We start from the raw sequence: 72,089 nt of genomic DNA on the forward strand, positions 1-72,089 counted from the left end.
CAGAACAAATAACTGAGGTAGTTCAAATTTCTTTTCATAACCAAATATGTATATTTTTCAAAAAGTCAACCTCAACTCATTTTATTTTAATGCAAAGTCTAGCATAGGAACCCCGCTTATCTGGAATTCTTAGCTTTTTCAAAATTTTCCTAAACAATGTCGAACAACAATTAATCGTCACTTATAAAAAATCGCCTAATTCTTGTAAATTTTCAATTAATCACGTATTTCGATATTTAATCCTAAACTTCTAAAATAACCTATTTACTTTCTCAAAACCTAAAATTTACAAATCATCACTTTCTAAAATTATCAACCTTGATTTAATAACTTTGACCAAAACATTTGAAAGTCAGACCTATTTATTATTAAAAACCAACTATAAAGTTTAATATTGGGTAATATAATTATTCCAAAATATTTTAAAATAAACCATAACTATTTTTCAAATAGACTAAACCCATATCTAAAGTGTAAAAATAACATTACATTAGTATCGTTTATTCTAAAAATAAAACTTTACTTAATAACATGTTAAAATACTTAAGTGACTTTCTGTAATCATAATTAAAATATTCAAAATAAAATTTCACACTTATTGTAAAAAATAATATGCTACTATTAGTACAATTTGAAAATCCTATTTATTTTCTGTAAAATTTCTTATACTTCCTGCATAAACCATGTAAAAACAGATTTAATATAAACAAAATTTCAAATTGAAACCATCTAATAATAAGGGCAAAATTGTAATTCCAAATCTAAATAATACGTAGTAAAGGGTATTAATGTAATTTCCCCAATCTTTGAAAACCAACAAAACGACAAACCTGCGTAAAACACAAAACATGCATGGCTGGGCTTACCAAGGATAAAATTTAGTGAATTCACGTCCCAAAACAAAATATAAAGACATGCTCAGGAGTATAACTCAAGGGTAAAATTGTAATATCCACTGTTCGGAAACCATCCCTAACCTTACGTAAATGGCAATGCACCACTTTCTATTTCTTTGCTTCAGGGAAGACCTAGGTCGTGCGATGCAGGCTAACCGTGGGGGGCAACTGCGAGGTGGCTGAGACATGGGTGGGGCAGAGCGGCTGCGCATCGAGAGAGAGAGGGATGAGCGAGAGACAGAGAGACGGAGAGGGAGCTTACGCGCCATGTGGCGTGCATGGAGGCTTCGGACGGTGGTGCTGGACATCACTGGGATGTGGAGGCTTGATTTCTAGCGGGTGATAGCGGCCTGGGGCAGAGGTGGCAACGGCTGCAAGCAGCAACCCTCCTAGTGGTTGGGCAGCGCGTAGAGGGGCCTTACGCAGTGGAGATATTGGCTCTATTTCCTGAAACAAAAACAGGGGATGACTTCTCGTGGTTCCCAGTGGTTGGCATCGTGTGTAAGGTGCATGTACGGTGGTTTACGGTTTCACGATGGGCTAAGCAATGACTAGTGGCTTCCGCCGTGCAGGGGAAAGACTCGCACAGGGTGGTTTCTGTTAGGCTGCATGCACAACGCGTTGGTTTTTCTGATGCGGCAACACACGCAAAATGATGCCAAGTTGCGTCTCGGCAGTCTCGTTTGCTGTAGTGGAGTGGTGGTTGAAGAGGGTAGCAGGGGCTGGAACTTGGTGGAGGGTTTGATGGAGGCTGAGCTATAGTGTAAGCATGCTACAAACGTATGTGCGTGATGGAGGCGTTGGGCTGATTTTTGGGATGGTGGGAAGAAACTGAGTTATGGTGTTGCGGCTTGGTGTTGTGCAGAAAGTATGTATATATATATATATGAAGGTGATTGAATGTTAAAGGAAAACCCAAGAGCCGTAGGAGACGTGCAAGTGCAAGGGAGTGAAAAAAATACCTTAGATACGTGCATGGCAATTGGCATGGAGCCGTGCTTGACATGGGGCCTATTCTTGGTTATCAAGGGCTTGGGTCTGTTAAAAACACTTGGCTATTTCAAATATTTGGCCATGTTTTGTTGTGAAAAAATAAAATAAATTAATAAATAAACTATTAATAAATGGGTTGCTCTTGAAGTTTTGGGCTCCGACTCATCTTAAAAATATAAATATACCTGTTTCATAAATTCCTCGACCCTTAAAAAAAAAATTTCCATCCGATCCTAAAAATAATACTAAAAAATTATTGGGCTCTTTCTACGTATAAATCTAAAAACCAAAAATTTCAGAAAATGACTTGTTGCTGGACTCTGGTGTTACATTCTTCCCCCCTTAAAAAAAATTTCGTCTTTGAAATTTGCTAATACCACGGGTGAGGCCTAAATATTTTTCCGCCCTACCCATTTCCCTGCCTACAAGTAAAATACAAAATATGATAAAATTTCGTGAACAACACTTAGACGAATGTGCTATTCACGAAATTCATACTCCGTATCTCTTCTGTCAAGCTATCAACCTTCTCGTTGAGGATATTTACACGATGGTCTATCTCGGTGACACACTCCTCTATAGCCACGATTTGTCGACCGATATGTGTAGTGAGCTGTGACATCTCCTGCAGATCTACTCATCGGTTGCTGACTACTACTACCCACACTAGGCCTGGGCTGCATTAGAGGAACTAGATCTGCTACAGGGGTGCTGACGTCGGATACCCCCTCGCCTGTCCAATGCTACGTCGATGCGTGGTCATGTCAAGGGGGATTATCTTATTTGTGACCCACTCCTCCGGTTGGAGTGGCACTCTTCAAACAAGTAATAACCACCTGATGATGACACTATATGGGAGGTTGTCCGTGGAGACGATGCTCACCTCGTAATGGATTCTCTCAAAAATGCACAGTGGCAAATTGATTGGATCTCCACGTGCCACTCATATAAAAAACTATGCCACAGGATCTAAGTTTGTTGCAACAATAAGCTGTAACATGCAGAAGAAAGGAAGCAGATGCATTTGGTTGAAGGCATTCTTCCCCTCGATCTGTGTGCGGTCTCTTTCAGTGAGGATGTAGAAATCTTCATCTCGATCATCATCTCACGCTTCAAGGTTAGTACCCTCAGCCTATGACCGATCTGCATCTCTGGCATCATCTACTAGCGCAGTTGGGCCAGTAGATGATGCAGAAGTGCCTACATCTGCATCGAGTGTGCTGTGTGCAGATGTAGATGTGTGAACGACGTTTTGTTGCCAATATGAGAGTCAGCCGTAGTCGATGTCTCAACTACTCGATGAATCCCGAGGAGCTTGGCAATGACATCCGGTGAAATCTCAAACGAAACACTACGTATAGTCATAGTGTGAGAGGATGCGTCCTGAGACATGGTGCACATCCCCATATAGAACTTCTAAACCATTGAGGGGTATACCTTCCCCCTCATGGTACAGATATTTTCCTAGCATCTACTGATGAAGACATCTCTGAGGTTCGTCTGCTCCCATCTGAGCTTGTCAAACTCATTGATCAGGACTTCTCGCTCCACCATAACAGTACGAGCCCCTACTCAAGCAGTGTCCTCAATGGTTCCTTCCCTTCTCCGTTTCTTGGTATGAAAAGGATGAGCCCATATCCTGAAAATAGAAATAGAAAAAAAGAATTATTAGTACTATTGATGCATTTTTTGTATTAATTTTAAACTGCTTTGCATTAACGTTCGAAGATAATATAACATATGTTCGAACATTTTATCTAAACAAAGATGCACGTTCTTTAGATAAAAATTATATTAACGTTCGAACATAATATAATATACACGTTCGAATGTTAAGGGTATAACAGATAAGAATTTTGAAATGTGTTACTTTCGAACGTTATGCCTTCCATGTTCGAACGCAAAATATTGACTTCTGCAATGCGAATGGCAAAACGGCGGATAAATTCAAACGTAGTACGTTCGAACGTTAAAATTCAATGTTTGAACATAAATGCTACGAAAAGTAATGTTCGAATGTACAAAATATATGTTCGAATGTGGAAGGTATAACGGCTATACAATTGAAATGTCATACATTTGAACGTTTTGTTAAAATGTTCGAACGTTATGACACAGCATGGCTGACTCTGCCATTCTCGAAAATCATGTACCACGGTTCTAAGTGGACAAATGTCACCATAGAAATGAAGTATACACTTCAAGAAGCTTATCTAAGGTGACCATTTGACCAATGGCAACCTGTGGTGGCTGGAAATGGAGTGAAAAATTCGGCTACTACTAACGTTCGGTTTACACAAAATCCTACTAAATCTTTAAAAAAAAAAAATGTAAGAGGACAAAAGAGGGATGCTTACCTTTTTGCGACGGTTTAGTAGCAGCGTGCAACGGTGGAGAGATGACGGTATTCTTCATAAACAATTTGATTATGAAAAATAGCGCATAATATTAACAAATAATATCTTAAACAAGATTATATGAAAGAAGAAAATAGTCATAAAAGATTAATATTTTTCTCAACTTTTACAAAAATAGAAAAAGATCATATTCAGAAAAAATATTATGAGTATTTAGAGAAAATACAGATTATATTTTTATGAGTAATTTTTTTGTTAGATTATATTATCAATATTTTTATCAGTGTTTTTACCTTCTATTATATTATTGTGTTTTTTAATCGGTGAAGCGAATATTTGAGTATTTCTCTTATTGAACTTGATGCTTTCAAAATGGGGTATTCTTCATAAACAATTTGATTATTCTTTTCTTTAATTCATTGGTTAGTAGTCTTGCTTACGGTAGACAATTGATTTGATTTATATATCTCAAACCATGAAAAGAAAGGTATATTAATCTGTATTTTCTCTAAATACTCATAATATTTTTCTTGAATATAATCTCTTTCTATTTTTGTAAAATTTGAGAAAAATACTAATCTTTTGTGATTATTTTCTTCTTTCATATAATCTTATTTGAGATATTCTTTGTTAATGTTAAATTCTTCTTTATTCAAGGTATATATTTGGGCATCATCTCTAACTACTTGTGAATATATTGGAAAAGAATGTTCATTTTCAGGATTATGAGAGGTGGATGCCCTATTTGGATGGTTAACAATATATACTGGTGTATAAATAATATTTTCGGGACTAATTTTTCGAATTTGTGTGTTTAAACTCTGAGATTGGATGTCAAAATTTTGAGATCTATTCCAAGATATTGATGTAAGAACAAATCTAGGTGTTTGATAACTAGAAGGTATGACGCCCACAGATTCCGCTTGGGATAGGGCGGACATCCGATGCATCGGGACATGCAACACAAGGTTACCTACCCCCGTTTATGACATATAAGATGCAATGTTCCTAACATGCATCTAACATTATGCAAAATTCGTAGCGGATACTTTTTTTTTTTTTTTAGCAATACTATGCACCAAACTTATAATATCCCAAAGACTTAAAACATACTTCATACATAAAGGCATACTAAACAACTGAGATCACAACACTAGTTCAAAACGGTTGCGAACAAAAGAGTGCTGGAGATTGAACTCCACAAAATACAAGTAGTAATCTAGGGCAACTACATTTATGTCGCACCATCGCTTAGTCGACCGTTTCTAGTTGGTCGATTCCTGGTTCTCCTTCAAATCCTGTAACAAGATCTACCATTCGGGGAGAATGGTAGTTGGGATTACCAGAGTGAAATTTGATTACAAATCTCAACAAGTTAACAAAAAACCTTTACACAGGTTAATGATGCATGCATCACAATAAATGCATGAATGCACAATCAAAGTCAATAGTAAACATAACATAACTTGACATAACATGGCATGAAATAATAAGCATAACATGACTTGACATAACATGGCATGAAATAATGAGCATAACGTGACTTGACATAACATGGCATGAGTTGACATAACTTGAACTGTAACTGAAACTTAGCTAGACGTGACATAAACTTGAAACTTGACATGAACATCAGTTTGAACATAACATAACGTGAAACATGACTTGAACGTGAAAGATATGAACTTGAAATCTTGCTCAGTAGACTTAATTAATAAAGTGATCATACAGGTACTACACGGGTCCCCTTGGGCCGTGTGTCCCTGTCGATTACCTCATCACAACACAAGTGTCTATACCAGTTATGTGTGCGTTAATACATACTCCACAATTGTCGTGGTCCCACGTATTCTACCTGTCACAATTGCTGTGTCTCACGTAGTCTATGCTCCATAATTGTTGTGGCCTCATACTTTATGCTCCACAGTTGTTGTGGCTCCATGATTTGTTTGTGTCACACTTACTGTGGACAGACGTAAAATAAAGTGGCTCAATCGGCGTTAGTGCCTGAGGCGCTCTAGTGACCAGCTAGTTAGGCCCCATTCGTAATCTGTTGACAGTACTTCGTCAATCTAGGAAATTTTACACCTATTTAGACACTTTAACATGAACAAAGGAGTTCCACTAGGATATTACCCTAGCGCTTACGGTCGTGATTGATATGAATAACTTAACAAGACTGGTCTTGTTCTCGAGATATACAAACTGTATTCGAGAAAGGATGATATGAATACGAAAAGATAAAAGTCCTGACGAAACATGACGTGACATGAACGTAAGATGACAAGCATGACATATGTCGAGACATAAATAAAACAGACAATATTTCATAACATGACATGCATGTAACAGACAAAATTTTGTAACATAAAATAACATGTAACAGACAATATTTCATAACATGACATAACATGTGACAGTGAATATTACGGGACATGACATACATGTAACAGATGGCATACATAATGTGACATACTTGCAACAGATAGTAACATGAGACAGAATATATTATGTAACAGATACGTATTTTGTAACAATAATTCGGGTAAAAGATAAACATGAGATGACATAGCATCACATGGCATACAAAACAACATACGAACATAAAATGTAATTCCCTTACCCATCCCACATACACAGTAACCTGATAGTAAGTTAAGAACAAACTTACCTCGATAGTCGTGTTCTACGAGAAAAAGCGTGAAACTGAAAGAGGGTATTCTAAAAGTTAAAAATTAATTACTAACGATTAGAAATGTGAAAAGAGACAATTTAGAGTAAAATTACCATTTTACCCTCTACATGTGAAAAAATGACCATTTTACCCCTAACTTAAGGATTTCACATTCTAACTCCAAAAATTACCTAAATTTACATTCCTCATGTAAATTTTGTCCTAAACTCAAATATCAACTCAGAAAAATTTAAAACCATTCACAATTATGGAAAACTCACTATGGCCAAACCTACATAGGCCATTTCTCTTTATTTTAGTTGCAATTCTTTCGAAATTTCAAAACTCATGATTAGACCAAAATTTTGTAACAAAAATCTTCCTATCCTAAGTTTAAAAACACACTTAAAATATCCATTAAGAAAAACTAATCATCAACACCAAACTTTTTGTAAAAAGACCCAAACTTTTTAACAAAAAGTAAACCCTTAAAAACACAAGTTTTTACTTTAATAAAGACATCTCCAGGAATTCCAAAAAAAATCAAATTTTATTTCTAACATATTCATAACATCATCCTAAGATCAACCATGTTTATAAATCATCAATCAAAAGTCACAAAAAATCACAAAACAACACTTGGAGTTTTTGGTTTTTAAACTTAGTCCAAAACAGAAACTTTTCTTTCCACTAACTTTGATCAATCTCTTGATCCATCACTTAAAAACATGTGATCTTCAAACTGAAATATTTCATGGTTTAAAAATGTGTCCTAAAGAAGATCCAACCATCAAACTTAAAATTACATGGCTAAAATTCAATAAAACATGGATCCAACCCAAAAACATTAAGTCTTATGCCAAACCGAAATCATCTTGCATAGAAAATCATATCTTTAAAAATAATACTAAATATCTTAGAAATAAAATCCTAACATGTATATAAGAGGCTTAGGATCATTATATAAAAATATTAAAGCCTTTGGAATAAGATTAAACCAAGAAATATTCAAACTTTCACAAAACAAAAACTGTTTTTCCACTTCCAGTTTTCAAGTTTCTAAAGTTAAGAAAATCTATCATCAAAAAGTTTATTCATGCAATAAAACCTCAATGAAAATTCTTAAACACATTCTAGCAACACTCCATAAAATTTTCGGACCAAGATATGTCCATTAGCTTGGTCAAAAATTTCAAAACATATCATACTCTCCAGTTTCAAGCCCAGAATGACCTTTCCATGGTTAAAAATACTTTTGACCAATCAAATGAGCATAGAATGAGACTCATAAGATATCCACCAAGACTAGACTCAAAGACGAACAACTTTTATGAAGGAGTCATCGTGATAAAATACTTACAAAGGGTCGAAAATGGCCACGCCAAAATATCCAGAAATCTGCCCGAAAGAGCTCTTTTGGGTTTCTCTCTAAGAACGGGGGAAAGAAGTAATAAAATGGAGAGAAGTGTATCTTGCTCGACTTTAGACTCCTGGAGGGTGAAGTTATGGGCTTGAAAGACCCTTGATTGGAGTTGGCTATGTGACATAAAGTGGAGAGTAATGAGGGCAAAGGACTGCCTGCAGCAGCTGTGAGAGATGGAGGTTGATGGAGTGGATTTCTCCTTCACATCAAGGCACTAGTGAGTGCAGCCAATGTCAATGGATGGTCTACCATGTGGGGGAGGAAACTTCTTCAAGAAACTTTGCCAAGGTGGCCAATTTCGTGGGCCTTGGTGGGCCCCAACCAAGTGGGCTTCAATTTGGGGTGTAAAGGGGGTTTGTTTAAGATTTGAGATGCTATAAAGCCCAAAACCAATTTTTCTTGGCCCAATCAAATTTCCAAGGTTTAAAAGGTTGGATAATGATGTTATAACAAGGATTTTATTAACTAATAGCTTGTGGAAGTGATTTAATCAAGTGATTAAACACAATGCTAGAAATCGGGTTAGAAAGGGTTTGGAGGCCAACTTTAGGGTTTGGGAAACCGTTTAGGGTTTCAGTTTCAACCAAGATTTTGGGGTTTCAATTGGATTCCAACCATTTAGGGTTTTGCTAGGGTTGAAACCCTCTTTGGTCTAGCACAATTTGGTTGATCAGATGAAACAAAGTTTTGCTTAGGTGGCATGATCTCACACCTTGATTTCCTTCATAAATCTGTCTAGTGGTTTCTGTTTGTGCCAAGTGTCTAATACCATTCACTATGTGTGGGTAAGATCTTGCCAAGTGTCAAAATAAAACTTCTCTAACCTAATTTGGACATTCCACACTGTGATTTTGAAAACACTGCACTATGTGCGCTTATCGAGGTTACTATTCACTGTAAAAAAAATACATAACAAACTTAGTAGTGAAAAATTCTAAATATTCATATTAACCTATAGTAAAAGTCGTTTACCGAAATTCAACTCCGAAGTGCCCTTAAAAATAATTTCACAATTTCCAACAGACGTTTCGTCCAGAATTATGAAAATAAGCTATTGCGCTATAAAATCCTAAATAATCCACTGAGTCTAATGGCATAGACCATAACGCATTCTGACACTTCTAACTACCTCAAATAATTAAACTCATAACTCTAGCATCATATTGAGTGATTACACTAATTATGATGACAAACTAAAAGCTGAGCGATTGGTCGATTCGTAAAAATTTATGGAGTTTTCACGAGGTTTCTAAAGTCAATAGAAATTCCACTAGTGAATTTCTAGTGGGTTGTTACAGAAGGTACTAGAGAAGAATAGTGTGATAGAGATCTTCTAAAAGGTTGAAAAGCTATTTGGAAATTACAGAATAATTTCCCTCTCGTGGGTATTAGTTTTTTGCACCAAGATTATTATCTTTTTTCGGCAATCATTTTTCACCACAAATAGATCAACCTTTTTACATGTGGGTTATTTGCATTTGTGGCGGCATGATAAGTTATTTCGGCGATAAAAATTCGCCGGAAATACTAAATAAAATTAAATCCCCCACTCGTTTCTTCCCTCCCCGCACCCCCCCCCCCCCAAAAAAAACCCCCACGATACTCTCCTCTCTCTCTCTCTCTCTCCGCGGCTGTGAAGCCTCTCCTCCCTACTGCACCATCGCAGACGGCTCCCTTTGCCGTCGAGCCACTGTGGGTGTTCCCCCTCAGCCCTCCCTCTCACCGATTCTCTCTCTCTCTCTCTCTCTCTCTCTCTCTCCCTCTCCCTCTCGGATCCTAGCAGATCCGTGCGCCTCCGCCGTCTCGAGGCATGGCCATCACCACCCTCAACAGCCCTATGGTTCCCCCAGCTCCCGCATCTCTCTTCCTCGCACGGTCTCTCTCTCAGGTCTCCACCGCACACCCCCCACAGTTTTCTTATTACAGTGGCCTTCCCCACCGCTATGAGCCACCGTCTCCTCCTCCAGCCAAGACACAGGACCAACACGAGCAACCCATGGACACAAGAGCACCTCCCCCGCACGCCTCCTTAGCTGTCCAACCCTTAAACACGGTAAAAATCCTACCTTTGTGTCTCAAGTGCATTATTTTAGTGTATATAGACGTGTATGGTGTGGTGCTGAGAGCCTAGTCAGATTTGTATCTATGTAAATTTTTTATTTTGTTTCTTGCAGGAAAACTTTCTCATGCTCTGTCCTGCTCATACCTCAATCAAGTTTCTAAATGAGAAATCTCAATCTGGAAAACATGTTTTTAAGGATAATCTGGTGCCAAATCAGAGGTACGACTCCATTTTCTTAGGTTTTTTAATGCTTTAGTAACTAATTGAATCACTTTTCAATGTGGAAAAGGGATAAGTAATGTATAACTATGTTGAAAGTGATAAATAGACTGTTTCTGTTGCTCATATCTTAGAAACTTCCAATTCTAGTTTTGTTTCTCTTCGTGGTATTCATAGAATAATGTTCATGATCATGGCATTATGCTTTGCAATTGCTTGATAATAGTGCACATGATTTCCATGCGTACTCATAGGTGGTTGTTTTGATGCTCTAAGTTGTACCATGAGACATCTTTTGAAATTTGAGGCTTCTATAACTTGAAATCGATGCCCTCATTCTTGAGACTTGCAATTCTAGTTCTTGCTTTCTCCTCTGAAGATTTATGCTTTTTAGATTATTTAGTTTGGGAGTAATCAAGTGATTAGCTTTTTCACTTCTTCTTTCTTAATAATTTCGCTTCAGGTTCTTGTGCTCAAGTTTGCAAGCATGATAATAATTTTTATTTTTTAAATCTCTTAGCATTTGCTGCGAACGCAACTCATGGCAAATACTTTTCTTTTTTTTGCTAGAAGTAATTATTTTCCACGATAAGATGTATTCTGAATAAGTATTTTCAATGAAATATTTTGTGGAGAATATATATTTCTCAGGAAAGTATTTTATCGGAAATACCAAAGATAACTTTTTCTACGAAGATATGTCAGGGGTAAACACCTTTTACCACAACCTCTTCTCATGGAGAATGATGTTGTTTCCCACCACATCAAACCAGATGAAACCTTATTTGCCACAAAGAAAAAAAGTTTTAACCACCATGGTAGTTCATGGGAAAAAGAAAGCTTTTCCCATAAACTTGTGGTTTGGTGGAAAAATAATTTTTCCCGACCAGTTTTATGCCACGAGCCTCCCACGACACAAATTGGTGGGAAATAGATCGTTTCCCATGAAGTCTATACTTTTTCAGACCACAGTCCCTCCTGGGAAAAAATGAGATTTGTTGTAGTGACTTTTAAAATACGTAAATTATTATCACTATTAAGAAAATCCAACGACGACAATATACTCAGGAAGTGATATTGCAACAAAGAATTAAATCAATATAGATAAATAATTGATCCAAATATAATCAAAAAGCTAATCCATTCAATAGAAAAAGCATGACTGAATCCATAAACAGATAAATTCTATAATTATTTGGAGAAGAAAGCGTCAATAATGAATTGAGAATGATAAAACAAAAGAATTTTCGTAATTAAAAATCAAATACATAAATCAAAAATAAATTAAAAATACCAATTAATGTGCAAGTTCATCCCTAGCCATACTTTAAAATTTAGTTACCAATAAAATATAATGGACAACAAAAATCTCAAGAGAAAAATAAAGCAAACGATGGCCATAGAAATTAATTTTGTCTCCCCCTCTTCAGAACTGAGCCGTCACCCCCTTTTTGAACTCCCAATTTCGTGCTAATGAAATACTTATAAAGGGTAAGAAAAAAATCCTAATGTCTTCATATTTTCGTATACAAAATCGCCTAAACTTTATAACTCATCTTGGCAGCCACGTACGAGCTTCAGGAGTTCGAATTCGAAAATCTCTATTAGAGACAACTTTGTAGCCCTTTAAGATAACTTTCCAAAACATCAAAAATTGCATCAATCAGGAGTTATGATCAAAATACTAAAGTATGTACAGGCTGTCTTTTAGCGAATTTCGGACTGATATTTTTTCTTGATCTGAATTACTCTCAAACCCCATCATTATCCTTATTTGAAGAGTCATACACTCGTTGAAAGCTCTTAGGCTATTCCACCGTCTTGCTCACTTAAAATTCCTTTGAATTTGACTGGGTTTGGACCTGCTCTTTTATAGACTCTGAAATTAAACATAAAAATCTGCTTAGAAGTGTCCCAAAGTAAATAAAATTTCAATTAATGAATACACATTAATTCCTATAATTTCTATTCACATTTTAGCATTTTAGTCCAATAATAGAATATTTAGAGTGCACTTTCATACACGCATCACACCCCCTAACTTGCTTATTGCTTATCCCTAGCAATTTTCATGCCAAAATAAAGAATGAGACCAAAGAAAATCATACATAAAGGCCACCAAGTCACACTTTCCAGATTCATATATCAAAACAATCTTAGGAATTCAATAACCCTATTACAAGCAATCCACCTATAGCAATCCACATAGTGTGTGTGTGTGTTCCAAACTATATCCATCTAATCAGAAGCTCTGACACATGCAACATCAATAACATCGCAAGCGAAAGGCTCAACTCCATAACTCATGGATATAAAAGTGTTTCATGTGAGGATTTTCTCTATGGAGTTGACAATTGGTGTACACACACTCTCATGGAGAATTAGGCAATTATGTACAAGCAACAATCAAATATTGATTTTATGATAGAAACACTAACAAATGAGACTTCCACCACTCTTTCCAAAAGCTTACTTAGTATCTGAACAGTCATAACAAAAGGTTGTAACGTGGCTTAGGTTCGGGGCTATATGAAAAAAAAAAGATGTAAATAATTCAAAAACTTCCAAGTACATTCAAAGGGAATCTTATTAAACATCTCAATAAACCACATTTCTCACTTGATGTACTCTTCGACCTTTCAATCATAGAATAATGTATTTTTTTTTTAATAATTTGGTGAACAATTATGTCACCCTGATATTTTGTTATTTCTACCTAGCCTTGATTTTTTGCCTTTGAAGTCCACTCACTTGAACACCTTGTAACTCATGTTCTTCCCTTTCCTCTCTCTCCCTTTTTTTAAGTCCGTGCAAAAAAGAAAAATTTCACATCTAGTACACACTTAGAAGTAACAAGGGTAAGGAAAATTAGTGTATAGATTATATTCCAATGTGGAAAGATATGGATAATGTGGGCATATCAAAAGAAAAAGCTACATGTGTTTATTGGCTCAAAGTTGGCTACTAGGTCTATGATGAAAAGGGTTAGCTTGAAAGGCTCAAACATTGATCCTAAGTTGACCTTCGTCATATCCCAAGTATATCCACTATCTTACCACAAACTATATAATGATATTCTCAAAAGAAGTGCCCCATTCAACAGATCAATGAACACTTATCACAATATACTGCATTTATAGGCTCTTAATTCTCTCCAAAACTCACATGAATACTTAAGCAAAAGAGTTCTTTAGCTACATGTGTCAAACCACTATCTTACCACAAAATTTGGATGAGTGCATTAAAGGTTTCAGCTAAAAATGATTATAGTGGGTTTGGCAAATTCACGAAGACGACTATGCATGAGAATGAGTACACATGTAAAAAAGATGCAGATGTGATGCAAATTAAAAAAAAATTGACACATGAAAATATGCCACAGATTTCCAACAAGCATTTTAAATACTGAATTTGCACCACCACCCCTCAACTTAAATGAAACATTATCCTCAATGTTTAAAAATCAAATTTGAATGGGGAGTAACTAAAAAATGTAGAATACACCTGATAAGTGCAGGAACGAGTGCAGATTATGAGAATAGTGGAGATGAAGATGACACTTTGATTGTAGAGGCGTACCAGGAAGATGGAGAGGGTATTAACTTGTTTGTTGACCTCGATGCACTCGAGTTATTCTCCTTGTATAGAGATGATGTCCCACCCATTCATCTAGATCCGTCCATATTAAATGATCATTCAATTCAAGTAAGTGAGGAAGAAGAAGAAGACAAATTAGTATCCAGGGAGGAAGTGGATAAAGAGGACGAAGAAGAGGTTTATGATGACGACGAAGATGTTATTGAGAGAGATTCTAAAACAAATATGGAAAATACATCTGAAGATGAAGAATAAAAATACTAAATATTTTATTCATATAGGTGACTATAAAATATTATACTTTTCATAATTTCTTCTAATTAATTTTCTTTGATATAATTAATCATTGTTAAGGATGTTGGCAAAACGACAACGAAAAAATCTGCCTGCTCTGCCAATTCCAAGTCCCGAACCCATTGAGGACTCCCTACCTGAGGAATCCGCTCTTGAAGATTAAGTTAAGAAGTAAGAGAACAACAGCCAGTCGATACCTACTAGTAAGGAAATTTTGTTGATAATTAATTATATAATTAATATTTTTGTCTCAATAACTATATAACTATAATTATACTATTATTAGATAGTTGATGCATCTGCTCCTCATTGTCGTGGCTATACATGTGGCATCTCTTTTGAGAAAAAAAGGAAGGAAAGGAAAACTCAAGATCTCTATTCTTGATAATTCCTCTAGAGGAGTGGATAATAGTGTAGCAGCGCTTTCTTCCTATATTGGCACAGTAGTCCGAGCTTATGCTTCATTTATGTGCGCTCATAGCGAGATGTTCTGAATGAGATTAAGGAACACATTCAAAATCATGTGCTAATGAGTTTACTTTGAGAGTACATTTCTTTTACCTAGATTGATATATCATATTTTTAACCTAATTCACTTATTAGAATGAATTTGATCTCGACTTTGGCTATAGCGAGAATTTGAGAACTGTGAATGAGTTGATGGCTACACTATTTTGACGTTACAAGGGACGATGTTATGATCACTTCAAGAAGTTTGAGATGTTGGAAGAGGCTGCAGGCTCCCCTTTCCAACAGATGAAGTTAGACGATTGGAGAAAGTGTTGTGATCTTTTCTCATATCAAAATTATCAGGTATTCTATATTTATATCCTTTAATTATTTACATTTATATTCATTCTATATATTATATGTATATATATATATATATTACAATTAATATTCTTAATTAGTTTTGTAGTACTTAAGTTCTACAAATGTACAAAATAGATCCGCTCTGACTGTCCACCATTGTGCCGGTTCAAGGTCCTTCCACCCTCTTGCTGAAAAAATGTTAATTAAAAAAATTATAGAATTCATTTATTTTTTTGATATTTTTTTATATAAGTAATAATATTATCTTTTTAAATATGCTAATGTCGCTTTGCTAGGAACTTGATGATCCTGAAAACATTTTCTTCATTCATGTCTATGTTGCTGCTCACACTAATGAGCATAGTGAGTGGATGGATCCTGCCGCTACAGATAATTATGTAAGGGGTATTAATTGTTAAATGAATTATGCAACATGTGAATAATTTATTTTTTATTTTTATTTCTTTTAATATGTTACTTAATGTATGTTTTTTTTCAAATTGCAGGAAATAATGATGGAGGTGCAGTCAGTTTCTGGGGAATCCTCTCCTAGTGATATAGACATATTCTCGCAAGTGCTCGGGCTGTAGTTTAGTATGACAAGAGGTTTGAGATGATCTTTCAAGCATAGATGTTCATTCTCCTTAGTCTCATTGACTTCACAAATTAATAATATTACCAAAGATTTAGAAGCTGCATGACGCGAGAATGAGTATATGAAGTCGAGACAGCAAGAGTTAGAGTCTCTCTTAGAGCGACGGTCTCATTTACAGCCGCGTTTGCAGGACTAGCAGAGAGACCAGGAAGAAAGAATATGTAGTGAAGTCAAAGAGCAAGTGTAGTGGGAGATGATGGTGCAAATGGAGCGTGTTATGTCGTTGCAACAAAATCGCAGTGGGCGAGGAAAGAAGAAGAAATAAATTTTATAAATTTTATTAGTGTATATAACTAATTTTAATATCTAATATCAATCAACGTACAACTCAACGTTCAAACGTACTCACCCTCAATGAAGAAAACGTTCGAATGTTTAAACGTGTAACATTCGAACAAACCTCAGAACGTACCACTAACTAACATCTGAATTTATACCCGTTACGTTCAAACAATTGTCCGTTAACAGTTGAATGGAAACTCAAACGTTTATTGCAGTTAACATTCAGACGTATAAACGTTCGAACGTAAATATGATACGTTCGAACTATAATCAACGAGCGTCAACTTCTGACATTCGAACGCTAATCGGTCAAGTTGACATTCGAACGTTCGATTGGACGTCTGAACGTTACTTTCTGTGACAAATCTCAACCGTCACAAAAAAGAGAACGTTTGAACGTTACACCAAACGGATCACCTCCAACTGTCACTAAAAATATTTTTAGTGACGGTTCAACAATAAACCGTTACCAATTGTTTTCTGTGACGCACATTAGGTGATGATCGTGGTGACGGTTTCAAACCGTCACCAAATATCTTTAGTGATGTTTTGGTGACAGTTTCCTCTATCACAGAAGACAAATTATGTTGTAGTGCGGAGTTATCAAAGTCATTGAAAAACACTTCATCGATCATTAAATAAAAGTAAAAAAGAATTCGGTACAAAATGTGGGTAGAAATCATCGATGGATCTATTGTTTCTCTTAAAATAAAATTATAAAATCAAAAGAACTCTAATCAACAATCAATTGATCCAATCACAATATATTATACAATCAAAAGAGTTGGAACAATATCATGAGTGCATATAACTTGTAGTTAATAGAAACAGAGAAGTGATATAGCCACAAAGTGTAACTCCCTGTTCCTGAGGGTCCAGAGAGTTAACTCATGTTACCTGATTATCAACTCCAACACTGCTAATATACTTCCAAAAGCTCCAAATCAAATATAAACACTTCCAATTTAAACAATTACACAAACTTATTTATCAAATCCTCGATACAGTAACCCAAAAATATCAACTTCTTTACATGTCACCTAAACTCACATTTCAATAATATAATTATAGACTCTAAATTTCCAATATTATAATGAAATTTTAGTTCAAACTAATTTCCTCAATATAATCAATTCTTCAAAAATGTCACTTCATTAGAACACAATGAAATTTCTTAACAAAAATCGCCAATACTCATCGAAACTTTCTATTCTTAATCCATTATTCTTAAGTCATCTCACCCAATGCTTCATAGTCTTGCTCATTAGTTGAAACATCCAAAATCATCTGAAAATATTCGAGATGAGGGGGTCAGTTATCAACAACTCAATAAGCAGAAATATATACTAGTATGTAAATATGAGCATTTATCAAAATTCAGAATGCTGAATAAAATATTTTTTTCTAGGATGCAGAGTCAGAATATTTGTTTACAGAATGTAAAATCGAAACATGTTACCAAAAATATAAGAGCGAAACTTTCAGAAAATATTCTTATTCAAAATTTCCTTGGCATAGCAAACCTGAAACATCATATCAAAACAAAATTCTATGTTTAACTCATGTAGTAGGGTTGTGCATTCTACAGAAAGTCAAGTAGAACATAAATCACCATGAATATGAAGGTGATTGCACTCAGAACAGAAAATCACTATTATATTCCGTGTTGGGCCAAAGGTCACTATTGTATCCCGTGATAAGAATAGAGGTCACTATTATATCCCATGACAGGGCAACAAACAGAGCAAAACAGAATTAGAATCACATCAGAATAAGAGTCAGAGTCAGAACATAATTAGAACGTCATGCCAAAGGTTTTTCAAATGCCAAAACATTCCAAAACAGAGTTCTGAACAAATTCAGGTCATTTCACACTTTCCAAAACAGATTCAGAATATCTTCACGCCATATGCAAAAATTATCAATTTTCATATTCACTCTTATTTTTCTGAGTTCAATAATATAATGCCAAAAATAAGCTCATATCTACACCTGTCATGCTAGAAAATATTTTATTCTTATATAGAGTCTCATGAGCAATGCAGAACAAATAACTCAGATCGTTAACATTTCTTTTCATAACACAATATGCATTTTTTTCAAAATTGATCTTAGTCCATTTCACTTTTATGTAAAGTCTAGTATAGGAACCCCACTTACCTGTACTTCTTAGCTTCTATGAATTTCCTCACAATAGTGCCAAATGCATATCATTCATCACCTATAGAAAATTTATGTCATTTAAATAAATCTCCAATGAACAGATATCTTATATTTCACCTGAAGTACCTATTTTAATTCCTCAATACTTACAATTTCTCTTAATTCTAAAATATCATCACTTCCTAAATTCCTCAATATCCACATAACTATTAAACTCATAATATTTCTAAAATTGCATAATAATATTAGTAATAGATACAATTATCCCATAAATATATTTCTGGTTTAAAGGCTCATTAAAACAAAACTGATTAAAGTAGGAGAGCAAATGTTTCATTTAATAAAAATAAATTAATTAGTTTCTTTTTAAAGAGTTCAAAATAAAAATCTTGCACTATTGTGTACTTCTAAAAAAAATATTAATACTAATAGTATATTTCAAATATTTATTTAATCTGTATTTAAAACAAAACTCATACAAAGTGAATTTAACATATAAAAACTAAAACATGATCAACTTATAATTATTCTGTTAAAAGCATTGATATACTGACTTAGTGTATAAGCCCATACGTCTATGCCCAAAATAGACTGTAGCCCACATAATACAAAACTCATGCTTTTAGAGTCAATATACATAATATCAACTCATGCGATTCAAAGAAGGCAAAAGGTTAATAACACCTCATATGATTAGGGTAACAGAGATTCACAAATATATATATATATATATATATATATATATATTTCCTTCTTAAGAAAACTACCACAAAACGAAAACAAATCAAGACATAAGCGGCGGCAGAGACTTACCCAAGGGAAACCGAGAGGCAACATGCGATGGCTGGAAGATGCAACTCAAGGCAAGTACCAAAATCACCAAGAAACCGAGTGAAGCTCACAACTTTTATGGGCAAAACAGGGCACGACAAATAGGGCAAAATAGAGCAATGAAAGATAAAAGAAAAAAAAAAAAAAAGGGAATGCAATGGGAATAAATCACAACCATGAGCCACAAAATTATAAGGAAAATTTAAGAGACAGTACAAGAATGGAGGCTCATGGATAGACCTGCAAATGGAGAGAAAAATAGATGAAAAATAAATGCTAAAGAGGAAGAGATCTATACGGTTTTACAGCAAAAGAGAAACCAAAAATTAAAGAGATGGAATTGGAGCCATTACCAACCGAAGATGAAGGAATGAGTGGTGGCGTTCGCTGACTTGCAAAGGGGAAGAACCGAAAATAAGATAGAGAGGAAGAAGGAACACAACAGACAGCGTCCCAATGAAAAACAAAGGAAAGAAATGACATAAAATGAAAAAGGAGAAGAAGAGAAGCAGCAGTCGCACAGATTGAAGAAGGGAGATGAAAACTGAAATGGAAAGGAAGTGGAGAAGCAACGGGGCGCAGGAGAAGAAAAGAGAGATGAAGAAGCCGTAAGAGCTGGACCAAATGACGTTGTCTGGGTGGTTTAGTGGGCTGGGTTGAAGGCTCACGGGTTGGGTTGGGGACCATGGGCTGGGCCCAAAAGAAAATAAAACACACTCAAATAGGCCCAGTCTGAAAATAGAAGAGTCTAACAAAAGAAAAAGGCACAATAAAAATAAATAAGAGCCAAATAAAAACACTACAACTCAATATTAATAAAATAAAATAATGAAAGTCCAACAAAATTATTCATTAAAGCAAAGAGCAATTTAAATGCAAACAATAATTAATATCAAGAAAACACATCAAAATAAATTTCACAACTTAAAAATTATAAAATAAATCCAACGAGAAATCCGATAAATTTAAAACAAGAGAACCAATATCTAAACTAATTAAAATAATCATTCAATTAAAAAACACTAAAATATGAGATATCATACAAAGAAATTTTATAAAAGTAAAGACAATCTTACATATATACCATATTAAACAACGTCAGTCTGTGAGTTTACTTTTGTGAAATTCTTTTATAGTCAAAATATTTATCATTAAAATAATGACTCATTACAGCTAGCAATAAAACGTTTCATAATATCATTGATGGAGCACCATGTTAACATAATAATACATGAAAATATATAGATAATTTAAATTATGCTTTATACACCATTTTACTTTCTTTTTGTGAACATATATATAACAAAGACGAGAGAGATTTGTGTAGATTCAACTTACGCTCACGTACGGCCAAGACGAAGCATAATAAAGATAATTTACTGCACGCACACAATTAGCATAAAAACCTTCAAGAAGATGCTTATAAAGAAGTCCATAATGTAAAGACATGATATATATATATATATATATATATGTACGATCAAACTATGGACTATTTATTATCAACTTGAAATGCATACATCAGAGTACGTACCTATAAACTTGAATTTAATTACACTTGGATCCATATATTTGTTTCTTTGATTGAAAGCCTAGCTAGTGTGAGGTGAATCATGAGGGCCGCACCGATTGGGATAGCGGATGAAATTTACACGTATTAATTATTGGATGGGAGAGATTGTTGGAGGGGTTAATTACCTAAGCTCCAAGCTGGCAAGCTATATAAAATTTTGCAGCACACTAGCTAAAACCTAATACATGTACATGCATACCGGCCGGTCCTAACATATATATAGAGTGATCCATACAAGAAGAAAATCTGTGAAACTGAGGGAGATTTTCTTGAAATCTAACCAAAGATCATACTTCTAGTCTTGATCAGGTGTCTGCAATGGATTTTCAGCTCCAAAATCTAAATATAAATATAATCGTAGCTGGAATATTTTCCATACTTCTTGTTTCCTCCATAATCAAAAGGTTGTCTCGTGCTACTAAGACCAAAAGAGCACCCGAAGCTGCTGGTGCATGGCCTCTAATTGGTCACTTGCACCTGCTAGGTGGATCTCAGCCCCAGCTGCCACACATCACTTTGGGATCCTTAGCAGAAAAATATGGGCTAGCCTTCTCCATTCGCATTGGGTTACGTTCGGCTTTGGTAATCAGTAGTTGGGAGGTGGCGAAGGAATGTTTCACCACCAACGATGTGGCCTTATGTTCTCGCCCCATAATTGTTGCTGCAAAACACTTGAGCTATGACTATGCCCTTTTCGGACTCAGCCCCTATGGGTCTTACTGGCATGAAATCCGCAGGTTAACGTCCATGGAGATTCTCTCTAACCGCCGACCTGAGCTGCTTAAGGATGTTCGAGCCTCAGAGATGGAGACTTCCTTGAAAGAGTTGTACAAGCTCTGGACCAAGAGGAAAGATAGGTCCGATCATGTCCTAGTGGAGATGAAGCAATGGTTTGGTGACTTTTCTCTCAACATGATGATAGGCCACGACGTTCGGGGAGGGGCCTAAAACCAAATCCCAAGTATATGGGAGGAGGTTAAACGTGCAAAGGCATGGACGTAGTGCATGGAAAGGCATGGACGTAGTGAATGGACTGAGTCATAGCTGTTGAAGTCACATGCGTGCATGGACTGAGTCGTAGCTTGAAGTCAGTTTCTATTTTCTACTGCATTTATCTTTCTGTTGTTGCATTTTATCTCTCTGTTGTTGCATTTCTATTTCCGTTAGAACGTGGAGTGTGTAGGCGTCAGTCACTAGTAGTGGCTCTAGGTGTTTCCTCTGTTTTCGGCAGTTCTGTTTTCACTTTGTAATTTCAGTTTTGTGAACATGGACTGCTATTTAAGCAGCCGTGGGTCATCAATAAGAACACAGAAAAATTATTCCAGCAAATAATTGTGGTACATCCTCACCCGAAGAGGACATATACTTGAGTTTTATCATCTACAATTATAAGGGACTTATCACATGATTCTTAGAAAGGTAGTTGGAAAGCGCTACTCTAGTTCCACTATTGCACGTGACGAGCACGCACGACGGTGTCAAAAGGTGTCCAGGGAATTCTTTCACTTTCTGGGGCTTTTCGTTGTGGGGGATGCGATTCCTTATCTTGGGTGGTTGGATTTGGGTGGGCACAAGAAGGCCATGAAGAGAACAGCAAAAGATATGGACTTTATCGTAACCGAGTGGTTGGAGGAGCACCAGAAGAAGAGAGCTCAGGTGAGGCTAAAGATCAGCAGCAAGATTTCATGGATGTGATGCTTTCAGTCCTTGATAGTACTGCAGATCACCTTGTTAGCTTTCATGCCGACACAGTCAACAAAGCCACATGTTTGGTAAGTTTTCTCGAGTCATGAAAGATATTCCATGCACTGATGTTGAACCTCCCGAGAGCTACTGTGATCGTGGAGGCCTTTTCCCAGTCTTAGTACAGGTTTCAAACTGTAACGCCTCAAACCCGGGTGGCTTGGAGAATTTCTACTTGTCACTCATAAACATATCTCCTAACACATCCAAAGAATAAACTCCAAAAACTTCATAAATGAAATCAATCTCAAATCTTCTCAATAATCTCATTACAAACTCCACACAATCTTTAATGCAATAATAATAAATCAAAGGGGTCCATAACCTCCCGATAGTCATAACAAACCAACTAAATATTTCATAAATCTTACTAAACTCAAGACATAAATAAAACTCAAAGATATTAAAACTAAGAACACTAGAAGTCCTTCTTCTACCAACATCTCCTTAGCTTAGACACAAACAGCATTCTAATCCAGGTTCTCATTTGGACTCACCACATCATCTGAAAAATATTATAATGATAGGGGGTGAGTTATCAACAACTCAGTAAGCAGAAATCATATGCTAGCGTGCAAACATGAGCATTTATCAAGGAGAGTATGCAGAACAAAATATTTTTCCAGAGTTATCATGCAGAACAGAACATATTTTCAAAATAACAGAGCGATGGTTTTAAAACAAGTAAAACCCATGGTACTTTGGCATAACATAAACTGAGTATCATCATCAAATCAAAACAGAGCATCAAACAGAGCAGAGACCATGTTTCACCCCCGTGGTAGGGTTGTGCTAACCCCGGTGGCCAAACCAGGCAGAGACAGAGGTGAAATCTTTCCTTTATTCTTCTCGGAGCCCCGAGTGTGCACACAGGAAAGACCACAATAAAACCACTTTGTTTCCAAAGTGGGTGCACTCAGAGACAGAGAAGTTGGTACCAACCCAAACAGAGCAGAGCATAACAGAGCAGAGCAGAGCAAAGCAGAGACAGAGTCAGATACGAAAACCAGTACACCCTGCCAAAGGTTTTCAGATGTTATAACAAAATAATACAGAGTACCAAAATAGAATCAGACAGTTACACACGCTGAACACAAAAGCCATAACATCTTTCTAAATAAATGCACAACTTTTCATATCCTCAATATCACTCTTTTTCCATATTTCAGAAACCACATGACAGAATTTAGCTCATGTCTACACAATGCATGCCAAAACATATTTTTTCTTTTTTCACACAGATTTCATGAATAATGCAGATGAGTGACCGAGGTTGATCTTTATTTTCACAAGTTCCCAACATAACACAAAATATGCAAGTTTTTCATAAAATCAGCCTCAGTCTTATTAACTCGTATAAAACCTAGCATAGGAACCCCACTTACCAGACTCCTGCAGCGTATTATCTATGACTTGAATACGGTCTCTATCTGTCTCGCCACCTATTCATAAGATAATATAAACTAAATATTAAAGTCCAACAATACACAATTGGTCTTAAACAACTCAATACTCAAACTCTAGACCATAATTCAACGAGTTTAATCAAACTTAACTAGCCAAATAACAATCCGGACAGCCCACACTTCGACCCAAAATATTCTATACTAACTCAGTATGTTGGTTATAAGTGGAGACTGATTTGGAACTGAAAAAAGTGTTTGCTGAAAGTTGGCTCGACAGTTGGCTCGAGCCAAGTTCGCTCGACAGACTGCTCGAGCGAAGGCAAGTCAGAGAGGTTCGCTCGAGTCTCGCTCGACACTCCGCTCGAGCGAATGCAAGTCAGAGAGGTTCGCTCGAGTCTTGCTCGACACTCCGCTCAAGCCAATGTTCATTTGGCTGTTCGCTCGAGTCGCGCTCGACAGTCCGCTCGAGCGAAGTACGTAGATTTTGCCAACTTAACCAGTTTACACTACACAAAGCACTCTTCTTTCCATTCCCAACTCCATAACATAAAGTATAAACTAATACTTCCAAATATTTTCTCAACCACTAGTCCAACAATTCCACTACAATGAAACTTCAAATAATACAAACCTAGGACAAAACACCAACCCGAAATACTCACCACGCAACAACCAGAAAAACTCACAAAAAAGCTACTCAATCTCATAGCCAAAACAGATACTGCATCAAAATGAAGATAAACCAAACCCAAAACTAAGAAGCAGAAATCGCACGGTTACAGAAGGAGAAACCGAAACTTGGATGAGAAAGAAACCCTTACCAGTCGAAAATGGAGGGATGCGAATTGATGCCCGTGTGTTGCAGACGGAAACCGAAATGCAAAATGGAGAGAAAACAGAGTGTAGCAGACGACAACACTCGGGAAACCAGAAACAACGTAGCAACAGAAATCCACGTGAGGAGGTTTAGGGCATGGGATTCGGAAACTCAAACTAATGCCAACAACAAGAAATGAAGTTGAAACTGAAAGGAAAAGGAAAGAGATGTGGGACGGAGAGAGTTGCGGAGAAAGAAAAAAAAAAACTAAACAAAGTAACTGCAATGCCGAAAGAGAAGGAAAAGAAATCGGGGGAGGGAAAAAGAAAAGCTTACCCCTCCAAACGACGTCGTTCGCCCACTGAAAATGAAAGGGCTAGGCCCTCAAGCACAGACCGGCTTCACAACCCACTGGGCCTTACATCCTCCCTCCCTTACAAAAATTCCGTCCTCAGAATTTGCTACAAGCTATAATAATTTCCTTCGAACAAATGAGGGTACTTCACTCGCATCTCTTCCTCGAAATCCCAAGATGCTTCATTGATAGCATGATTATTCCACAATACTTTAACCAAAGAAATAGTTCGATTCCTCAACACTTGCTCTTTCCTGTCCAGAATCCGCAATGGTTCCTCGGTGTAGGTCATGTCCTCTAGAATCTGCAAGGGTTCATGATTTATGATGTGAGTGGGGTCATGGATATACTTTCTCAACATGGACACATGGAACACATTATGCACTCCCGAGAACGCCGGTGGTAGAGCCACCCTGTACGCCACCGGTCCAAACCGATCAAGAATCTCAAACGGCCCAATGTATCTAGGACTCAACTTACCTTTCTTTCCGAATCTCATAACTCCTTTCATTGGTGAAATTCTCAAGAATACCTTATCTCCCATCGCAAACTCTAATTGACGGCGGCGTTTATCTGCATACCTCTTCTGTCGGCTTTGAGCTGCTTTCATTCTAGCCCGAATGATATCTATCTTTTCGGTGGTCTGCTGAATAATCTCTGGCCCTAGAAGTTTCCTTTCACCTACTTCATCCCAATACAATGGAGACCTACATCTCCTGCCATATAAAACCTCGTAAGGTGCCATCCCAATGCTAGCCTGGAAGCTATTATTATATGCAAACTCAACCAATGGTAAATGTTGCATCCAAGATCCCTTGAAATCGATATACATTCTCATCGATCCATCCTTCTTCTTCACAAAAAGAATTGGAGCTCCCCAAGGTGAAACACTGGGCCTGATGAAACCCTTGTCTAACAAATCTTGCAACAGCTCTTTGAGTTCCGCTAATTCAGATGGCGCCATGCGATAAGGTGCTTTCGAAAGGGGTGCCGTGCCTGGAACTAACTCAATAGCAAACTCTACCTCCCGCTCGGGTGGAAGTCCCGATAAATCTTCAGGGAAGACCTCTGGATAATCTCTCACAACAGGTATCTGTTCCAACATCACTTCCCCCTTTGGTGCTTCTACCACACAGGCTAGGAATCTCTGACAACCATGATGCAACAGTTTTCCAACCTGAATGGCCGAAATGATGGGTGGCGTCAACCTCACTTTTGACCCTGTGAACCGAAATTCACCTTCATTAGGGGGTCTGGATACCACTTCCTTTTTAGCACAATCAATACTGGCGTGGTAGGAAGCCAGCCAATCCATACCCAAAATTACATCAAACCCAACCATGTGGAAAACTATTAAATCTGCTGGCATCAGTCTTCCCTCTATAGAAAGAGGGCATCCAGGTAAAATCTCACTACAAACTACAGAATTTCCTTTTGGGGTCGCAACCACTAACTTGTTCCTCAACATTTCAGTATCTAAAGTGCAAAATCTAGAGTACGCCGTGGAAACAAAAGAATGTGTCGCTCCCGAGTCAAATAACACAAAAGCATTATTAGAAAGCAGAGAAAGAGTACCTGTGATCACATTCAAACTCATCCATGAACCAAGAATATTCAAAGTCTTAACCAGAATCAATCAAAGAAAAGAAAATAATAGAAACTATAAATCCTTAAAGTAAAACCAAAGAGTCATACCAGTGATCACGTCATTCCTACCCTCAACCTTTCCAGGTGTTAGTGCAAAGACTCGAGCAGGCGCAGTAGGACGTTGATTGCTGCCCCGGGCCGATACTTCATTCCTCTGAGGTGGCGGTATGAATGCCTGGTTGCTCCTATTTTGCATTGGGCAATCCCTGATGTAGTGTCCTGTTTTGCCACAACGAAAACACAATCCCGCCCCTTTTCTGCACTCTCCGGAGTGCACTTGATTGCATGTCCTACACTGGTAGGGCTGTTGATTACTCTGAACCAGCCTTTTTCCCGAACTACTACCTTCATTCCTCTTTTTCCATGGTCCCTGATCCATGCCAGACTGGTACCTAGTAGGAGTAGTCCTTTTCCTCTGTTCATGCATTGCAGCGCTTCTTTGAAGGGTTCTTTCAAAAACTGTTGCTTTATCCACCAATTCTGAGAAGTTCCGAATCTGGAAACCCACCACACGCACATACAGTTTCTCATTCAGTCCTTGCTCAAATTTGCGTGCCTTCTTTTCCTCATCGGGAATCAAGTAAGTAGCAAAACGGGATAACTCAGTAAACCTAGCAGCATACTGATGTACCGTCATTGTTCCCTGAACCAAGGTGGCAAATTCCATAGCCTTGTCCTCACGGAAAGAGCTAGGGAAGAAGCGCTTAAGAAAGATCTGCTTGAAGTGCAGCCAACTGACTATCTCTATCCCCTCTGCTTCCCTGATAGATCTTTTAGAGATCCACCACCTCTTTGCTTCCCCAGTAAGCTTGAATGTGGCGTACGCCACTTTTTGCTCCTCAGTACAAGTTAGGACTCGCAAAATCTCCTCAATGTCCTGAATCAAATCCTCCGCCAAAGTTGGATCGCCTCTCCCATCAAATAAAGGAGGGTGCATACGATTGAATTGCTCAACAGTACAACCCCCTTCATTGAAATTACGCTGGCGACCCGTGGGATTCTGCACAAGGTCATCAATTAACTGATGTGCAGCTGCTCGTAATACGTCGGAAGCACTCGGGTTTGCTTCCCTTTCGTTCTCGATCGCATTCAGATCCGACATGCTTCGTTCTCTACGACGAGGTGGCATCCTGACAAAATAACTAGAATTTTTAAAAATCGCTTCGAAAATAGAATTTATAAGAACATAGAAAATTAGTGGTATTTGTAAAAACAAAACGTATATGTATTAGAATTCAAAAATATAAGAATATCTATAACAGAGACAAAAGAGGAACGCACAACGGTAGTAATAGTCAATCTCTCCAAAATTTAACATCTTACTCCATCTGAGTATTTAAGAAGGCTCTGCCACTAAACTAAACCTTAATCAACATGAATTTAGTTCATAGACCTATGAAATACCACACTTGATAGTTATTCGCAAAGCCAGCGAATTCTAAGACTTCCCACTTCAACAATATTCAATCCTATGCACCCACAGAAATCTAAACCTCCTAGGTTTATAGTATGTAGAATTCTAACCTGTCTCTAATACCAAATGTAACGCCCCAAACCCGGGTGGCTTGGAGAATTTCTTCTTGTCACTCATAAACATATCTCCCAACACATCCAAAGAATAAACTCCAAAAACTTCATAAATGAAATCAATCTCAAATCTTCTCAATAATCTCATTACAAACTCCACACAATCTTTAATGCAATAATAATAAATCAAAGGGGTCCATAACCTCCCGATAGTCATAATAAACCAACTAAATATTTCATAAATCTTACTAAACTCAAGACATAAATAAAACTCAAAGATATTAAAACTAAGAACACCAGAAGTCCTTCTTCTACCAACATCTCCTCAGCTTAGACACAAATAGCATTCTAATCTAAGTCCTCATTTGGACTCACCACATCATCTGAAAAATATTATAATGATAGGGGGTGAGTTATCAACAACTCAGTAAGCAGAAATCATATGCTAGCGTGCAAACATGAGCATTTATCAAGGAGAGTATGCAGAACAAAATATTTTTCCAGAGTTATCATGCAGAACAGAACATATTTTCAAAATAACAGAGCGATGGTTTTAAAACAAGTAAAACCCATGGTACTTTGGCATAACATAAACTGAGTATCATCATCAAATCAAAACAGAGCATCAAACAGAGCAGAGACCATGTTTCACCCCCGTGGTAGGGTTGTGCTAACCCCGGTGGCCAAACCAGGCAGAGACAGAGGTGAAATCTTTCCTTTATTCATCTCGGAGCCCCGATTGTGCACACAGCAAAGACCACAATAAAACCACTTTGTTTCCAAAGTGGGTGCACTCAGAGACAGAGAAGTTGGTACCAACCCAAACAGAGCAGAGCAGAGCAGAGCAAAGCAGAGACAGAGTCAGATACGAAAACCAGTACACCATGCCAAAGGTTTTCAGATGTTATAACAAAATAATACAGAGTACCAAAACAGAATTAAGCAGTTACACACGCTGAACACAAAAGTCAGAACATCTTTCTAAATAAATGCACAACTTTTCATATCCTCAATATCGCTCTTTTTTTCCAGATTTCAGAAACCACATGACAGAATTTAGCTCATGTCTATACAATGCATGCCAAAACATATTTTTTCCTTTTTCACACAGATTTCATGAATAATGCAGATGAGTGACCGAGGTTGATCTTTATTTTCACAAGTTCCCAACATAACACAAAATATGCAAGTTTTTCATAAAATCAGCCTCAGTCTTATTAACTTGTATAAAACCTAGCATAGGAACCCCACTTACCTGACTCCTGCAGCGTATTATCTATGACTTGAATATGGTCTCTATCCGTCTCGCCACCTATTCATAAGATAATATAAACTAAATATTAAAGTCCAACAATACACAATTGGTCTTAAACAACTCAAGACTCAAACTCTAGACCATAATTCAACGAGTTTAATCAAACTTAACTAGCCAAATAACAATCCGGACAGCCCACACTGCGACCAAAAATATTCTATACTAAACTCAGTATGTTGGTTATAAGTGGAGACTGATTTGGAACTGAAAAAGTATTTGCTGAAAGTTGGCTCGACAGTTGGCTCGAGCCAAGTTCGCTCGACAGACTGTTCGAGCGAAGGCAAGTCAGAGAGGTTCGCTCGAGTATCGCTCGACACTCCGCTCGAGCGAGTTCAAGTCAGAGAGGTTCGCTCGAGTCTCGCTCGACACTCCGCTCAAGCCAATGTTCATTTGGCTGTTCGCTCGAGTCGCGCTCGATAGTCCGCTCGAGCGAAGTACGCAAATTTTGCCAACTTAACCAGTTTACACTACACAAAGCACTCTTCTTTCCATTCCCAACTCCATAACATAAAGTATAAACTAATACTTCCAAATATTTTCTCAACCACCAGTCCAACAATTCCACTACGATGAAACTTCAAATAATCCAAACCTAGGACAAAACACCAACCCGAAATACTCACCACGCAACAACCAGAAAAACTCACAAAAAAGCTACTCAATCTCACAGCCAAAACAGATACTGCATCAGAATGAAGATCAACCAAACCCAAAACTAAGAAGCAGAAATCGCACAGTTACAGAAGGAGAAACCGAAACTTGGATGAGAAAGAAACCCTTACCAGTCGAAAATGGAGGGGATGCGAATTGATGCCCGTGTGCTGCAGACGGAAACTGAAATGCAAAATGGAGAGAAAACAGAGTGTAGCAGACGACAACACTCGGGAAACCAGAAACAACGCAGTAACAGAAATCCACATGAGGAGGTTTAGGGCATGGGATTCGGAAACTCAAACTAATGCCAACAACAAGAAATGAAGTTGAAACTGAAAGGAAAAGGAAAGAAACGTGCGACGGAAAGAGTTGCGGAGAAAAAAAAAAAACTAAACAGAGTAACTGCAATGCCGAAAGAGAAGGAAAAGAAATCGGGGGAGGGAAAAAGAAAAGCTTACCCTCCAAACGACGTCGTTCGCCCACCGAAAATGAAAGGGCTAGGCCCTCAAGCATGGACCGGCTTCACAACCCACTGGGCCTTACACAAACTTTCCATCATAGAAGTGTCTCTAGAAGATTTATGTAAACAGATGTCTGTGTCGGAACAAGAAAAGGAGGACATTATAATGGAAGAGGAACTACAAAGGGGAGAGCATTGTCTCCTGGTGTCTCCACTAACGGGGAAACACTACAATCGTGAGGCTTTTAAGCAAACCATGTGGAAGCTATGGAGACCAGTTAAGAGGATCTGGTTTAAGGAGCTGGGCTCTAAACTACTATTGGTGGAATTCGAAGACCAGAGAGAGAAGGCTAGGGTGCAATGCAAAGGGCCTTGGTCCTTCGATAGGCATCTTGCTTTGGTGAAACACTTCTTAGGAGGCATCCAAACAAACAAAGTTAATATAGACTTGGCTTCTTTTTGGGTAAGACTCTATCACCTTCCCCTAGGTGCCATGAATGAAAAGGTGGTAAGGAAAATTGGTAACAGTATTGGTTCGATAGAGGAGATCAACATAGAAAAGAATGAAGCTGCTTGGGGTGAATTCATCAGACTTAGCGTCAGTTTAGATGTCACAAAAATTTTGTTACGAGTCAAATGCGTTAATATTCCCTCCCATGGTGTTTGCTGGGTTCGTTTACGCATGAAAGACTACTAACCTTCTGTTATATTTGTGGTATATTGGGGCATAGTCATAAATATTGTGATGAGAGGAAGGAAACTGTGTAACACAGAAAGAAGAGGATTATCCGTTTGGTCCATGGCTGCGAGCCGGGGTTTCTTTTGTCAACCATTGCAACCACTAGACTAAGCAAGACCAAGAGTATCTTGTTCCGCCACCTTGCTCAAGTTCCAAAGGTAATGCTACAAATTCGGCAAAAACAAGAGTAATTTCAAACCTTACTATCTTGGGCAGTGCAAGTGGGAGCGTGTTTCAAGGTAGTGTGGCTCAGGAAGTCAACTCCAATAAGGCTACAAGTACAGACCGGTTTAATGGGAGGGGAAGGGGCCTTACCTCATACCATAGCTATACTCGATGAGGGCATGGGCACCCTGCAGAAGGAGAAGTCAAAACTAGAGGAGGCCTTCACGGGTAAACCAACAACCATTCTGACAGCAGTCGACTCTAACAGTAGTTTGGAAGATTTGGCCCCTCCAATAATAGCTTTGACCAAGAACGAGGTTTCCCTACCTATGTTTGGTTGTAATAAGGAACAGTCGACAAGGGGTAAGTGGCAAAGAATAAACAGAAGGGCGGGAAAGGAAAATAGCCCTGGGATTCCTAATTGTTCCCTGAAAAGGAAGGTAGTAAGGAAGAAGGAAACTGAGTCAGGGCCTTTACCTAAAGCCAAGCTGCGAAAGGTTATGGACTTGACCACAAACTCAAATACAAGATCGGTGGAGGCTGATGATCAGCCCCAACGAGCGACATGAAACTACTAAGTTGGAATTCATGTGGGTTTGGGAACCCATGTGGAATTCGTGCCCTTCGTGACTTGATCAAGATAGAAGCTCCCAATATTTTGTTTTTACAAGAAGCTAAATTAATTAGTAGGGCGATGGAAAAGATTAAGTATCAAGTTGGTTTTCCTCACTGTTTAACAGTCGATTGTGAGGGGAAAAGTGGTGGACTAAGCCTAATGTGGGGACATGAGGTTGACCTAACCATTCAAAGTTACTCAAAGAATCATATTGATGCTGAAGTTAAAGATAACAGAGGTCAGGACAATTGGCAACTAACTGGGTTCTATGAGTTGCCAGAAGTTAGTAGAAGGGGAGAATCTTGGGATCTTCTAAGATTTTTGAACTTGGGGGCTTGTGAGAAATGGTTGGTAATTGGGGACTTCAATGAGATTACCAATAGAATTGAAAAGAATGGAGGTAATGATAGATCAGAATCTCAAATGGAAAACTTTCGAAAAGTGATAGATGATTGTGCTTTGAAAGACCAGGGATTTGAATGTTCGCATTTCACTTGGTAGAACAATAGGGAAGGGGCCCATGCAATTTTAGAGAGGCAGGACCGAGCCTTAGCTAACCATGCATGGTCTCAAGCCTTCCCTTTTACCAAGGTGTTACACTCCATAGCAGGCCATTCAGACCATGCTTCAATTGTCCTTAATACAGAAGGCATCTCTCCAAGATATAAAGGCCCTAAACCCTTTAGGTTCTAAGCTACGTGGATTGAAAGTGAAGATTGTGGCAAGGAAATAAAGAAGGTCTAGCAGGCTCTTGGTAGGTATGGATCTCCTGATGACATCATGGGGAAGCTATCAGCCTGCAGCGAAAGTCTCTTAAAATGGAGCAAACAAAGCTTTGGAGAAGTGCACTAGGGGTTGCAACAGGCTAGAATCAACCTGGGAAAGATTCAAGTTGCTGCTGGAAAGGGAAGAAATACAATGGAGGCAAAGATCAAAAGCCCTTTAGCTCAAGGCAGTAGATCAAAACCAAAGTTTTTCCATAGCCAAGCAAACCAAAGGAGGAAAAAAAACGCCATTACAAGACTACAAGATGAGTCTGGAGAGTGGCAAGAAGTAGAAAGAGGGATGAACTAATCATGAGTTACTATGAAGAAATGTTCAAATCAGATGCACAACCTTGCAATTTGGACTTCCTAGCATCTCTGAGAGGCAGAGTTATAGCAAAGATGAATGAGGAGTTCACCAAAGTCTTTATTGATGCTAAAGTGAAGGTAGCCCTTCATCAAATGAACCCCACCATAGCCCCTGGTCTAGATGGTATGGCCCCCATTTTCTATAAAAAAATATTGGCATATAGTTGGTAAATCAGTGTCTAAGGCTATGCTTAATGCTCTTAACAATGGCCAATTCCCTTGTGCTATTAATCATACTTTTATAGCTCTCATTCCTAAAATAAAAAATCCTCTTAAAGTGTCAGAATACAGACCCATTAGCCTCTGTAATGTAATTTACAAATTGATCTCCAAGATCTTATCTAATAGGCTAAAGTTGATCCTCCCTAAGATTATCTCTATTTCCCAAAGTGCTTTTGTACCTAGAAGAGCCATATTTGATAATATCTTCATGGCTTATGAGATGATTGATTTTCTTAGAAGAAAAAGGAAAGGCAAAACAGGGTTCATGTCCCTCAAACTAGACATGAGTAAAGCCTATGACAAACTTGAATGGCACTACTTGGAGGATGTTATGCAACAGATGGGATTTGCTAGCAAATGGATCTGTTTGATTTTGAGGTGTGTAAAAACTATGTCCTTTTCCATTCTTACAAGGAGACCCTTTGTCTCCATACCTTTTCTTGCTGGGAACCAAAGGACTTATTTCCCTGCTGGCTCAAGCAGATTCAAGAAACTTGATAAGGGGAATCCAAGTCTGTAGAGGAGCTCTTGTGATGAATCATCTACTATTTGCAGATGACAACATATTATTTTGCAAGGTCTCAAGCCAAGAAAGTAGTGAAGTGCAAAGAATCCTTGAAATTTACGAGAGGGCCTCAGGACGAAAAATCAATAGGGACAAGGCATCAATGGTCTTTAGAAGGAATGTATCTTCAACAGCACAATGCCAATTGCTTGGTTCTTGGGGCATTCAAGAACACATGACAAATACCTAGGCCTTCCACCTATGATTGGGAAAAATAAAAAGAGGGCCTTTTTAGATATAAAGCACAAAATCTGGTCGAAGTTTCAGCAATGGAAGGGCAAGCTTTTATCCCAAGGGAGAAAATAAACTTTGATCAAGGCAGTTGCACTAGCAATTCCTACTTACGCTATGTCCTGCTTCATGTTTCCTCTTTCCCTTTATAATGAACTAGAACAACTGATGGCCAAATTCTGGTGGGGGCAGAAGAAGGAAGAGAAGAAGATTCACTAGGTCAGTTGGAAGAGGATGTGTGAAACCAAGGGTGATGGGGGTCTGGGCTTCAAAAACCTCAGATTCTTCATTGAGGCATTACTTGCAAAACAAGGCTGGAGAATCATGCAGCAAGGAGACATCCTAATTCATAAAATCTTTAAGGCTAGATATTTCCCTAACACTAACTTCCAGAGTTCTAGTCTTGGTCATAACCCTTCCTATGTTTGGAGGGGCATAGGGGCTGTCAAAGACAAGCTTTTTCAGGCTTGTAGATGGAGAATTGGGAATGGAATGATAGTAAGAATATGGGAAGATTATTGGATCCCTGGTTTCAAGAACCTGCACAAATGGGAGATACAAGTAGAGCTAATAACCAGAAAGTTGAGGAGATTATTGACCCTTCTACTGGCTGGTGGGATGTGCAAAAAGTAAGAAGAATGCTGCCTCCTGATCCTGCAGATGTTGTCCTAAAAATAATCCTAAGTGCAGCTAATCATGAGGACAAGTTGATATGGGACAAGGAAAGGAATGGTTGCTGTAGTGTGAGAAGTGCGTACAAATGTTTCAGAGATCTTTCTACAGCAACAACGGAGGGTGAAAAGCTCTTTAAGTAGTACCAACAGGAAACTATGGAAGCAAATTTGGAGAATGAAGGTTCCCCCCAAGGTGAAAATTTTTGCTTGGAGGACTTGCATGGAGGCCCTTCCCACGAGATGTAACTTGAAAAAAAGAAAGATAGTCCAAGATGAAACATGCCAATTGTGTTCTACAGCAGCAGAAACTACAACACATCCACTTTTTCAATGCAACATAAACCCAACTATGTGGTGTAAGCAACTCCCTCAACTTAATACAGAAGATCCTCAAGGAGACTTTAGGGAATGGATTTGCAGATTACAGGACTCTTGCAGCAACGAGGCACTGGAAAGGCTATTCATGATAGCTTGGGCATGCTGGTATAGAAGGAACCAGTGGATTTTTGAAGAGAAACAACTCATCCCTAGGGAAGCCATCAACTCAGCTCTTTCCCTGCTTTGGACTTACAAAGCAACTAAAGCCCTTGACATTAGCAGAGCAAGGAGAATCTCCCAATGGCAACCTCATCCACAAGGCTCAATCAAACTCAATGTAGATGGGGTTGTGTTTCATGCTAAAAGTAAAGCTGGAGTTGGACTCATTGCTCTAGATTGGGAAGGCAAAGTGTTATGGCAGTTAATAAAAAAGAAGAGGTTGTCATGGAGCCTCTAGAAATTGAACTTTTAGCATTACTGAGAGGTTTGCAATTCAACTTTCCCCTTGGCCTCCACCCTTTGTGCATAGAAACCGACTCTTTGCTACTGGTCAAAGAAATATCCAGCCCTCTACCTTCAAATGCCAGTTATGGTAATGTCATAACTGATATCCAAGAGCTCAAGTGTAGATTTTAAAGCTGTTCCATTGATCATATCAATAGAAAAGCAAATTAGGCTGCTCACAAGCTAGCTAGATTTTCTAGGAATGTTTCAAACACTACTGTATGGTGGGAATCTGTTCCCAATTATGTTCAACCAATCCTATGGACTGATTTTCATCTGTAATGCCATTTTGGCAGTTATTAATGAGAAGGTGTTTTAATATCAAGAAAAAAAAAAGATATTCCATGCACAAATTACATGCCAATAACTTATACAAGTGCATGACCATGAGTTATCTACACACAGAGTTGTGCAAGCAGCACTGATTCCGAGTATTTATCTCAATGATTTGGGTTTAACAAGTCAAAACTGAACGTTGAAAGGAATATCAATCTCTCCTGAACCATTTGATTTGTTATGTACGTACAACTATTCTATTTTTAACGCAAACTATGCTACATAGGCCATGATAGTAGGAGGAGCAGACACAACCATGGTTTCTCTGACATGGGCACTCGCCCTACTGTTGAACAATCGCCATGCTTTAAGAAAAGCCCAAGAGGAAATGGAAGTCCATGTGGGAAAGGGAAGACTAGTCACAGAAGAAGATATCAGTAAGTTGTCATATATCCAAGCCATTGTTAAAGAGGTATTACGACTATACCCACCTAGACCCACGACAGCAAAAGAAGCCATGGAAGACTGCACCCTAGGTGGCTATCACATTCAGAAAGGCAGCTCTGTAATAGTGAATATGTGGAAGATCCAGACCGACCCTAGAGTATGGTATGATCCATTAGAGTTCAAGCCAGAGAGATTTCTCACAACCCACAAGGAGGTTGATGTCAGGGGTCAGAACTTTGAGCTCCTCCCTTTTGGTAGAGGTAGAAGAGGTTGTCCTGTGTTAGACACAGCATGAATTAGTGGAATTCACCTCAGTGATTTACTGTATTGATGTATAGTATATACATACAAGAGAAAAAGGAATAAAAGTTTGTTACATGTAACCGTAGAGAATAACATAAATTTTCCTATTCTACGGTTCCTTTCTAGTCTACTGCACAATATGTGTTTGTGACAAGTTCTCCTCATGTATAGCAGAGTCCGAAACAGAGGTATATATCTTAATACGCCCCTTCGAGTCGAACGGTGTATCTACAACTTTGAGACTCGACTTGAACTGAAGAAATTTGTCAGCCACCAACGGTTTTGTGAAGATATCCGCAATTTGATCTTTGGAACTAATGAAAGAGACTGTAAGTGTGTTGGCAGCCACCCTATCTCTAACAAAATGAAAATCAATATCCATGTGTATTGTTCTTGAGTGATAGATAGGGTTGGCTGAAAGGTAAGTCGCCCCTAGGTTGTCACACCATAAAGTGGGAGCTTGAGATAGCTTGATGCCAAGTTCACATAACACAGTCTGTAACCAAATGAGTTCAGCTGCTGAAGAAGCTATCGACTTGTACTCAGCTTCCGTTGAAGATCTAGCAACAGTTTGTTGTTTTTTTGAGCTCCAAGAGATGAGATGTTTGCCAAGGTAGATACAAAACCCTCTTGTGGAATGGCGATCATCTGAACAACGCCCCCAATCAGCATCCGAGTAGGCTTGCAATGTAAGACTTGAGTTGGAAGCAAAGAACAGGCCATCATTGATGGTGGCTTTCAAGTATCGGAGGATATGCTTGACAACACTCCAATGGGGAGCTTTGGGAGAGTGCATAAAATTGACAAACCTTGTTGATTGAGTAAGAGATGTCTGGTCTTATCACTGAAAGGTATTGCAATCCTCCCACAATGCTGTGATATAATGTAACATCCTTAAAATCTGGGTTATCAAATTTTGACAACTTGAGAGAGGCAACCATTGGTGGGGTCATGGGTTTAGCATGAAGCATATTGCTTCTGCTGAGAATATGTTTGATGTATTTTCTTTGTGACAAAACAAGTCCATCAGCAGTGTAATCAACTTCAATACCCAAGAAAAAAGACAAAGGGCCTAGATCTTTTACTAGAAATGCAAGTCCCAAATCAGAAATGAGATCAGTAATGGCCGACTGTTTTGAGGATGTTATTACTATATCATCCACATATATGAGCAAATACATATGAATGTCATTGTAATTGAGAATAAACAATTATGGGTCTGCTTTAGATGCAGTAGAACCGTAGTCAAGGAGCTAAGAACTTAACTGAGCAAACCACGCTCGTGGTGCTTGCTTAAGCCCATAGATAGCTTTCTCAAGCTTGCAGACGTGGGAGGGCCTAGAGGGATCCACAAATCCTTGTGGTTGCTGCAATAGACATTATCAGTGAGCACACCATGTAGAAAAGCATTTTCAATGTCAATTTGATGGAACAACCAGCCACGAGAGACAGCGATGGATAGAATTAACTGAATGGTTGAAGGTTTCGCTACTGGGCTGAAGGCATCATGAAAATCAACACCTGGTTGTTGGTGAAAACCTTTGGCAACAAGACGTGCCTTTCGTCTCTCAAAAGAACCATCGGCACGAGTCTTGGTGCGAAAAACCCAACGGCATCCCAGCATGTTCGTGTGAGGTACAGGAGGTACCAGGGTCCATGTGTGATTCCGAATGAGAGCATCATGTTCCCTAGCCATAGCTTCCTTCCATTCTCTGTGTTTGATAGCTTCAGAAAAGCTTGATGGATCATCCGGTACACCTGCAAAGATAGTAAAACAATTTCGAGTAGGATATAGCATGGTTCCATCATTAAATCTTCTGGGACGTGAGGAATTTGTATGGGACCGAGTGATGATAGGTGAACATGGGGGAATAAGACAAGGATTGGGATTATCCGAAACAGGGGAAGGTTCGAGAGAAGTATCAGAGGAAGGGGATGAAGATTGTGGATTTATTAGGCTGGAGTTGGGAGGAGAGTGAGTTGGGTTGTTGTTGAGGACATCGGGTGGGCTTTGCGTGGTTGGGTGTGGGCCTAAAATGGAAGGAGAGAGAATTGGTAAAGAGACCGTATGAGAGGGGGAAGATTCAGAGTGAAATTTGGGCCAGGTTTTGGACAATGGAAAAGATTTTTCATTGAATATTACATCATGGGAAATGTACATGCAATTATTATTTAAATCAAGACACTTGTAACCTTTATGGGCTGGGCTATAACCTAAGAAAAGACATGACGTGGACCAGATATTTAATTTGTGAGAGGAATATGGTCGAAGATTGGGCCAGCATTCACATCCAAAAACTTAAAGAAATTTGTAGTCGAGTCCTTGATGATAGACCAAAGAGTAGGGTGATTTGTTGTGTACAACCGGAGTGGGTAAGAGATTGATTAGAAACACTACGGTTTCAAAAGCCTCGACCCAATAAGAGAACGAAAGAGAGGAGTGGGCTAAGAGAGCAATGCCCGTTTCTACAATATGACGATACTTTCGTTCAATTAGACCGTTTTGTTGGTGAGTGTGAGGGCAAGAAAATCTGTAAGTGATACCGAGTTGTTTGCACAAAGGGGTGAGAGGTTTAAATTCACCTCCCCCATCGTTTGCAAGGTAATGAGCTTTGTATTAAATAATCTTTCAATGAATGGTAAAATATTTGAGAAAATTTGAAGGACATCCGATTTTAACTTGATAGGAAAAATCTATGTAAAGTATGTAAAGGAGTCCACAAATGAAAGATAATATTTACAGCCATTTCTTGAAACATAGTGGGTTGTATCCCTTGGGTTAGCACATAACAATTGTAAAGGGTGAGTATAGTGGGCCCGTTTTGAAGGAAAAGAAAACTGATGACATTTTGCTAAGGGGCAGTCGGAGCATTGGAAAATAAAGCTAGTGGGAGATATTGCAAATGCTTGGACCGCAGAACACTAGAGACCAAGGTTAAGGAGGGGTGCCCAAGTCTTCAGTGCCATTGATCCATGGAGGTTCGTTCACCAATATGAGTCAATGGAGGCGGCGAAGTGGGTGTAGCAGAAGGAAAATGGTAGAGTCCATCACGAGTTGGGCTAGTGAGGAGGATTTTCCCTGTTGCTTTGTTCTTTACACAGATATGAGTAGAGTGAAATTCAAAATAGCATGAGTTATCAATACAGAATTGAAGCACTGAAACTAAATTTTTTGTAATGAACGGAACATGCAAAATATTTTTGAGAAGAAAGTTGGATGAACTTAAAGAAAGGGAAGTATCACCAAAATTTTCGATGGAAAGTCCATTGCCGTCTCCTACTCTAATGGTTTCACCTCCTGCATATGCTTTAGATGATAGATTCAAGTTAGAAAAATCATTTGTAAGATGATGTGTAGCTACTGAATCTGGATACCACAAAGAGTTCGAAGGTTGAGTCTGGGCTATGTAATTTGCAGAGAAGTTGCTGGGAGCTTCATATTGATACGAGTGGTTGAATCGATGTCAGCATTGAAGTGCAACATGTCCAGCCTTGTTGCACACCTGACAGGTTGGGCGTTGAGCATTGTATTGATGAGATGAGTTGGAGGGATAGGGAGGTCTGCCACCACAACCATTGTAAGGGTAACGTCCCCTACTATGCCCTTGTCATCCTCCTCGATTGGGTCCACGACCACATTGATCTCTTGAAGTGTAGTTTGCTGATGGATCCAGAGAAGAAGAGATGGGTCAGATGGTATGAGTAAGTCTAGATTCATGGATTAAAAGAAGTTGATAGAGTTCATGGGGGGAGACTGGAGTGGATCTGGTGGTGATAGAGGTGACAAACAGCTCGTACGATGGACCAAGTCCATTTAACAGATAGGTAACAAGGTCTTTATCTAATAAAGGACTACCAGAAGTGGCAAGAGAGTCTGCAAGGAGACGAACTCTGCCAAAATAGTCGGAAATGGACTGGTCACCTCGGGACAGATTTGTGAGATGGAAATGAGTTTGAAAATCTTTGGCATGGGATTGAGATGAGTACATGGATGAGAGAGAAGTCCATAGTTGATGAGCGGTTTTGGAGGAGAGAACGTGACCTAAAACAGAGTCCGAAAGAGAGGAGAACAGGATGCTAAGGATAAATTGGTCGGTGCGCCTCCATGAGTGAAAATCAAGGTTGGGTTTTGGGTTAGATTGAGAGGAATCAGGAAGAAATTTTGTTGGAGGTTTGGAAGAACCATCAACGAAAGAAAACAGATCCTGTCCACGTAGGTAGGCAGAAATATGAACATTCCATAAGAGATAGTTATCAATGGAAAGTTTGGTGGAAACAATGTGAGAAAAGGATGGTGTAGCGGAAGAGTGAGGGGAATGGGAGGTAGGCAGATTGTTCGCCATTGAAGCAGAATCGGAATGACTAGTGGTCTGTTGACTCTGATGCCATGTTAGACGCAGCATGAATTAGTGGAATTCACCTCAGTGATTTACTATATTGATGTACTGGTATATATATACAAGAGAAAAATGAATAAAAGTTTGTTACATGTAACCGTAGAGAATAACAGAAATTTTCCTATTCTATGGTTCCTTTCTAGTTTGCTACACAGTATGTGTTTGTGACAAGTTCTCCTCATGTATAGCAGAGTCCGAAACAGAGGTATATATCTTAATACCCTGGCATATCTTTAGCCCTAAAATTGTTGTCATTGTGTCTTGCTAATCTGATACATGCATTTGAAATTTCAAACCCATCGAACTTGCTGATAGATATGACTGGAAGCGTTGGACTAACAAATATCAAATCTACTCCACTTGATGTTGTCATCAAACCTCGCTTGCCATCAAACCTTTACGAATAAGAAATATATCATTTGCAAGAGTACTATTTATTGATATATCAAATAAATGTGAAAGTTTGTCACAATAGTACTCACTAAAAAATAATATTTGTACTCAATTTTTTATGATCAATGTGGTCTGACAGTAAGTAATGTGCATGTCTACACTTCAAATTGTAAGCAGCAAAACTCTATGAATAAAGGTAGGTCCAGACTCCAGAGTTGGTGCCAAGCTCAATCGCACTTCTTTTTTTCTCGAATAGAGTTTTCTGGTTATCTTTACTTCACGTAGAAAATATAAAAAATAATAAAAATTCAAGACGGAGAAAATATAAGATAATATATATATAAGGAAGATGGAGGAGAGAGAAGAAGGGACAAAGACTTTGAAGGTTACACCTCCGTTATTCTCCATTGCTATTGAATACATGACATCTATCCCAATTCATATGTGAATGAGGCTAGAGAAAGAATGGAAATACAATAAATTAACGATACTAACTGATTTACACAATAAACTAAATATGGTAGAGAATAAGTCATTACCAAATATATAGTAGAATATTATGAATATATTTTTTCATAAATATGGTAATATTTTAACATTCCTGCTCAAACTCAAGATGATGATGATGATGATGCCATCTTGGGTTTGGAAATAAGACCAATTTGCCAGGTAGGTTGTTGGGACTTGGGGATCTGACTGATGATTGGACATAAGGAGTCTCTGTGGCATGTGGAACAAGTGGGTAGCAAGCAGAAAACTTAAAGCGGCACATGGGGGTGTGGATGCAAACTGATGTACAGATTGATGATGAAAATGAGTGTAGGGATTCGTTAAATGCATAGGAAGCCTCCAAAAAATGTGTGGTGAACTCAAAAGAATACTAAATCACATGTTGAATATGAGACTTGCTTGTCATGCCTTTAACCTAAGCTTGAACTTTTTAACCTGAAATCCACAGTAATAAAACTTTAATAATACAAGAAGTATTCCAAAATCATGTCTAAAAAAATCTTCCAATTAAAGTAAACTAAACACAAGCATAATTAACTTAGACAAATCCACTTATGCCGCATGGCATTTATCTCATGTTTCTCTTATAATCTTGTCATGTGCCATCAAACTCAACTGTAAAGAAAATGGTGGATAAAGGGGTGAGCCCACTGACTCAGTAGGCAATGAACCTATACTAATGTGTAAACATGAGTCATTTATAGAATGCAAAAAAAAAAAAAAAAAAAAAATCTAAAAAATGTAGTAGTGGTATTTTCAAAAGCATTTCATCACAATAATAATACACGCTAAAGACCTTAGGCATAAGCATAACTGAAACAACATAAAAGATAGAAACAAAAGTAGAAATACAGGTCCTATTTAGCCCTTGGTAGGATTGTGCATATTTGCAGTTAGCCAAACAGAACATAAATCACTATTTTGTCACCAAAGTGATACACTCAAAGCAGAGATCATATTTACCCCTGTGGCAGGGTTATGCATTCTGTGGATAGCCTAGCTAAACATAAATCACTATGTCACCAACATGATCTACTCAGAACAAAGGCAACAATTATAGTTTGTGGCAGGGCCATACGCCACTACTATAACTCATGATAAAGTCGGAGGCCACTACTATTACCCGTGGTAGGGGGAGGCCACTACTATATCATATTCAAATAAATATTATATAATCAGATCAAATATTTCAGACTTCATATACACATTTTATGTAGTAGAGGAACATAGTACAAAAATTGCTCATCGATGTGGCTCAGATGGCTGCCTTGGTCGTGGCTTGAGGGAGGAATGGTTTAAAATTGGTTTTGTGCCATCTCGGGTAGCAGCTTGGAGAGGGACACCTTGGCAATGTGTGGCAGCCCTTGTTTTAGGTTGAGATGATGTCCTACGTGCATGAGAATGGCCTATATACATGCGGATCTAAATCTATGGTTTCACAGGTCAAGAGTCATGCACATTGCACACGGGTTGTGCCTATTTTGTGGGTTTTGGGTCTTAGCTTAGCTTAGTTATTCAACAAACTTAACGATTTGATGTTTAATTCAAAAATGAGCCCAGCTTGTCCAGTAAATTCTTTTGGACTTTTAAATAAATTTGTTAGCCAAATACCGATTAAATTGGCTACTTGGTTCATAAATATTAAATGTGCTTTAATCTAATTCTTGAGCCCAATAAAATCCTTAACCCATCGTAATAAATCTTGGACCCGGAGCATATTCAAAACCATCTACTAAACCTTAATGGCCTTAAAATAATCTTTTTGTCTATGGGCCTAATTAAAATCTCCTAACCAACGTAAAAAATAAATAGCTCATAGGCTTGTCAAATAAGACCCATTAAATCTAATTTAGTCATAATAAAATTATCCATATCTCATTTCTTATAATATTGGATCATGGTGTTCTTGTTACGACCCGGTTCAATATTTCTAATTAAGGTTGGAATATGGGTAATTTTGTTGAGCCTAAATTAAGTTTAATAGGTCATATTGGATAAGTTCACAAATCATTTTTGATTGAGTTTATCAAGATATTTTAGTTAGGCTCATAGGCCCAAAATATATTTTCAGGCCCGTTAAGGTTTAGTTCATGATTTTGGGATGGTATTTATGGGCCAAAATGCTTAGAAGCCCAATTTCGGTTTATTAGATAATTTTGAAAAGGTCACGAGCCCAAGATTTGTTGTGGTGGATTATAGAATGTTATGGGGCCCAATAATTAGATTCAAACCCTTTTAGTTTTTATGGGCCAAGTAGACCCTATTTAATTGGTGATAGGCACAAGAACTATTTTAAAGTCTACAAATATTTATTGGATGACTTGGGCTTGCTTTGGTCTCAAACCCAGCCCATTAAAATTTATTACTCGACTTGGCCAACCCATTTGTTGAGCCCATACAAAACCCAACAGAAAAATCGATGAGACCCAAGGCTCGGTTTGTTTGTAAACTCCAAGCTCATGAGCATCTTCATCTTCAAGCACAATAGGGTTCACGACAATATAACTTTTTCAAATTTCAAAATATTGATAATATTAAAAACTTATACTATAACAATATTTTAATTTTATAATATTTTAATTTATTCTTCTCTCTTGATTCTCAAAACCAAATAAATCATTTTAATTCAAACAATTTCATTACTACTCACAAACAACTTCATTATTATTATTTTTATTCAAAAATCATTCCACTATTATTCATAGAATTCCTATTTCATCTCACTTCTCAAACACGTACTAAGGGGTGTTTGGATATTGAGTTGAGTTGACTTGAGATGAGATGAAAGTTAAATAAAATTTTGTTAGAAAATAATTTTTTAGTATTATTTTTGTTTTGAGATTTGAAAAAGTTGAATTGTTTATTATATTTTGTTTAAAAGTTTAGAAAAGTTGTAATGATTAGATGAGATTAGATGAAATGAGATTAACTCATTATCTAAAAGAGATGAGATGAGATGAATTGTTTATAATATTACAGCTCAAACCTTTGCATTTGTTTTCAACAAAGGAGCACCAAAGCTTTAGTTCCATGTTGATTAATCCCGTCTCTATTAGCTTCATTGGAAAGATTTCCACACAAAGAGACAAATTCAACATGCATATATATGAGGAGATAAATCATGTAAAATGAGAAAAATAAGATAGCACAAAATGGATAACTATAGTTATGGGCGTTTAGACACAAAGATGAAACATGAAATTCTCTAAATAGCTCATAATATAATTTTCAAACATCTTGTGAGGTTTGGGAATGAAATTATGAGAAATTTAAAGAATTTCATGTTTCATCTTTGTTTCCGGTTTGTTTGGGAAGTGTAATGAGATGAAAATTCTATAAATAAAAGTCAAATGGCTTGTGAATAATAACAAAGTGATTTGAGTGAAGATGTTCTATTGAGTTTTGGAAAATGAGAAAAAAAAATCTGAATAAAAATATTATAAAGTTAAAATATTATTAGAATATAATTTTTTAATATTATTCTTGTCTTGAAAAATTTAAAATTTTGTATTATTATTATTATTATTTCGGTTTTATTTTGAAGTTTGGGGAATTATTGTAAATGTTAGGTAATGATTAGATGAAAAAGTTGAAAATTCAAAATTGAAATGTATTGGTGTTTTTTATGTTTAAGGAAGTGAGTAGTTGTGAAATTTTGAGATGAGAGGATATCATTTGTGTTCCCAAACAAGCCTGAAACAAAAATCATCTCATTTAATTTCAAAATTTCATTACTATTCACTCCCAACACAAATATTTTTCAATCTCAAATTTTTAACTTTTTTATTTAATAATTACCTATTCATTAAAATTTTACCAAACTCCCAAATAAAACACAAAAAATAATACAAAATCTTCATATTTCAAAACAAAAGTAATATTAAAAAAATCATATTCTAACAATATTTTAATTTTATAATATTTTTATTCAACTTCTTCTCTCTCATTTCTTAAAACTCAATAAAACATCTTAACTCAAATAATTTCACTACTATTCACAGACCATTTAACTATTATTTACAAAATTCTCATGTCATCTTATTTTCCTAACAAACTTGTTATAGCTCAAACCCCTGCATTTGCATTCAACAAAGGAGCATCAAGGCTCTAGTTCCATGTTGAATAGTTCCGTCCCTGTTAGCTTCACTAAAGAGATTGCCACACAACGAGACAAATTTAATACGCATATGGGCAGATAAATCATGTAAAATGAGAAAAATAAGATTGCCCAAAAGGGCCGGATAACTATCCTCATTTTTAAGAATAAGTGGACGTTTGGACACAAGGACGAACCATAAAATTCAAACTTTTCATAATTTCATTTACAAATATCAATTAGTGCTTATTTGGAATAGAAAATATCTCATCTACTGTCAAAATCTGATCACTACTATTCATTCCCCAAACATCATTCAAACAAAAATGCTATTTATAATTTCAAATATTTAATTTTTCCATTTAATTATTACCTAATTATAAAAAATTTCTCAAACTTCCAAACAAAAAACAATTCAAATTTCTAAAATTACAAAATAAAAAATAATATTTTTATTCAACATTTTCTCTCTCATTTTACAAAACTCAATAGAACATCTTAATTCAAATCATTTCACCGCTATTCACAAACTATTTCATTATTATTTAGAGAATTCTCATATTTTCTTACTTCCCAAACATACAGCTCAAACCCTTGTATTTGCATTCAACAAAAGAGCATCAAACCTCTAGTTCCATGTTGATTAATTAATCCCGTCTCTAATAGCTTCGTTGAAAAGATTGCGACACAAAGAGACAAATTTAACATGCATATTAGCAGCTAAATTAAGTAAAATGAGAAAAATAAGATTGCACAATAGAGTTAACTATCATCATTTTTAAGAATGGAAAAAGCTATTCGTAAACTGGTATAGAGCACATATAATAAAATATTTACATGTCATAATTAATTGATTTGAAAGATAAATTTTAAAATATGAATCTTACAAATTAAATTTTATTATTTAATCGATGCGTACATGGTATGTTCTACACACAACTTGAGAATAGAATAACTCAAGAGTAAGTTAACATTATGGACGATATTTTTCAAAAGGGTAATACGTAAAATGCCGGCCCTTATACATGTTTCAAATTCTAAAGAAAATGAATGGTTTGAAAGGGTCAATTATAGGTTTATGAAGGATAAAGTTTGTATGAATGAAGCCGGACGACTTATTAATTGATTTTTCTATATGTTTGTACCCTTTTGAGTCCTTATAAATGAGAAGAATAAAAAGTACGTCGCTATCCTACAATTATTTCAGTGATCTATGGCCACTCGATCGGTAGATCACTTGTTAGCGTCAGCTTCATGTTCTGAGATCCATGATTGTTAAAGAAGATAAGAAGGCTACTTGTGTATATTAAATTATGATAATTAGATTTTCCATTATATCACCCCCAAAAAACTCATGAACAGTACGAACATATGGTAATAAAAGCATTATAAGTTCATCAAAAATATCCTCCAAGCCGCCTCTTGCAAAATATTGTCCGCAAGAATGGATTTTCTTTCCCTTCTCTCCCCTTGCCTAAATTCTGTCGTAGTTGGAGCACTTGCCATAGCTCTGTTGTTCTTCCATCTTTTAAGGAGGTCTAAAGATCATGGCTTGCTCAAAACCCCACCAAGTCCAACGGGTGCATGGCCTATAGTGGGTCATCTGCCTCTATTGGGAGGAAGCGAACTTCCCCACAAAACTTTGGGAGTCATGGCAGACAAATACGGTCCGGCTTTGACTATCCAGATAGGGTTGCACCCAGCCTTGGTGTTGAGCAATTGGGAGGTGGCTAAGGAGTGCTTCACAACCAACGATGTCGCCGTTTCCTCTCGACCCAAACTTGTTGCTTCAAAGCACATGGGCTATAACTATGCTATGTTCGGCCTCGCAGACTATGGTTCCTATTGGCGTGAATTGCGTAAAATAGTCACCGTAGAGTTACTCTCAAATCGTCGGCTTGAACTTCTTTCTCACGTTCGAGTCTCCGAAGTTGAGACCTCCTTAGAACAGCTATACAAACTTTGGACCAAGCACAGGGACAACTCAGGCCAGATTATGGTGGAACTGAAGCAGTGGATTGGGGACATGAATCTTAACTTGATTGTTAGGATGGTTGCTGGAAAGCGGTACGACTTTTCTACTAGTACAGGGGATCATAACAAAGAAAAGGTGCGTAGGTGGCAAAAAGCATGGAGGGAGTTTTTTCGTTTGCTCGGGTTGTTCGCGGTGTCGGATGCCATTCCTTGCCTTGCGTGGTTGGATTTGGGTGGACACGAGAAGGCCATGAAGAGAATTGCCAAAGAATTGGACAGTATCATTGGGGAATGGCTGGAAGATCATAAGCGTAAGAGGGCTTTAGGTGAGGGTAAAGGGGAGCAAGATTTCATGGACGTATTGCTTTCTATCCTCAATGGTGCCGACCAGCTTGCAGGCAATGATGCGGATACAATCATCAAAGCCACATGTTCGGTAGGCATTCGCTTTTCTCTCACGCCCGGTTCTGGAGGGACAAGAAAGTTAACTGTTACTTAATATCAACTTTAATATCACAACTATAACCTAACATCCGGGCAAGCACCATACCTGCTTTGTAAATATTTTGGGTTACACCTATTAAAAATCCAATTGAATTTTTGAGTACTAATTTTTTTTATAGATTACGGGCCCAAATTATTTTCACGATCCAACCTATAATTTATTTTTTTAAAAAATATTTGTTATCTATTTCAAACGGACTCTAGAGTCCGTTTGCCATTAAAACTCTAGAACCCATGTTTATATATATATATGTGTGTGTATTATGTAGATATATATATATATATATATATATGTATTATGCAGCCCGTATTTGTGGGGATCTATTCTTTTTTTCACACTTGGCAATAGAGTCAGGTTTGAGATTTGCAGACTTTATGAATTATATATAATTGAGCTATGGGAGAGGATATTCAGTATTAGGAGCTAATTAACTCTTCGGACTTCCAGAATCGGAGCGATACAAAAACTCAATTTCTCAACTATAGTTTTCAAACGTTTTGATGACTGAGACTAACAATTCACTTCTAGAACTGAAAATCCCACAGCCCATTATCCGATTGATAGAGAATATAATAAAACAGAAAAGGATTGAGATGGAGAAAAAGAATGAGGGAGAGAGAACTTGAAACCTATATTTTTTCCTTTTCGATTGTTACAACGCATAAATCCATATTTATAGCTAAATTATATTGAGATATGGCAAGATAAATATCTTGAATATTATGAAGACCAAATCAAGATAATGTAAATTAAGGTTTATTGGGCTTGAATGTAAGGGAAAAAATATATCACTTAAGTTTGCAGAAAAATAATTGCTGTATTTTATTTTCCTCAATTTTTGCTTCACAAGGTTTGAACTTGCATGGGTTCCTGCAGAACCTGATCATGTATATAACAATCTCTTGATTTCTGTTTTGTGTGCGCAAGAATTTATTATAATAAAATAGAAAAATAAAACATGGGTTTCAGAACTAAAACAACAAAGATCATTTGTTCAGCTATGATTGGTTTTAAGAAGAATGATTGTGTTGTTGCAATTCCACCTTCAAGGTAATGAGTTATGAATTTTCAACAAAATTGCACCTTGCAGAATCTGATCGCTGGGGGCAGTGACACCAACACAGTTACCCTAACTTGGGCAATATCGCTCTTGCTAAACAACCGGCATGTGCTGAAAAAGGCCCAAGATGAGCTTGACATCCTAGTGGGAAAGGAAAGAGTTGTTGAGGACTCAGATATCAGTAAATTGGTCTATCTCCAAGCCATCGTCAAAGAGACATTACGTTTATATCCAGCAGCTCCATTAGGAGCGCCGAGAGAATTCAATGAGGACTGCATCATAGGCGGATACCATGTCCCGAAAGGCACCCGACTCATTACCAACATTTGGAAAATTCAAACGGATTCACAGATATGGTCAGACCCTTTGGAGTTCAAGCCGGAAAGATTTTTATCAACCCACAAGGATTTTGATGTCAGGGGTAAAAAATTTGAGTTGATCCCATTCGGAAGTGGTCGAAGAGTGTGCCCCGGAGCAACTTTCGCCCTTCAAGTGGTGCACTTGACACTAGCTAGAATTTTTCAAATGTTTGAGATCTCAACTCCCTTGAATGCACAGGTTGATATGACAGAGAGCTTTGGACTGACAAACATGAAAGCCACTCCACTCGAGGTTCTCATCAAGCCTCGCCTACCTTCCAAGCTTTATGCATTGAAGACCATCAAATAGAATTCATGCATGCTTGCAGTGTGGGTCTCAGAATTGTGGTTTGATCAAGATTTCCACAACTTTGCTTAATTTAGTTTTCCAATAAATTAAGTGCCGCTTTGCACCATGCAGGTAAAAGTCGGTACGTAATTATTGTAATAGATTGGCAATAATTACAATATGCCTACATGATTGAACAATATTGGAAACGGGTATGAAAAGCCATACACCTTGTAAGTGGGGTTTTCCTCCCCATAGCCCCAGAAGCAAACCCACGAAGAACCACTAGGGAGACTAGTCCAAGGGTCCAATCGAGACCTACGACCTTATGCTAAAGGGAGTCAATGGGCTCTTAGGAGGGTTTTCGGCCCACGGGCATAACCCACCCACTATTCAACTCCCTAGAGGGGAAAGTGGACGGTCAGGCAGAGGGGGTTCGCTGCCCTGACACCACCCTGATTATAGGCTACCCTCTAGGCGTAATGCCGCATTAATGGCACCACTCCCCGAACACCACACTGCATTAATAACGCCGCTCTAGAAGCCACACCTCATTAAAAGCTACTGAAAAACATACAATGGAAAGGGCATGGGATCCTCAAAGTCAAGGACGGGGTGTTCCATTCGAAAAATCTAGAATAAAAACTGATCTCCAGGTATGAAAAACTCTCTTTAATTCCTTTAAACTTATGCACAAACTATTAAGGAGATATATAGACTTTAGCATCGGAGACTCCCCTGCCACCACCAAGACCCACATTCTCCGTATTTGCTTAAACTGTGTAGATGACAACCCGAAAATCCGAGTTTCTCGCACCTGGCCTAAAGGCGTGCAAAATATGACGTTAACAGTGGCACCGTCTATGGGATCTCTTTAGACTGCATGTGTCCTTCATACGCTTGCGACAACCCATTCTCGGGACATGAAGAAACAACATCAAGAAACATGGAAGCGAGGCTCGCAGTAATGGAATAACTGGTGGGAACACTGACTACCGAGGTGGAGACCCTTCGGAAGGAAAACAAGACACTTAAAATGGCCACCAACGAGCCAAAAAATGAAGCAGAACCAAGCACGTGGGACCTAGGAACGTAGGAGAAGGAGACAATGAACAAGAAGAAAGAAAAAACATGTAGGATGAGCTACGTAACCTTGAAGGGAAGTACAAGGAGAGGATGAAAAAGAAGGGCACGCCGTCGCTGGAAGAAAATGTTTAGCTGGCTGGGTCGTCAAGGGCGGGGTTTATCCGAGAGTGCACTTGGGATGAGCTTTTTCCCTATCAAAGTGCCACGCTTCAAAACCACCAGATCCAGGGGGAGCTCTTGCACTTTCACTGGCCTCAAATCACTTTGGGGATTCAAGAGCACATGATACCTCATTCTTTCTAAACCTTCCAAGTAGCCATTGTTCCAGGCATCATCGCGGACCAAGCGGACATGCGACAACTCCCCATGGTCTCAACAATGTCGAGGAAGGGTGGTCCCATCAATGTCGAGGTGAGAGTGCAAGTCCAAGATGTTGGCCTCATGGGTGGCTATCACACGATTGGCCTCGGTTTTCTGAAACTCCAGGGCCTTAATTCTCTTATCTTTGGCCCTGAAGGAATCCCTATTTCCTTGTAGAGACTTGGAGTCGAACCACCCTTCCAGCCATTTATATGACTGGGAGTCGGAGTCGTGCTGGTTGAGCAACTTCAAGTTGTCAGGCTCGTAGCCGCTCCAGATCCTCCTACTTGTGGTCGAGCAACTCCTGAAGGTTTAGCCTCGCCTCCCCGGATACCACCATTTCAAGGCGGTGTGAGCCGGCCTCCTCTCAGGATCTCGCCAAGTCAGATTTGAGTTGGGCCCTGTGCCGACGAAGCCAGAGTGTCCTCCTCTACCTCTGTTGCCGACTGAACTGCACCTTGACAAGGGTCTCCTCCAACTCCTTCATCCGCTGCCTCTCCTCCTTAGCATAGCGCAAGGTCAATCGAGCTAAAGATTAGAGTGCTCAGTTCTCGCCTTCTAAGGCCTTTCAATCGTCCACAATGAACACCGCCAACTGCCATACACCCTGTCATAGAAATTTCGATTTAGCAACGAGGGGAAAAGTCACAAAGAAAGCTTAAAGGGGATATGACAAGTCGGTAGCGGACCTTGGAGAAGAACTCCCTGAGCCTCCTAGCCATATCTTGGACTCGGAAGGATGGTCCCCGCCTAACGCCAGCCTCGGAGGAGTGTTCCACCTCTCTTCAGAAGGGGCCTCAGGCACCACGTCGTCCCCTAACGACATGATCAAGAGCCTCTCCAGCCCCCTTACGCCCGCGGAGGCTATAGGGAACTCACCAGTTGGCACATTGTGGTAAACCCAGGGAGGGCTCCTACGGTCTCCCCCACCGCTATTGTCCCCATCTCGGCACCAGCGCCCGTCAATGCCAAGGCCAGGATGCTGTCAATGAAGGGCAGATAGGCACTATTGTCCGCCGGTGTGGCAAACACCTAACCACCCTCGCCAACTTCAACCTCAGCCCTAACTTCACCCGAAACTAGGGCTAGGGTGGCGTAAGTGAAGGGCAGCGGAGCCCCGAAGTTAACTTCAGCAACCGAAGCTTCTCTGACCTTCACTAACTATAACGCCCCGATTCCGGAGGTTCGGAGAGTTAACTCTTAATATCTAAAATCAACTTAAATAACACAACTAAATATCCAAAAAATCTGAAACAATGCTAATTCATTTAATCAATCCAAATATCTAAGTTCCTCCATGGGGACAATAAAGAGAATCTCAATAATATAACTTAAAAATTCTCCAAAACTCGAAATTATCCTTAACTCATCAAATCAAAATACCCAAAAAATAAAATCAGTTTACTAACTACGACTCTCAAATAAGCACTTGTACCCTCAGGTACTTATTCCACTTCGATCATCACGACTTGCTAAAACTTCCTACTTTTGTTCTGCAGCTGAACCATCAAAATTATCTGAAAAATATATGGAGATAAGGGGTGAGTTATCAACAACTCAGTAAGCAGAGGACATATACTAGTGTGTAAACATGAGCATTTACAGAAATCAGAATGCAGAACAAAACATTTTCATTTTCAGAGTGCGGAAGCAAAACATGTTAACAAAATATTAGAGCGAAGATCTAGAAATAATTTCATTCAAAAATCTCATTTTGGCATAGTATAAATGATCATCATAATCAGAACATCATATTAGAACATAAGCCATGTATAACCCCCGTGGTAGGGTTGTGCAATCTGCGGATAACCAAGCAGAACATAAATCACTCTGTCACCAAGGTGTGCACTCAAAACAGAAACCACTACTATAACCCGTGGCAGGACCGTATCTACTATTATAACCCGTGGTTGGGCCGTATCCACTATTGTAACTCGTGGTTGGGCCGTATCCACTATTGTAACCTGTGGTTAGGCCGTATCCACTATTATTACCCATGGTTGGGCCGTATCCACTATTATAACCCGTGGCAGGGCCGTGCTAAACAGAACGGAAACAGAATCAAATTCAGAATCAAAGAGTCATGCCAAATGTTTTTAGAGATCACATCTTATCCAAACAGAGTACTAAACAAAATCATATTATCTTCGTAATCAAAACAGATCCAAAGCATATTTACAATATTTATGCACAAATTTCATATTCACTCTCTTTTCAAAGTTCAGAAACAGAAAGTCAAAAATAAGCTCATGTCTACACCAGTCATGGCAGAAAGTAATTTCTTCTTAAAAAGAATCTCATTAGTGATGCAGAACAAATAACTGAGGTAGTTCAAATTTCTTTTCATAAACAAAAATGTATATTTTCCAAAAAAATAACCCCAGCTCATTTTATTTTAAATGCAAAGTCTAGCATATGAACCCCGCTTACCTGGACTTCTTAGCTTTTTTCAAAATTTTCCCAAAATGCCGAACAATTATTAATTGTCACCTATAAAAGTCACGTAATTTACATAAATTTTCAATCAACCACGTATTTCGATATTTAAACTTAAAATGCTAAAAGAACCTATTTTTAAAATCTCAAAACCTAAAATTCTCATTATTCCTAAAATACTAACATCGCTTTCTAAACTCATCAATATCCAACATAATAACTCCGACTAAAACATTAAATTCTAACTTATTTACGAATGAGATCTTAGTAAAATTTATAAAACTAAAATAACATAACTATATCGAAGTCATTATAAGTAGATAATCATAGTTTTGTTTAAATCAAAAAATATTCTTTTAAAAGGATTCAAAATAAGATTTTGCACTTACCGATCACTTCAAAAAAATTCATCAGTATTTACAAGATAAATATTCCATTAAAATATCAGTCTCTTACAAAAACCAACTTATCAAAATCATTTCAGTAAACATGGAAAATTTTAAAGTTTACAAATACTTATTAAAGGTTTAAAACACAATAATGAAACTTGTAATTCAAAGGTAATAATGCAAATTTATTCTTTGAAAAATGACGTAGCCTCGCGGAAAGACAGGTCCTAACAAAAAACACTTGCTCATGAAATAAATGGCTAAAAGGTAAAACTGTAATTGTATCTCAAGATATTTGCTAAAGCTACGGAAGTTTATGGAAACTAACCACTTACACTTGGCAGCGTCGTTGTGCTTGGAGTGTAACGGCGGACTTTCCTTGAGGGAAGGTGTGCGGCGATGGGTGTGGTGGAAGGTGGTGAACTCGGCGGAGCACTGAGAGAGAGAGAGAGAGAGAGAGAGAGAGAGAGAGAACAACACGGTGAGAGAGATAACGGAGAGAGAGAGAGAGAGAGCGAGGGCAGCGCTATGTGTTTGCGGTTGCTGGACCAGGTTGTTTCTGGTGGAGTCTTGCGGTGATGAAGATCATGCAAGGGTTGATCAGGGGGTTGAGAACGTGGAGGCTAGGCTTTTAGGGAGGCGATGGCGTGGAGGATAGGGGGTTGGCCGTGGTGCAACTACTCTGTTACAGGGAGTAAAAACGGGGGAATTTCGTGGTTTGCAACGGAGGCTACGGGAGGCGTTGGGCGGCGGCTTCGTGTGGCTGGGCACGGTGGCTTATGGTTTCACAAGGGGCTAGGCCAAGGCTAGAGGCTTCCGTCGTGCAGGGGAAAACTCGCACGAGGGTGGTTTCCGTTCGGTTGAGCACATACGGGCGTGGGCTTTTGTGATTGTGAGGTCGTGTAACTAGGCTACAAACGAGGTCTAACACCGTGGGTGTGGAGCTGTAGAGACAGCGACGGTACTGCATGGAGGTTATGGAGGGTGGCAGCTTGTGGTGGATGATGCTTTGTGGATGGAGCTGCTTCTGTGCGTGCGTGGGTGGAGATTGCTGTGGGAGTTTTAGCAGTAGCTATAGGCTTGGTAAACTAACATGCAGGTACGTATAAATATATATTGGCGATGGAAAAACCCTAGGGAAATGAGGGAGACGTGTATGGGAGTGAAAGCTGAAGAATAGAGTCGTGAGTATGTGCAAGTCGTGGACGAAAGGAACACTACGGTGAAAAAGAAATATAGACATAAAGAAAGAAAAAAAAACATGCGGGGAAAAAAGAATAAAAATAATAAAAAAATTATCGTGTGAAGAAAATAAAACAAAATAAAATGAACAAAATAAATAAATAATCAAAATTTGAGTTTGGTTGGATCTGGGTGTTACACTAACCCTGCCGCAACCTCAACCTCGAGCGTGTCCGCCAGAACCCCTTCAGCCCACGACACGGTCCTTGTTATCTCCCTCCTGGACACCATGTCATCGCCCCCTTGCCGTCCAAGCTAGGTTCAATCTGGACAACCTTGACCTTAGGAGAATAAGCGATGGGAGAATTCGGAATTGAAACTCGATCAAGGAGATCTTCACCCCTGACGAGGCGCTCTTCATACAAAGGTGAGGGAATCCTCTCGAGATCAATGTCAAGAGATGGAGGCACAAACTGATATTCCCGAATAGGGAGGTCCAAAAGGACCCCATAAAATTGCATGGAGAGCAACTCTTCCCTAGGTGAAAGCTCCACGACCCCCGTGTTGCTCAACAGGGTAGGGGAAGAAGCCTTCAGGATGGCAGGGAAAACCTCCCCGCATTGCGTAAGGGTAGCTGTTGACGGATTAGCCTGAATTGGTTAGGAAGGATTAGGGTCACCCGCCCCACATGAAGGAGAAGGAGAAGGAGAAGGTGTGGCGTGTGAAGATGGCACGGTCACCACCACTTTCTTCGGCGACCTCGATTTTGGCCATTGGCTGAGCACCACAACTAGGGATTGACCTGAAGGAGGTGTGGGCATCACGTCAGAGTCAACTGCAGCGAGGGACTCCCTCCTCGGTCCCCTTTCCCTCTACCGGTAGACTATGGGAATGCCTATAGACCGGGGGCACGTTTGCCTATATTGGTACTATTCGATCAGCAAAGCGCATGTTGGCCAAGAGAGGCAAATATTGCCTTAGACTGCCCTCATCCAACAGGGCTTCTGCAAAAAAACGTCTTCTAGATGTTCCTTCACCCAAGCACGAACAAACTCAATTCGGCTCACTTCCTCCAGAGTCGTCGAAGGCCTAGAACTATTTTCGTTGCCACGACTCCCTAGATGGCGCGAACGGGGTAGTCATGGCAGTTGGCTTGCCCGACTGGGAACTCCCATCCTCTACCAAATAAGAAGAAAAAGTGTGGCTTCCACCCCTTCACTTTATTGTACTAAGGCTCCAAACGAGCCAACTCTTGAATAAATCTAAAATTGCAAGTATTGCCAGTCTGCTTCAGAAGGTTGTGGGTCAAGAGAAACTTGTGTGCGGTGAGGTTAGGGAACTAGGAACCCTCCTCCTCTAGTGCTCGCTACCAGATGATGTAGCATGATATCAAGATCCTCCACAAGTTTGGGTGGAGTTGGGCAAGTGATAGGTGCAAGTAGTCCATCACATCGCGAACTAGACAGCAGCAGGGCAACCTAAGGCCACTGGAAAACATGTGGGGTACACAGCCACCTTCAACGCATATCCCTCGGAGTCCCCGATACCGACACTTTATAAGTCGAGCTCAGCAACTCCAACTCACCAGGAGTCACTACCGAACACCAGGAGAACTTGTTAAACCTCTGTGACTCGGTACAGACCTCGGGAGGATTTAGGCACCCAAGGATATGTGGAGAACCTTGAGACTTGGCAAGCTTAGGATTTTTAGAGACAGGATACGAATGGTTCTTTGGAGTCATGCGGAAATAGGGCGAATGAAAACAGGGTGCACATAGAGGGAAACTTGAAGAAGGGGAGGAGTTGTGAAGAGTTCAGAGAAAGGAAGAGGAAGCAAAATGGTTCCCAAGGAAAAATGCAGGGGGTTTAAATAAACCCCATTGATGGTTGGAATCCCAAAATCGTGAGAACCCAAGCGCCCCACGGAGCCAATAAGATATGCACGAATCCCGCTACACGCGTTGAACTAGGCGAAGTTGAGAGTGGAAACCATCAATGCTAAGGGGATTGGGATAGCGCAATCAAGTGCGAAGTCCAACCATCTGAAAAACATGCCAATAAAGCCAGGAGGGAAACTGTCGCCTAACATCGATGAAATAACAAAGAGGCCACACAGACATGATTGAGAGCCCGAAAGCTGGCAAATAGGAGGGTCGAGAGGGTGACAACCCATTCTAAAGAAGGAGGCCTTAATGATGACAAAGGCGGGAAATTATGCGACATAAAAAGGAAGACAAAAAAGAATTCCTACAAGAATTGGTAGGGAAACTGTAATGGGGTTTCCCCTCCATAGGCCTTAGAAGTGAACCCACGAAGAACCACTAGGAAGGCTAGTCCGAGGGCCCAACTAAGCCCTACGGCCCTCCCCTAAAGCGAGTCAATGGGCCCTTAGCAGGGTATTCGGCCCACGGGCATCACCCGTCCATGAATCAACACCCTAGAGGGGAAAGTGGATAGTCGGGGCAGAGGGGACTTGCTGCCCTAACACCACCCCGATGACAGGCTACCCTTTAAAATCTGCACTAGCAAGAAGGAGGAAAATATGAAAACCCGTGGTTCCTGGGCAACAGGCATGGGAAAGCCTAACGAAGAACCCTTTTGGGTAAAAAAAGTCAGAGAGCCACAAAGCATTAATGGCGCCACTCCCAGACTCCATACAACATTAAAGATGCTGCTCCATAAGCCATGCCACATTAAAGGTTACTGACAAATGAACAAAGGAAAGGACATGGGATTCTCAAAGTCAGGGACGGGGTGTCCCATTTGAAAAACCTAGTATAAAAGCCAATCCTCAGGTATGAAGAATTATATCTGATTTCTTTAAAGTTATGCACAAACTAATAAGGAGATATACTGACTTTAGTATCAAAGACTCACCGGCCACCACCAAGACCCTCATTCTCCATATTTGCTTAAAGTGTGCAAGTGACAGTCCGAAGACCCGAGTTTTTAGAACCAAACACAAAAGCGCGCGAATCACGACGTTAACACACCTTATCTATGCTCCATGGCCTCCATTATGTTAGTCAATACATGATGAATGAATTTTTTGTCAGTTTGACACTCGATTTTATCTCAAGAAAATTGTTTTTTATATACACAATACAATGCTGAAAATTGTGCGTCGTATTCATCCACGAATTCCATATGTTTTATATATATGTGATGAGTGCTACCGACATGTACATGCATGGAGATTCATAATTTTTGCAATACTTATGGGATCCTGCAGAGTTTTCTACCCGAACTCAAAGATGATAGACATGTACACTCTGCAGATAACTGCAGATCACTAGTCAACTAGTACAAGTATGTGTTTGGTATGAGTAAATGATGTGGGAAACAGCTTTTCATCGTCAACTACTGATCCAACCGAGGAATTTTTTGTTTGCGCAGCCAATCTACAAGTTCATAAGCACACGCCTGCGCGCACGTAGACTTATATATAATATCTGATCTCTAGATCTAAATGTGAACATGCATGCATGCAAAAGAAGAATCTAGTTGAGAATAGTTTCTTGGTAAGTCTCAACTTATAATTGCATACAAAATTCCCGTTTTTAAAAAGTGAAACAATATTTACGGTCATAATTAGGTCTGTAAGTTCCGCATACTCTTTTTAAAAAGAAATGATTAAGTCTAAAATTCGCATGAAAAATTATTTTTTTAATATGAATTTCATTTTTTTTCAAAATCAGTTATACGTAAGACTTGCACACCCTAACTCTATATATTCCATTACTCTTTTATAAAATATCCCAAAAGATACTTTTATTCACAAATAATACTAAACCAGCTTTCCAGGTTTAACTTAATTTTATTTCCGAATTCATGCATGAAGTGTTTCTCATGATCGAGTCTGCTAGGATAAGAGTACTTGTTTCTTGTAGCATTTATAGGTATTAGAACCATACACTATAACAAATTTGAGATTTTGGGACGAAAAAAATTTTGTCTCTAAAAGTCATTTCTTGGGATGAAATTTAAATTTCATCCCAAAAAATCGATGAGTTTACAAAATCGTTCGAACGTTACAATAACCGTTTGAACAGAATTTTTTGTGATGAATTAAATCGTCTCAAAAATTTTTTCCCGTTCGAACATAAAAAAAAAAGTTCGAACAGTAAAATTTGGCAGAGAATTAATTTATTATGGTGAGGAAAGTTCACAAACGTTCGAACGATTATTTGTTGCGTTCGAACGGAAAATATTTAGTGGCAAATCCTGGCAGGAAAGTTTCTAAACCGTTCGAAAGGAATATATTTAGTTAGAATATATTCAAGCACCATATTTATACATTCGAATGTATAATATTAATCTCGGTACGAAACTCAAAATATAAAAAATATATATCATATATACAAATTCATTAATTAATTTTATGTAATTAATTTAAAAATATTTAATGATTTCTTTTATGTTAAATAAGATTTTTAGTTAAATAAATATTATCAACCATACACTACATAATATAAATCAATAATTACTCCAGAAAAGATTTTATATTTAATTTACAAATAAAGTAAATTATCAAAACACCATATATATTGTTCATAACTATAACAAAAGAAAATATAAATAAAAAATAGAAACTACTGTGATGCGAGTTCTCTACACACATCCTCAACTGCAGCTAATTATGTCTCTACTTGTGTCAGTCGAGTACTGAGCGTGGCCTGAGTTGCATTATTGGCATTAATCAATGTACGTAACTCATTAACCTCTGTACGTAACCCAGAGACGGCATCCATAATCTCTGTACGCAACTCAGACATGGCAGTATGTACTGCAGTATGCACTGCATCAATCACAGTTGATGTGTGTACGCCGAGCTCAGCACGCAATATGTCAGCTATCTCCTCACGAATAGATGTGTGTGATGCCTCAGCCTGTCGAGATGTCTCACCAACCGATACTCCAGTTTCTCCCGGCTGTGCATCTCTCTGAATCTCAACCCTATCAGGAACAGTCCCACGAAAATGAAATCTCGAGTGTCCCGTGCTCCGTGACAGGATGGTGCTGTTGATCGGTGCCATCGGAAATCGGGAACGCTCGGCAGGTTCGGACACGACCCCAGCATGTAGCAAAAATTGAGTGATGAGGATCCCAAATGGCAGTATATTTGTCGTAGTGAATTGTGCCTCTGATCGAATCCTATCAAATATATAACCAACGAGGTCGATCGGGATGCTACGAGCGACCCGTATCATAACTCTCGCTCGATCAATGCCGACCTCAATCTTGTGCTGCCGTGAGTCAATATTGTTGGCAATGATCAAATTCATTATCTTGAAGAAAGAAGATAAATCTGACTGCCTAATACTCTTCGTCCCATTGTACACTGGAGCATCTGGACCAACAATCAATTCTCTGGCCTCATGATCAGCATGTGTATCGATCTCATCTGTGTAATCTGGTCCCTCGTCCTGAGACATAGCTGCATCACCTGAAGGATCAGACTCTCAAGGCGGCAAGTTTGGATAGGCATCAAGAAGGCTAGGAAGACCCAGATATGCAGCGAGTCCGTCCGCTGAAAATATAACAGGAGCTCCTCGGACTAAGATCTTGTATGCCCCTCCATCGTCTGGGCTGGCAGCACCGAGCTCTTTATAGAACTCAGTAACGATCTCAATGAAGGAAACGAGCTCCATTCATTCTTCTCGCTGATCTAAGATTGATGTTCAACCACGATCATTGAATACTGATGGGAGTGAATGACCCTCCCATATAAGAGCTACAAAATCAGACAGTTTTACCTGTCGCTCAAGTAAAACAGTTCGCTCTCAAACTGTTTGGATGGAAGGTTCTCTTGATTTACCACATTTATGGCCCCGATAACACATTATTATGAACCTGAAATTTTAAAAATAAAATATATATTAAACATTAGTGATAAAATCTAATTACAACGAAAAGATTTATAAAATTATATACTTTAATAAATTAATTAATAGAACAATTCAATAAAATGATGAAAACAATTTAATAATCTAATATAAACAAAATGGTTCGAATTTAATATAAAACGTTCGAACGAATATAATATATGGTCGAACGGAAACTGAAAACCGTTCGAACTCTTAATATATGGTTCAAACGAAAAGGTTAAATTGTTCGAACGGAAACCTGATCAACTCGGCCATGGCTGAGTCAACTCAGTGGCCATGAAAACACCTAAAATAGCATCGATTTCGCGGTTCCTTCGACAAAATGCATAATACTCTTCATTTCTAATTTATGGTGTTTATGGTAGATTTATGGTGTTTTACAGTGACTATTGATGAAAAAATCTAATTTAAAAAAAAAACAAATAAAACCATAAAATTATAAAATAAACGGTAAAATGAGTTTGAAAATGGATACCTTCACTTGGGAGGAAGAGTGTTTGACGTAGATGCTGATTACGGCGGCAGACGGCGGCGATTGTAGTGCATTCAAATATTTTCTCGCTTTTTCAAACAGTGGGGACGGCAGCGTGAGAGAAATCTCTGCCCGTGATAACTTATATGTGCATAACCGTTCAAACGTTAAATATTAACGTTCGAACGGTAATATAAAACCTAATATTTTACGTTCGAACGGTAATATAAAACCGCTTGACCATTAATATTTCACGTTCGAACGTAATTTGTTTTAAGTTTGGTAAAAATTATATTAAATGTATATTATATTTATAATCCTATAAATTAATATAATATATACACTATTATAGTAGATTATATATATTGTAATATATATGTAATTTTATAATATATTATAATATGTATTATGATAGTAGAATAGTATTATATTCTTAATGAAGAAGTTTATTTCATATCTCTTTTCTTCAATTTTTATTTCCTCATGCATATGGTCGGTTATACCGCTTGCCTACTTTGCTATCATGCATATGGCCGGTCTTACCGCCTTTAATTGTTATTAATACATTATTATTTTATTAATATCTTATTATTCTACCTGGGATATACGCCTTTGGTATCAGAGCCATTGGTAATAGTATTGTTATTACTATTTAATTGCTATTGATATTTCTATCTTATTTTTCCTTATATTATAATATGTATTATGATAGTAGAATACTTTAAATGAAAACATAATAACTTATATGCATTTTTTTATAGTATAATAGTAATATATCATAATACTTTACTATCAAAGTGTTATATATGAGGTTGTAATATATATATATATATATATGATAGCATATAGAACTATATGGTATGAGTTTATACTTAACTAATATATATCATACTATATATTCTATTATACTTTAATATATATATATATATATATATATATGATAGCATATAGAACTAACTATATGGTATGAGTTTATACTTAACTAATATATATCATACTATATATTCTATTATACTTTACTATATAAGTTATATATGATACTATACAGCATGTATATATAGAGTATAGATAACTAATATATTATTATCTTATAAATTTCTCTATACTTTATTACGTGACCTTAGTATATTTAAGGCTATATATATGTTCTCCGGATATATTACTAATACATATGATCTTACATTTTTCACTATACTTTAGTATAGGATAATATATATGATATGATATATATCATATATAGTATAGATTATTATATATCATATCGTAATCATTACTAATATATTTTCCTTTATACTAATTTAGTATAGTATAATATATATGATACTATATATATGATATATAGTATATATTACTAATATATATCATAGTATATATTACTAATAGATATCATATTACATGTTTATAGTATACTCTAGTATACTATACCATATCGGAAGATATTTAGTATAGATTACAATATATATGATAGTATATATAACTAATAAATATGATCTTATAGTACTTTTCATTTAATCCGTTTGGAAAAATTATATTTAAACATAAAGGTCATGTATTCGAACGTTACTCGTAAACCATTCGAACACATATTTGGCGTTTGAACGTATCAAAAAACATTCGAACGGATTATTGCTTTGGTGGGAAAACATCCCGCCAATTAAAGACTGCTGGACTACTATTCAAACGTAATTTGTTATAGTTTGAACGGATTATTGTAGTGGTGGAAAAATATCCCGCCAATTAAAGACTGCTGGACTACCGTTCGAACGTAATTTGTTATTATTTGAACAGATTATTGCAGTGGTGGGAAAATATCCCGCCAATTAAAGACTGCTGAATTACTGTTCGAACTGAATTTTTAGCCGATCGAAAGGTAAACCTGAAATTTGTGCGGGCGGGAAATTGGCGCTCTGAAAAATTTCGCGTTTGACCGAACTTTTTTTACGTTCGAACGGTTGGTCAGATTATATATAATATATATATGCAAGAATTAATAATATTTAAACTTGTATTAATATTCAAAAGATAATAGTTATTTTACAACTAATTACTTAATATGTCTTAAAATTATATTATAATTACATAAAGATTAATAATACTTAAACTCATATTAATATTTAAAAGAGAATCGTCGTAAAAATTATTTTACAACTAATTACTTAATATGTCTTAAAATTATATTATAATTACATAAGGATTAATAATACTTAAACTCATATTAATATTTAAAAGATAATAGTCGTAAAAATTATTTTACAACTAATTACTTAATATGTCTTAAAATTATATTATAATTACATAAGGATTAATAATACTTAAACTCATATTAATATTTAAAAGATAATAGTTGTAAAAATTATCTTACAACTAATTAGTTAATATGTCTTAAAATTATATTATAATTACATAAGGATTAATAATACTTAAACTCATATTAATATTTAAAAGAGAATAGTTGTAACAATTATCTTACAACTAATTAGTTAATATGTCTTAAAATTATATTATAATTACATAAGGATTAATAATACTTAAACTCATATTAATATTTAAAAGAGAATAGTTGTAAAAATTATCTTACAACTGATTATTTAATATGTCTTAAAATTATCATATAAAAACATAAGGATTATTAATACTTAAACTCATATGAATAGTTAAACTCATAATAGCTATTGTAAAAACTATCTTACAACACACTTAAAAGGGATACGATTTTATGAGAAAAAATAATTAAACTATGAGGACTAACTTAACAAATAATAGCTGGGTGCATTAATATTAAATTATGAGAATTAACTTAACAAATTGTGGCGCCCCCAATCCCCCTTATGAAAATACACAGGGATCGAGACGCCAGGATGGTGACAACACGGTCACACATCCCAACGAAGTGCCAGTGTGTGTGTACATGCAACAGTGTACAAATATAATAACGCAGCGGATAGTCAACTAAGTACCAGAATTTAATTACAATCAAACATCAGTAAAGATTTAAATAGCAGTTATACAGTCATCCATAGAAATATTTTACAATAGTTTAAAAGCTACAAACGAGTGATCCCAGATCACTCCTCAGGCGGAGCCGTCTCCTCAGGCTCGCCCTCCTCCTCCTCATCAGCAAAATCTGCGACACCACAAAATGGTCTCGCAGGTAAGTATAACCCAAACAACAATATAATACAAAATGTATTAAATGCAACTGACATGCATGCACATGAAAACATGCATTTTCCACAAAACATTATTTTTCCGAAAATGATAATTTTCCAACACACGCCAAAATCCCATTTGGCCCAAAATATCCGTAAAACATTTTCCCAGAAAATGATTTACCCAAAAAATCAACTCGCACTATTTTCCCAGAAAATAGTGCATTAATACCAAATGCACCATGCATTATTTCCATATGCACCATGGTCTCCCCTATGGACCATCCGCACGTCCTGGCTTCGCAGCGGTGCTCAGTTCCGCGCCCAGCGCGTACGTGGCCAAGCACTCACACTACGCAACGAGCGATGCCCAGTTCCGCGCCCAGCGCGTACGTGGCCAGACATCCTCTAGTCCCCGCCAGCAGAAGGACCACGGAGTCGGCACGAGACCATCTCGTCCGATCCCATTGTCGCCCGGCGACAACCCAGGGGACGTTACTCAGTATATTCCGCTCCCGAGTAACCAGAGGAGCTCCACCGAGTTAATGCCCCATCTCGGCTTGGGGTCGTGATACACACGCACCAAAAATATCATCACATAAAATCATAGCTTTTCAAAGCACATGAACATGAATGCAATACACGAAAACCCAGTTTTCTTTTACAAACATGATCATGCATGAAATGATGAAATGCACCTGTACCAACACAATATCCAAACCAACAAATCCAAACAACCCATCAACAACAAATATCCAATCAACCAAATCAACCAAACAACTCCAATCACAAATCCATCCGACCCCCGAACTCCTCGGACTCAGTCCGGCATGCCAAAAACACAGTGAAATGGGTTAGTGCAAAAATACATTTAAATTACGAAAGTTCTTTGGAGAAATACTTACAGTGCAATATAATAATTTTCCGAGGATCGCGAAGTTGAAAAAGGCGACGTTTGAGCAACACCACAGTGTAAAATACACTGTGGCCGTGGGTCACAATTACCAACTTTCCAACGAGGACAAACGAAGACCCAAGATTGATAGGGTAGGGCCTAGGGAGGTCGGTGAAGCTAGTGGTGGTGGTGGTTTGCCGTGGGTGGCGGCGCAAGGGGCGGTTTTAGGCCCGAAAAGTGCAAATCGGAGATGGACTTGGTGGGGCTTCACCGGTGACGGATCGGAGCTGGGGTTGGGTCCAATGGGTTGCCAAGAGGCCGGGGATGAAGTGGTAGGAAGATGGTGGCCGGAGGTGGCGCGACGGCGGCGCAATGGAGGAAAACGTGCCGCGGCGTCGTGGGTTTCGTGGGCTTCGTGGAGGCTAACGGCGGCACGAACGGCGGTGATACTGGTGGGGTAGGACGGCCGGCGGCTGGGGAGTCTAATGGGCTGGGCGGTGACGACCACCGCCGGCGGACGGCGGCGCTGGGAGTGGATAAGGGAAACGGGCGGAGGAGAGGGGAGGAGAGAGAGGAATCGCGCGGGAGAGGAAGGAATAAGGAGAAAAGAAAAAAGAAAAAAAGAGGAAAAGAAAAAGGAGAGGAAAGAAAAAGAGGGAAAAAGAAATGAGGTCCAATCCTCATAACTTGGGTCACAAAAATGATCCAACGGAAACGATTTTAAAACCACAAGTTAAATAAAATAATTTAAACGTAATGGTAAAGTCAAATTGAAATAATTAAATCCCACGGTAATTAATTTAAATATTAAAAGCAATGTAAATGCACAACAATAAATAAATATTAAGAAAGCACATAAAAATTAATTTTCACCAAATAAAAATCATAGAAATAAACTCACTAAAATCCAACCAAATTAAAATAAGAGAAATTATTTTAATTACATAAAAATAATTCCTTCAGTAAAAATACACTAAAATACGGGGTGTTACATCCTCCCCCCCTTAAAAAAAATTTCGTCCACGAAATTGACAAGGTCAAATATTGCACCAAGACAAGATCAAGATTCAACCAAGAGAATACTTAGAACATACCGTCAAAATCAATCAAACAAGTATGGATATTGCTCCCTCATGTCGGCCTCTCTCTCCCAAGAGAAATCTTGAGCCAACGGATCACCCCACGCCACTTTCACCATAGGTATTACCTTGGACCTTAACTCTTGCTCTTTCCAATCTACGATCTGGGTCGGGGCAACTTCATAAGTAAGATTGGGCCGCAGTTGAATGCGTTCGGGATCCACAAAACGTGGCTCTTGCTGTCCAAAACTCTTCTTCAATGAGGACACATGAAACACGTCATGAACATCACCAAAATAATCTGGCAAGGCAACCCTATAAGCAACAAGTCCAACCTTCTCTACGATCTGAAAAGGGCCAATATATCTTGGACTAAGCTTTCCTTTCTTACCAAAGCGCTTAACCCCTTTCATAGGAGAGACTTTAAGATAAACCCAATCTCCTTCTTCAAAAGATAAGTCTCTTCTTCTTGTATCTGCGTAACTTTTCTGGCGACTTTGCGCTTCAGCCATCTTTTTCCTGATAAACTGAACTTGATCCTTCATTTCTTGAATTAACTCAGGCCCAAGTAATTTGTTCTCGCCAACTTCATCCCAACATAAAGGCGATCTGCATTTCCGTCCATATAAGGCTTCGTACGGGGCCATCTGGATGGAGGAATGAAAACTGTTATTATAAGAAAACTCAATAAGTGGTAAGTGATTCTCCCAACTCCCCTGGAATTCCATGACACAAGACCGTAACATATCCTCCAGAGTCTGAATAGTACGCTCTGATTGGCCGTCTGTTTGGGGGTGATACGCCGAACTAAACTTCAATTTAGTGCCTAATGCCGCCTGCAAACTCTTCCAGAAATGGGACGTGAATCGTGGGTCTCGATCTGACACAATACTCTTGGGTATTCCATGCAAACGCACTATCTCCTTGACATATAACCGAGTCAACTTACCCAACGAGTCAGTATTATTAACAGGCAAGAAATGGGCACTCTTGGTCAACCGATCCACAATCACCCAAATGGAGTTCTTCCCACTAGGAGTCCTCGGCAACCCCACCACAAAATCCATGGAAATATCATCCCACTTCCATTCCGGAATAGGGAGAGGTTGGAGTCTACCAGCAGGTCTCTGATGTTCAGCCTTCACCTGCCGGCATGTGTCACATTTCTCAATAAACAGGGCGATGTCCGACTTCATTCCTTCCCACCAGAAATTCTTCTTTAAATCCCTATACATCTTTGTGCTTCCTGGATGAACCGAATAAGGAGCTGCATGAGCTTCTGCTAAAATTCGCTCTTTAAATTCAGAGTCTCGGGGAATCACTCTACGATCCCGAAACCTAAGAATGCCATCCTTATCCAAGCTGTAATGCAAGGGTCCTCTAGACTTTCTGACTCTTTTCCTGATAGCCAACAGATTAGGGTCCTTTCTTTGAAGAGTCTTTAATTCATCAAAATCCACTACTCGGACATCCAAGACTGAAGATAATAATTCTTCTTGCTGTGAACTCTCGATAAGAAGTCTCCTCATTCCACAAAGGAGAGAGTCCACATCTGAAGATTCCGCTTCATCCACTTGTTGTGACTTCCTACTCAAGGCATCAGCGACTAAATTTGCTTTTCCTGGATGATACTTGATTTCACACTGATAGTCGCTAATTAGCTCTAACCACCGTCTCTGCCTCATGTTTAGATTCTTCTGAGTAAATAGATGCTTCAAGCTCTTGTGATCAGTATAAACTTCACAGGCTTCGCCATACAGATAATGCCGCCAGATCTTAAGCGCAAAAACTATTGCCGCCAACTCCAAATCATGCGTGGGATAATTCCTTTCATGAATCTTCAGCTGACGAGATGCATAAGCAACAACCCGTCCCTCTTGCATAAGAACGCATCCCAACCCGAATTTGGATGCATCACTGAAAATCACAAATGGCTTGTGTGGCTCCGGAAGTGCCAAAATAGGTGCCGTTGTCAATCTTCTCTTCAACTCTTGAAAACTTCTCTCACATTTGTCAGACCATACAAACTCAGTATTCTTCCTAGTCAAGGCAGTGAGAGGTCCTGATAGCCGAGAAAAACCTTCCACAAATCTTCGATAGTAACCGGCAAGTCCCAAGAAACTTCGTATCTCACGAACTGTTGAAGGGCGAGGCCACGACAAAACAGCTTCTACTTTACTGGGATCTACAGCCACCCCTTCTTGAGAAATCACATGTCCAAGAAACTTAACTTCTTCTAACCAGAATTCACACTTGCTCAGCTTAGCGTACAATTGATGTTCTCTTAATTTCCCAAGTGCCAGGCGAAGGTGACAAGCATGCTCTTCAAAATCTCGAGAATAAATCAAAATGTCGTCGAGAAACACCACCACAAAAGAATCCAAGAAAGGCCGAAACACCCTATTCATTAAATCCATAAAAGCAGCAGGGGCATTAGCTAACCCAAAAGACATCACCTTAAATTCATAATGCCCATACCTCGTCCTGAAAGCAGTCTTGGGCACGTCCTTATCTCTTATTCTCAACTGATAGTACCCTGACCTCAAATCAATCTTCGAAAAGATAGCCGCTCCTTGAAGTTGGTCAAACAAATCATCAATTCTAGGTAGAGGATACTTGTTCTTAATAGTCACTTTGTTAAGCTCCCGATAATCTATACACATTCGAAGAGTACCATCTTTCTTCTTGACAAACAACACGGGCGCTCCCCACGGAGAAGTACTAGGCTGAATAAATCCCTTGTCGACCAGTTCTTGCAATTGAGTCTTCAACTCTTTTAATTCAGCCGGTGCCATGCGATAAGGTGCTTTATGCACAGGAGCCGCACCAGGTTCCAAATCAATAACAAACTCCATATCGCGAACGGGAGGCAATCCGGGCAAATCATCTACAAATACATCAGGAAACTCGCCCACAACTGGAATATCTACTAACGACTTCTTCTCAGATGACGTAGACTCAACTTGGACCAAAAAAGCATCTGCTCCACGAGCTATCTCTCTCCTAGCTTGAATTGCTGATATAATTGTTGGTTTTGCCTTCAACTTACTTCCCGCGAATTCCACATAATCATCATCCGAGAGTTGAAAACCAATTACCCGACTTCTACAATCAATATTTGCTGAATATCGATATAGCCAGTCCATTCCCAGAATTATATCAAATCCCAGCAACTTGAATACAATCAAATCTGCATCCAGTGTCCTCCCTCCAAAATCCAAAGGACAGCCCAAAGCAACTTTAGAGCACCACACCATCTCACCATTTGGAAGTGCCACTACTAGAGTTTGCGATAAAGGCTCCGTGACCAGATTACACATCCGTGCAAAAGTGGCAGACACAAAAGATCGAGACGCCCCAGAATCAAACAAAGTACATGCATAGAAATCATATAGGCGAACTCTACCTGAAGCAAACACATCCACCAGACAATCCCAAATAATCCAACCATAACAAATATTAAATCAAATTAAAATAATTAAATGCATACCAGTAATAACCCCAGCATCGTGGGTCTCTGGAGCTCCGTAATCCACATCACCAGGGGTCACTGCATAAACCCGAGCTTGTACCAACTGTCTCTGGTTGCCCCTTCCTCCCCGTCGACCTCCTCGCGCTCCTCGCGCTTCTTGTCCTCCTTGAACTTGACCAGGACACTCCCGAGCAAAGTGACCCGGCTGGCCACATCTAAAACACTGAATTCCTCTCTGGCCACACTCACCCTCATGGGCTCTATTGCACCTGTTACAAACTGGAGCTCGACCTCCAGCACGAGCACCGGTGGTCGTCTGCGGACGGGCACTAGTCCTTTGCACGAACTTATGAGGCGACCCAGAACTACTCCCTTCGCCAAGGTAACTCCGCCTTTTCTGACCCGGAGGGGAACCTGCTCCAAAACTGTTTTCCCGCTCTGCAATGCTGGCTAAATCCACTAACTCTTGAAAGTCCTTAATCCGAAGGCAGGCCACTTGTTTACGTACCTCATGGCGCAAACCCTCCAGGAAGCGCTCGACCCGCAACTCCTCCGTAGAAATGAGGTGAGGAGCGAACCGTCCAAGCTCCATAAACTTTCTTGCATATTGCTCCACAGTCATGCCACCTTGGACCAAATTATTGAACTCCCGAGCCTTTTGCCTTCTCACTGAAGCAGGAAAGAACCGGTCATCGAACTCTTTCTTGAAACGCTGCCAAGACACAGCAGCCAAGGAACCCAACTCCATTTCTAATAATGTCCGCTTGGTCTCCCACCAATTTGCCGCTTCACCTTGCAGCATATAACTTCCATATAATACCATCTGAGCCTCCGTGCATCCACAAACTTCAAATGTTCTTTCCAAATCCTGAATCCACCTCCTAGCACGCATTGGGTCCTCCTCCCCAATGAAGGCAGGGGTCCTATGCGTTAGGAAGCGCTCATAGGGACACCCCACTTGGGCTCCCCTACTTGAATCTCCCTGCGGCGGTCGGAAATTCTGTTGAAGAAATTCTGTCATTCTATTTAATGCTCTTGCCATAGCATAATTTCCATCACCTCTAGGTAACTCATCTTCAGGCACCTCAGCTTGCCTTCTTGGTCTCACCATAATCCTGTCATAGAACATTCTCCAACCCCGCTTAAATC

At 38.5% G+C, this 72,089-nt stretch overlaps 1 protein-coding gene and 1 pseudogene across 1 annotated transcript; both read left to right on the forward strand.

Annotated features, from left to right (window-relative positions):
- Positions 1-21,101: 21,101 nt before the first annotated feature.
- On the forward strand, positions 21,102-41,958 carry LOC121241984 (annotated as a pseudogene).
- A 5,717-nt stretch (positions 41,959-47,675) lies between these two features.
- Positions 47,676-50,713, forward strand: LOC121243508 (cytochrome P450 CYP82D47-like). Its single transcript, XM_041141635.1, has 2 exons — positions 47,676-48,755; positions 49,915-50,713. The coding sequence occupies exons 1-2, from the start codon at positions 47,790-47,792 to the stop codon at positions 50,551-50,553; spliced, it is 1,605 nt and encodes a 534-aa protein (XP_040997569.1). The 5' UTR covers positions 47,676-47,789; the 3' UTR covers positions 50,554-50,713.
- The last annotated feature ends 21,376 nt before the right edge of the window (positions 50,714-72,089 follow it).

Source organism: Juglans microcarpa x Juglans regia, chromosome 8D (assembly GCF_004785595.1).
Source record: "Juglans microcarpa x Juglans regia isolate MS1-56 chromosome 8D, Jm3101_v1.0, whole genome shotgun sequence".
In the NCBI taxonomy this organism is placed as follows: domain Eukaryota; kingdom Viridiplantae; phylum Streptophyta; class Magnoliopsida; order Fagales; family Juglandaceae; genus Juglans; species Juglans microcarpa x Juglans regia.

Bases quoted from the DNA above. Each gene is read 5' to 3' on its own strand.
- LOC121243508 (XM_041141635.1), top strand. From the start codon at position 47,790: ATGGATTTTCTTTCCCTTCTCTCCCCTTGCCTAAATTCTGTCGTAGTT. The intron at 48,756-49,914 runs GTAGGCATTCGC...TGCACCTTGCAG, and splicing joins TCATCAAAGCCACATGTTCG to AATCTGATCGCTGGGGGCAG.